General features: G+C 27.3%; 2 protein-coding genes and 2 long non-coding RNA genes across 4 annotated transcripts in view; 1 reads left to right on the top strand and 3 right to left on the bottom strand.

Moving 5' to 3' along the window:
• LOC136079850 (uncharacterized) overlaps positions 1–6,584 on the bottom strand; it is a 46,413-nt gene extending 39,829 nt beyond the window's left edge. Inside the window, exon 1 of the long non-coding RNA XR_010638271.1 lies at positions 6,340–6,584. This is a non-coding gene — a long non-coding RNA (uncharacterized LOC136079850). The remainder of the gene's footprint in view (positions 1–6,339) is intronic.
• An 8,391-nt stretch (positions 6,585–14,975) lies between these two features.
• Positions 14,976–15,659, top strand: LOC136079452 (uncharacterized). Its single transcript, XM_065795191.1, has one exon. It carries the CDS (start codon positions 14,976–14,978, stop codon positions 15,657–15,659), a length of 684 nt encoding a protein of 227 aa, XP_065651263.1.
• A 29,371-nt stretch (positions 15,660–45,030) lies between these two features.
• Positions 45,031–48,973, bottom strand: LOC136079851 (uncharacterized). The gene is made up of 4 exons (XR_010638272.1): positions 48,315–48,973; positions 46,437–46,521; positions 46,299–46,367; positions 45,031–45,206 (listed from the first exon to the last, which is right to left on the bottom strand). It is a non-coding gene; the product is annotated as an uncharacterized LOC136079851 (long non-coding RNA).
• Positions 48,974–51,387: 2,414 nt separating this feature from the next.
• LOC105844043 (syndecan-2-B) lies at positions 51,388–53,090 on the bottom strand. Its single transcript, XM_065796493.1, has one exon. The coding sequence runs from the start codon at positions 52,711–52,713 to the stop codon at positions 52,072–52,074; it is 642 nt and encodes a 213-aa protein (XP_065652565.1). The 5' UTR covers positions 52,714–53,090; the 3' UTR covers positions 51,388–52,071.
• Positions 53,091–72,089: the final 18,999 nt, after the last annotated feature.

A 72,089-nucleotide genomic window follows, 5' to 3' on the forward strand; every position in this document is an offset into this window, starting at 1 on the left:
GATAAATTATTTTGAGATTACATTGAATTTGACTTTACACTCAAATCATTTTTCTTTGGTTCTTTTATTTGGTTTAGTTTTGCAATAATGTAAATAATAATCAGATGATTAATTTTTTTGAGGCAATAATTTAACAGAAGATTGATGTTCAAGTAATTTAAGCTTAATAAGTTCAAATCTTAATAAGTTGCATCTTCAAGTTGCATCTTCAAGTTGCATCTTCAAGTTGCATCTTCAAGTTGCATCTTCAAGTTGCATCTTCAAGTTGCATCTTCAAGTTGCACCTTCATTTCAGTATGTTGCAATTTTTAACTGATTAGGAAAAAATCCTTGTCAGATGAAAATGTCTGTAAAAGAATATTTTTTAAAATATCATATCAATTAATAACAATGTTTCCATTGATATCATCCGGACCAACGAATTTGTAAAACTTAGGCATTTTAAAAGCACTTTTAAATTTATCAAAAGTTAGTTCAAAGGAGATAAAAAATAATGTTAGGGGGAAAGATTGTTGGATGAATTTTTTTGGCTAGGATTGGGTCAACAGATGCAAAGCAATTATTTAGCTCAGCAGCTAAATAATTGCTTTGCATCTCTTCTTAATTAACCAAGATCTCTTCCCTTATTTTAACGGTTTTGGGTAAAGACATTTTTATTTTGTTTAATTTTTGAAGATTTTCTTATTTCCTGGTAATTTTTTTTTTTAGGGTAAAGATTAATTTTTTTTTTGGGAGATTTGAGTCATGTATTTCAAGGAATGTTTTAAAAAAAGCGTTTAGACTAAGTTTACATCATCTAGAATATTAATATGTTCCATTATCTAGAGATTTAATATGTGTCGCTTTATTGCAAAACTAATTTGTTGAATTTACTTGTGTCGGTTCATTGCAAAACTAAAACATGTGACAAAAGCGTGTTTTTTCTAATTTCAAACAATCTAAGAAGTGAAATCTATCTTCTTTTGGTTACTTTGTTTACTTCTTTTAGTTTTATTTATGTATTTTACATATATATATATATATATGTATATATATATATATATATATATATATATATATATATATATATATATATATATATATATCTATATAATATATATATATATATATATATATATATATATATGTATATATATATATATATATATATATATATATATATATATATATATATATATATATATATATATATATATATAGATAGATAATGACTGGAAGAACTGTTTTAATTAGCGGGTATCTATATATATATATATATATATATATATATATATATATATATATATATATATATATATAGATAGATAGATAATGACTGGAAGAACTGTTTTAATTAGCGGGTATCTATATATATATATATATATATATATTATATATATATATATATATATATATATATATATATATATATATAGATAATGACTGGAAGAACTGTTTTAATTAGCGGGTATCTATATATATATATATATATATATATATATATATATATATATATATATATATATATATATATATATATATATATATATATTATATATATATATATATATATATATATATAGATAATGACTGGAAGAACTGTTTTAATTAGCGGGTATCTATATATATATATATATATATATATATATATATATATATATATATATATATATATATATATATATATATATATATAGATAGATAATGACTGGAAGAACTGTTTTAATTAGCGGGTATCCTGGAACTGGTTTTCTTTTATTTAACTCGTTATTCTTTTATTGTAAAAGATTTCTTTTACAGGAGATTATTTAGAAATTTGTGGTTTTTTATCGTGTTGACAGTGATACATTCTTTCAAAAGAAATTGAACACGCAGAAATGAAAAAAAATTTTATGAAAGCCTTATCTAGTTATTGGTGCAATGGGAAATCAGTTCCACGAGAGCTTTGGGAACCATACTACCAAAAGATTGTTGGTTTAATAAATAAAACTCACGAGGCTAACTCCAACGTAGTTGTTTCTACAGCAATATATAATAGAGAAATACGAAATTATTCCGCATTATATCTATATCTTGCTAAGTTTACCGGAAGACGAGATAGTCAAGAGATGAATCAATCGGATAAAAAACTTTACTGAAACCTCAAATAAAAACTTTGAGCTAATTTATGAAGATATCTACCAAGAAACCTATTCTATGAAGAATTTTTTGAAGCCAACAAAAAAGTTATTAAATGGATTGTAGCCAATGCCAGATGATGAAGTTTTAAGCTTTGAAATTGATGCTAACCCAAATGAAATATACAAGAAGTTGCATGATTTATTGTAACTATCAACGCCTCAAGAAGTAGTTCCAACTCAGATATTGCAAAAATTAATCTCAAAAGGTGGAAGAATCAAATCTATGTTATTTTGACTTTAACATAAAAATCATCTACCATTGTTTGTTAGCTAATAAAAATTACGTATTTTTTAAAATTAATTTCAAGAATGCTTGAGGAAGTTAGCCTAAATTTTGTTCAACATTCAAAAAGTTTTACTTATTTAACGGGAAACATTTTTTTTTTTATCTCTACAATAATATGTATATAAAAAAAAAAAAAAAATATATTTAATATTCGGTCACAATCAAGCTCACAATCAAGCAAAAAATAAAAAAGTGTTTTCTTATTGAATAAATAATAAAACCAATATATGGGAAAGTTGTCGAAATCGGAACACTTAACGCTTAAATTTATTTCAATCAAAGATCCTTTACAATGAAAACCTTTATAAATTGAATAGTTATTTCTGCGATACTTTTGGACAAGAAACACATGTTTCTGTTCTAAAATGCTATTTAACGCACAAATTTCTGTAATATTTGGATCCAGCACCCAAGAAAACATATAGAATGATATATTACACGCATATATTTGCGAAAAGTATTTTTTTTACTTTTTTTTTGCAGTCACTTTAAAAAAAAAGAAGCATATTTATAATCGAAATTGCTGTCGCAGTCCAAAAATTTTTACAGGTTTGAATCTGTCACAATTCGCCTTAAAAACAGGTTGTATTACTAATATTGTGTACATTTTTGTTAAATATCTATAAGTTTGTTTTCTAAAAGATAGTAATTACATTTTTATTATGAAATAATAGTTTTATTGTTACAAGATATTTAAAAAAAAAATTTTTCTTCGAGTTTTCTGTTACGCCAAAGTATCAACTACGTCATCAGCTGAGTAATAATGCACGGTCGTTTAAGAGCGACAAGATATTACACGAAAGCGCATGAGAACTTTCCAAAGTTTATATTTTAAAGATGGCTACGGTCTTTAGTTACGAAAATATTTATTTAATTGCAACCATATATTTATAATTTTAGGTATTAATAAATATCTAAATCTTATTCTTTGAATAAAATTATTATTGGGATTGATCAGTTTATTGATAATAAAATGAAAATAATAAGAAGGAAAACGTCTCAGTATATTAAAATATGTTTTTTATGCAACCATTATGTATTTGGCTAAAACCTAATTTGTTTACTTTTTTGAAACTCATTAAAAAAATTTCTGAGCGTTAAAACTTTAATTTTTTTTTTAATTTTAAATTAATATGTTCCTAATTTGTTTCTTTTTTCTGCTGGTTGGATTCAATTTTTCTTAATCTCATAATATAACTCTACTAACACTTGTTTTTAAAACCCTAGTTTTTATTTTTATGTTAAACATGTATATATAATTACTGTATACACATATATATTTTTGAATATATACTATAATATAGTAAAGTATATATTATGTTATTTTATACTGAATAGTTTGAATAAATTTATGATGTAAATTTATACATTTAAACAACAACATAGATATTATTTCGATGTTCTTCTTTGTATGTTTTATTTTCTCCTCTAATTTTGATTTTTTCGAGCTTAAAAAATCATATTTATTGTTGTCGTGTTTATGTATCAAGCAAATATTTTGTATAACTAATTAGTACAATACACATTTACATATATCATTTTTGTAAGTACTTATTATATTGTTGTCAAATTTTAAACTTAATTACACAAAATATTTGCTTAATACATTCTTACATACAATATATGTAAGAATGTGTTACAATTAAAAGGATGGATGGGAATCTCTCCCCACTCTCCCCTCTCTACCCTACACACACACACACACAGACAGACACACACACACACAATGTGTGTGTGTGTGTGTGTGTGTGTGTGTGTGTGTGTGTGTGTGTGTGTGTGTGTGTGTGTGTGTGTGTGTGTAGGGGAGAGTGGGGAGAAATGAGACAGCCTGAAATTTTTAATTAGGAGTGGTGCCTAAATACTGTTATTTAATGTAAACAATTAAATTTTTTCCCCTCCATTTAGTAGAAATTGCTTTGTTTCCCTGCGTGCGCTACAAGCCCTAGTTTTGAAATTTATCTTTAAAAAGTGTTTACATTAGGGTGAAGTGGGACAGATAAAAGAAATATTTATGCCCCGCATAATATTTTTACAGCAGTCATTCCATAACCAGTAATAACTTTGAATTTATTAAAAATACTGTATAAGCAATCCTTATATATTTTATAAATTATTTTGAATTCAAAATCTTCTGAATCTTGCATAATATTATTGTATTTTACTTCATTTCATATTATGATAACAGTTGAACAATGGTCATTCTCGTTGTTTTAGCCATGATATATTAAAGGAAGCTATCCAGCGATTTGTATTCTCTAGTAAATTATTTTAACTAAATACATTTTTGTTGTAGTTTTTATTTTTTATGCTAACTGAATTAATTATAATATAGCTTTAACTGAAATAATTTAAGTTTAATGTTTTGTTATAAATTTTATAGTTTAATGTTTTGTTATAAATTTTATAGTTTAATGTTTTGTTATAAATTTTATAATTTAATGTTTTGTTATAAATTTTATAGTTTAATGTTTTGTTATAAATTTTATAGTTTAATGTTTTGTTATAAATTTTATAGTTTAATGTTTTGTTATAAATTTTATAGTTTAATGTTTTGTTATAAATTTTATAATTTAATGTTTTGTTATAAATTTTATAGTTTAATGTTTTGTTATAAATTTTATAGTTTAATGTTTTGTTATAAATTTTATAGTTTAATGTTTTTTATAAATTTTATAGTTTAATGTTTTGTTATAAATTTTATAGTTTAATGTTTTGTTATAAATTTTATAGTTTAATGTTTTGTTATAAATTTTATAGTTTAATGTTTTGTTATAAATTTTATAGTTTAATGTTTTGTTATAAATTTTATAGTTTAATGTTTTGTTATAAATTTTATAGTTTAATGTTTTGTTATAAACTTTATAGTTTAATGTTTTGTTATAAATTTTATAGTTTAATGTTTTGTTATAAATTTTATAGTTTAATGTTTTGTTATAAATTTTATAGTTTAATGTTTTGTTATAAAAAAAGAAAAGGATCCAATAAAATCTTTCTAAAAGCATTTGAAGTTTTTATTTAAAACTGAATATCATCAATATATTAAAGTCAGTTTTTAAAATTAATAATATTAAAAAATTTTATAACAACAAAAAAGATAACAGAAGTATTTTGTGGGAATGGCAATTCAAACAGAAAAAAACAAAGCATTTGTAAAGTTTTTTCCCAGCTTATCAAATCCAAGTTATTTTGATGCATGGTATCTTCTGTAAATAAAAAGTAATTTGATCCTTGGTATTTTTAAGTTTTTAATCCATGGTATCTAATAGTACTTTATCTAAGAGTACGTTTTGTTCTAAAGGGTTATATTTATGTTTTTCAAACTTTGAAATTCCACCTGCTAAAATGAACAAAATCCTCCATTCGAAACTATAAACAGCTGTACGATAAAATTTTAATCAATATTTTTAATCTATTTGATTTCATAACCACATTTTGATATTAGATATGAAATGATTAGATAGTGACCATAGATATGATAATCACATTTGAAGTTCAAAATTGTTGCAATAAATGTTGGAATCAATAAAACTTTCTGTCCTTGTTTTAAAAATAAAAGAAGATATAATGTCAACAGTTGAAAACATTTATTTGTGTGCAGCAAAAGTGACCCAAGCAAAAAAACAAATTATTAAATAATAGTTTTTAGAAAGAAAGTTGAATTTTTTTATTTCGCTTAATTTACACAAAGTTTTAAGCCTAAATATTTTTGCACTTAACTAGATAGTAGTAGGTACAAATTAGTAGATAAAAGACTGGAAAAGGAATTTTAACTATAATCTAATTTCAATTTTAACTTTTTTGTTTATGCCTGTATATCATGTAAAGTATTATTCTTAAATTATAAGGTTAATGAATTAGCAATTATGAAAAATAAAAAAAATTTTGATGACTTACTATTAAATAATTTGTGCCCTAGGTTAGATTCCCATTAATTTAGAAATACTTTTAACTTGTAAAGGCCACTAATATAAAGTTATAAATAGCCTACGCTACCACAGTGACTAATACCACACTCTAATATCAAGTTATAAATACCCATTCGCTACCACAGTGACTAAAAAAATTAGAAAGTAATAAATAAGAATTTGAGTGATTACAACATATACACCATATTAATAAAATGAAAGATACACCTAAGGTGGAAATCTCCTCAGATATATGAAAAATTAAAAAAATTTTTTTTTTAAGTAATGTTTATCATTGATTCACAAATTTAAAACTGAATTTTAAAATTTACTATAAATCTTTAATAAATATACTTTATTGAAACAGAAACACTTCGTTTTTTATAGAAAAAATAACTTGTGGGACATAGCAAAATATTTTATTTAAAGCAAATTGAAGTTATTCTTATAATAAAGTTAACAAAAACTTAAAAATTTATGTTTGAACAACAATAAAATTATCAGATAAAACAGCTAAGGTCAGCTTAAGCAATTAACAAAAGACTTTCAAAACTATATTCATATTATGTTAAAGTATGTTTTATTGTTTATATATTTTTTTTATATTGATTTTAATTTACGTAAAATTACGTAGTTAACTTAAAATAGCGTAATTTACGTAAAATAACGTAATTTATGTAAAATAACGTATTTATGTAAAATTACGTAGTTAACTTAAAATAGCGTAATTTACGTAAAATTACGTACTTTACGTAAAATTACGTAGTTTACGTAAAATTACGTAATTTACGTAAAATTACGTAGTTTACGTAAAATTACGTAATTTACGTAAAATTACGTAATTTACGTAAAATTACGTAATTTACGTAAAATTACGTAATTTACGTAAAATTACGTAATTTACGTAAAATTACGTAATTTACGTAAAATTACGTAATTTACGTAAAATTACGTAATTTACGTAAAATTACGTAATTTACGTAAAATTACGTAATTTACGTAAAATTACGTAATTTACGTAAAATTACGTAATTTACGTAAAATTACGTAATTTACGTAAAATTACGTAATTTACGTAAAATTACGTAATTTACGTAAAATTACGTAATTTACGTAAAATTACGTAATTTACGTAAAATTACGTAATTTACGTAAAATTACGTAATTTACGTAAAATTACGTAATTTACGTAAAATTACGTAATCTACGTAAAATTACGTAATTTACGTAAAATTACGTAATTTACGTAAAATTACGTAATTTACGTAAAATTACGTAATTTACGTAAAATTACGTAATTTACGTAAAATTACGTAATTTACGTAAAATTACGTAATTTACGTAAAATTACGTAATTTACGTAAAGTTACGTAATTTACGTAAAATTACGTAACTTACGTAAAATTACGTAACTTACGTAAAATTACGTAACTTACGTAAAATTACGTAACTTACGTAAAATTACGTAATTTACGTAAAATTACGTAATTTACGTAAAATTACGTAATTTACGTAAAATTACGTAATTTACGTAAAATTACGTAATTTACGTAAAGTTACGTAATTTACGTAAAATTACGTAACTTACGTAAAATTACGTAACTTACGTAAAATTACGTAACTTACGTAAAATTACGTAACTTACGTAAAATTACGTAATTTACGTAAAATTACGTAATTTACGTAATTTTACGTAAAATAGGAATATACAAATAACTGGTTTTTTAGTTATATTTTTTCTGTTGCTCAAGGTCCCACGGTGCATTCGAACATACTCTAAGATCTTGCAATACATCCCCGGAAATTTTTTTTTGATTATCATTAGAAAACTCCTCATTCAAAAAATTTCCTCATTCAAAAAATGTAAACGACAACTTTTTTTAGTGGGGGCCTTAGGGGAAAACACATACTTTAGGGGAGTGGCCAGGAATTTTGTTGTTTAAGATAGATAACTAAGAGACATGGGGCATACTCAAATTTCTAGTTTGTTAATACTGGTGTCGAATGAGGATGATTTTCAAAAAATTAGGGTAATTGGAGCTAAACCAACCCCGCCCCGACCCCTAACTGCCCCCTTATTAGAACTACGTCTCCTTTAATCGTAAAATTTTTTTTTTGTTCTATCATAAACTAGATTGAAATTCGTCGACAGATTTCAAATTTCATCAAAAAATCTCTTTTCGTTTAAGATTTATAACTATGCAAAGCTTAAAATTAGCCCCTGAAATAACTATAAATGGTCTCAACTTTTAAACGAAATTTTTATTTTTTATGTTGTTTGAAATCTGTCGATGAATTTTGATCTAGTTTAATATAAAACAAGCAACAAATTGAAAAGTATTTTTAGGAACCATACCCTAGGGGGATTCGGGGGATCGTTTCGAACACCGCAAAATCATGCCCATGCCCATGTATTTAGATTTTTAGAAATGTTTGTGATGGATTTATCAAATTTTTTTTTAAGTTTTTAAAAATGTTTGCTTAACATTGAAATTTACAGGCGGATAAGTAATTTTCATTACTTTCTATTTACATTGTTATTGAAATAAAAACGAAGCAAAGCAACCTTTAATTATTAACAATTAGTAAAAGCTAGCAGTTGCTAATTGTTAATAGTTGCATAATAACTCTTTGCACGCGTTGATATAAAAACTGAAGGCATGTTTATAGCCATTAGATTGACAGTTAATTGATATGACCGATATATCATGCCAATATTGTCAATCCATATCAGAAGTTTTTATTTGAAGCATTCATTTAAAATGCCTAAACAAGTAAAAGAACTTAGCAGTTTTGTTTAAAAATTTTGCATTTGCTGCTTCAGGAAAGGCAAGGATTTAAGACCAATAAATAAAGCTGAAACAACTTATTTAAATCTAAATAAAAAGAAAAATGACTGCTCAAACCTTATCAAAACTATATTCTGGAAAGTTTATTCAGCGGATAACCCTGACCTTCCTACCATGCTTTGCTCAAAATGTAGAAAAAGGCTTGTAGGGACTGATCCTTACTTTACTATGCAGCCGTGTTATGAAGGTAGTTATAAATATATTGATTTTTATTTTACTTCAGTTAAAATTTCGTTATTTTAGTTTTATAGTTGCCATACATGGATTTTGATAAATAAAGTTGGTTTGATACCAGTCATATTAAAAACGTTCTTATGAAGAAGCTTATTTTGAATAAATAGATTGGAAGATAAGTAACATTGAAAAAATCCATTCTAGTACCAACAAACTACTTGGCTATCGCTTTCATTTTCGAAAAATCCAGCTATTTTACTCACGGCCGTCAACTTAATAATGATAAGTGGCAAGTAATTTAAAAAGTATTACTATGAAGGGATAATATTGACGTGAATAAAGCTAAGTCTTGGCTCTATTTTCAGCGGTTCTCTGTGACAAATTCTATTTTAGTTTTATAGTTGCCATACATATGCTATAAAAGACCTGAATACCAGAGTTATTAGAGGGAGAAAATGTGAATGTTTTATTTGTGAAAATTTTTTGGGTTGTTGGGGATGTTGATTTTACAATGGCGGTCAAAAGAATTGACCGCCATTGTAAAATCAACATCCCCAACAACCCAAGGAAAAGTTCTTTACAGCTCTATCAAAGATTTCAGCACAAATGATTCAGGGAACACCTTAGCTTTGAAAACTTTTGGTCCGAAGCAACTCACTATCTCTTTCGTAAAGACTGAGTTTAAGAAACCTTTCTTTTCTTTAGATAAATTGAACAAACTTCAATTAAAACTACATTCCAGGTAGATTTTTGTTGCTTAAAAATACTTTTAAAAAATAAATTTGTTATGAGATTAAAGCCAAATTTTGTAATAACTTTATTATGATTTCTAAGCAATTGCAACATGATTGAAATTGCACGGTTTCTGAGAAGTGAGGCTGGATGGAAAAGTGTGGAATCTGGTTTCAATATTAAGCTGATTGAGAACAACGAAATGATTGAAAAATTATTCAATTGTGATAAACTCCCATTGCTATTAGAATTAAATGAAAGCAAAGAGGTAAGTAAACTATTACCAAAAAAAATATTTTTATAGTTAGATTGTAATTTGTATCATTCATTTTGATTTTTTATCAATTTATAGTTGGTAGAAAAAGATACTCCTATTGTGTATTGCAATGGCATTGAAGAGCTTGTAGCAATGGTATTTCGTCACAGAAGACCAATGGATGGCGGATGGCGCAAATTTGAAAAAAGCAAAAAAATACAAAAATGTTGTTAATCCCCCTTTATTAACAGGCGACAAAAACAAAATAATACTAGAACTTATAAATATTTCTGGTCTACATATACTGCTACGTGTTGTAGACAAAATTTTAAAAGAGATTGAAAAAGATTTATTTGAAAACAAGGAGTGGGGATTACAGTTTGTTAACCAATATCGGTCTAAGATAAACATCTGCAAAGTCTCCTACTAAGAGCAGCATCGTTCGGAAGGCCATGCTTGTAATAAATTGCTTACAAACATAGACAGCTTTGAACTGTTTTTTTAAGAGTCTAGTCTTGGAGTTTCTGCTGCCAATTATATTAAGGTACTTAGAGGTTTTGAAAAAATAGTCCATGGTTGTTTTGGAAAATCATAAAGCTCCACATATATTAAAGATTTAGAAGAGTTCGAATCCATTCATCAGGATTTCAATCAGTTTTGGCGAATGAGAAAAGTTGGAGAGTACAGCCCAAACTAAATAGAGGCGCTAAAAAACGCGGTTGTTGCTTACAACTACAAGCACTTTTAAAGTAGCTTTCTATTTGCAGGAATGTAGTTTGTAAAAAGTCAAATATTAAACCTCCTATGAACAAACGTTTAGTATTTCGATCTAGTTTATGATAGAACAAAAAAAAATTTTTACGATTAAAGGAGAAGTAGTTCTGGAAAGGGGGCAGTTAGGGGTCGGGGCGGGGTTGGTTTAGCTCCAATTACCCTAATTTTTTGAAAGTCATCCTCATTCGACACCAGTATTAACATACTAGAAATTTGAGTACGCCCCATGTCTCTTAGTTATCTATCTTAAACAACAAAATTCCTGGCCACTTCCCTAAAATATGTGCTTTCTCCTCAGGCCCCCACTAAAAAAAGTTGTCGTTTACATTTTTTGAATGAGGAAATATTTTCTAATGATAAAAAAAAAAATTTCCGGGGATGTATTGCAAGGTCTTAGAGTATGTTCCAATGCACCGTGGTCCGTTGGCATTTTTTAATTTCTCAAGTTTATAAAGTCTTACTACGCTTGCGTATAATAACTTTCCGCTTTTTTACAATACCTAAACGTTCGTGAATGATGTGCAATACTTAAAAAAATTTATTCACTTTAAACAAACGTTCCGCATCTTGGGCGCGCTCACCTTCACAAAGTTCGACAAAATGGTGTTTCATCTTCTTTTGACAAGTTTTAGAAAACTCATGGTTAATACACTAATCTTTGGCTACGCTATTTCCTACTTTTTTTTAAACTTTCAAATTAATTATTTTATAATACTTCCAGACAAATTTCTAACGTTTTCAAAGAATATGAAGGTTGGTAGCGTTAGTTTTTTTTTTTTTTTTAGTTGCCCCAAGAAGTCCTAACGGTCTTGTCACAGAGCACCGCGGAAGTGCATTTAACCAGGAAGTTAACGCCTCCTTCCTTACCGTGACGCGAAAATATGTCTAGAGCTCGTTTCGAACCTGGAACTCCTGCTTATAAAGCAAGCGTTCTAACCACTGCGCCACGGCCGCACACGTTTGATTTAGACTGAAATACTTTAAACGCTACATCAATACTTTGTAGAATTTTGCTATGGAAAACCAAAAAAGTTCTCGGTCTTTTTTAAAAATGACTATACTCACTCAAGAAATATTATCTGTAGATGATATTTTAGTACACAAAAGTTTTTTTGTTTTATATTTCGTACGGCAGGAAAAAAATCAAACATCACTTAGTATTTCGTAAAATTTCTTGAAACTTTTTCTGAAGCTAATAATGTATAATATATATAAAAATACTACTTATACAACATTTGATGCAATGATGCAATAACTGAACGCAAAAGCGGTTCTTCAAAAGTTTTATTTGTATGTTTGCTCCGACTTTTTTGAAATTGAAAAATTCATTAAAAATTAATTTTTATTATTATTATTATTCAGTGATCAAATACAAATACAATAATCTATTTATAATTTGATGAAGAGGTGCTACACCAGGCCCCCCTATGCTGACGAACATAGAGATACAGAAGCTACAGACAAAGCAGCAATTGTATCTATAAAGTTACTTTCTTATGTTGTTTTTGGAAGCGTTGAAAAAGCGTTGAAAATTTTTTACAGAATCATCAAAGAAACTTAAACTGCATGATAGAATAAATTTTTTTTTAACAAACAAAAACAATATTTTGAAACCTTTTTAATAGATTTTTATGTTATAAATATTTCATATTTTGCTTGTTTTGATTATTATTTATTTTGTTTATTACTTATTTTGACCAATATTTTATAGTCAAAATATAACGGGTAACTTACAATGAATGGTATAAAAACAAGAAAAAAGACAAGAACAACAATGATTTCCAATATGTAGCAATAAACTATTTAAACTGACGGGATAAATTAGTTATAAGTGCTATACGCTTTAAAACGTCTTTTAAAATTTGTAACCTTCTCTAATTGAGGGGTTCATTATTTATAAAGTCATAATTTTTGAACGCTAAGTGATTATTGTATGAAATTTAAATTTTATCAATGAATATAAATTTATTAAACAATAGTATACAAAATATTTTTTCGACTTGTTGCTCTCACGTTTGGGGCAATTATGGACAAAAGTTTAGAGTTTTTTTGTTTCCAGACTCCAATCATTGCAATTTTTAGCAAAGCATCCTTATTTGACATAAGTATTACCATTTAAATGTTCGGAGACTGTTCCATGTTAGGAAGTATCAAAAAATGCTGGAACTGCCCCTGAATATGCTACAGGATAAGTTCAAAAAGCGGCTTTCCTTATATTATCTCCAGCTTTATTGATGGTAAAGGCGATGGTTTAGTACCTTCTCTAATTTCCTGGAAATGCCCATTGACTAGTGACCAACGTAAAAACATAGTCCTTTCATACACCTACCTTTTGATATATATATATATTTATATATATATATATATATATATATATATATATATATATATATATATATATATATATATATATATATATATATTATATATATATATATATATATATATATATATATATAACAATAATAATAATAATAATTACAGCGCTCGAAATAAGTATTCAATGGCTGCCAATCAACATTGATTGGCAGCCATTGAATACTGATGAAATAAAAAAATTAAAAACCAGACGATCAAATCATTTTTTAGAAGATCAATTTTTATTAAATTTCATTAAAATTTAAAATACGTTTTTTTTTTTTAACTTACACAATCAAATTGCATTTTGCTTTTTTAACTTTAATTATTATATTTAGAATTTAAATAAGTCGTTTGTTTAGCCGTTATTATTTTTTAAATTTGTTTATTTTAAAATTTAAAAAATAAACAAATTTAAAAAAATTTAGTCTTGCATAGTAGTCGAAAAGTTTCTTCTATAAACTGTAGTTTTAAAGAGAACGCTAATAAACCAGACCAGAAAAAGTTTAAAAAATTGAATAATTTTTTTTTTTCTTAAATGGTAGACTGCCTGCCCTAATCAAACCCTCAGTCAATGAAGCAGCACTCCGTTGCAAGTTAGACTATAAGATAGTCGATGTAGCAGCACTCCATTGCGAATCAGGCTATAAGACAGGCTATAAGACAGTCGACTATTTTATAGCCTGTAGCAGCAGGCTATAAGATAGTCGATTTAGCAACACTCTGCGCATTAAAAAAAAAATGTTTTTAAAAAACAAAAACACTATTAATTAAAAAAAGCTTTCTAGTAGTTATTATTGCAGTTTTTTAAAAAACGATAAAAATGTACTTCTGCATTAATTTAATTGTTTTAACTTTTCGACGACAATAAAACGTATTAATTGTCAAGGTATCAAAATTTTCGTTAAAAGAGACTTTTTACATTAAAAGTCTCTTACGAGATAAAGATATATATATATATATATATATATATATATATATATATATATATATATATATATATATATATATATATATATATATATATATATATATATATATATATATATATATATATATATATATATACACACATATATATATATATATATTATTTTTTTTTTTTTTTGTTATTTCACCTCCCCAAGGCCCAGATAGCCACTACAGATGAGGAGGCTACTTAATTGTGGTTATAACCCTCTCTCAACTCTATAACTCCGAAACACGAACCTTGACGAACAAGGCCGCTGCGCGGAGAAACAAGTTGAGCGCGGTACTACCAGCGACGTGGTGGGGATCGAACTCGGAACCTCTCGCTTATGAAGCAAGCGCTTTACCACTACACCACTACCGCATATATATATCATTATTTCATTTTAGCTTGAGGTTTTGAACGGAACGGACGTGTTTTGCAGTGTGGTTAAAAAAAAAAAAAAAAAAAAAATTTATTAAAAATACAAATGTAAAAAATATATATATATATACATTAAACAATTAATCAATATGACAGTTACTCTCGTGGAAATAAAAAAGATGATCAAGAATATGTTGGACGAATTTGAGAAAAAAACGGAAGCGATGCTTAAAAGACAAGAAGTAAATTTCGTAAATATAATTAACGCAAGTTTAAAAATAACAAACGAACGTTTAGATAAAGTTGAAAAGCTATATAATGACAATACAAGTATTTTGAAATTATTATCAAAAGATGTTGAAGAGTTGAAAATAAGCTTTAACTTCCATGAAGAAATTTTTGAAAACAAAATAAAGACCGCCATTACAGTCGTGGATAAAAAAAAAGAAACAAACGACAAAATAAAAGGTAAGAGTGAATTTGTATATGTAAAAAATAAATTAAGAGAAATAGAGGACCGAGCAAGAAGAAATAATCTAAGGATAGACGGAATAGAGGAAGCTGAAAACGAAACCTGGAAAGTGAGTGAGGCAAAGGTTCTAAATTTGTTTAAAGAGCAACTTGGCTTGGTAAATATAAAAATTGAGCGAGCGCATCGCACTGGTAACACGGTCACTAAAAACTCGAGGACTATAGTTCTCAAATTATTGGACTTCAAGGATAAAATCGCAATCCTCAAAAAATCTTCAAGTTTAAAAGGAAAAATTTATATATTAAAGAGGACTTCTGCGCGGAAACAAACCTTATTCGAAAAGATTTGCGTGAAAAAATGAAAGTGGAAAGAGAGTCGGGGAAATTTGCATACATATCGTAAGATAAATTAATCGTACGTGATTGGAAAGAAAAGGAAAGTATTTTATGTCCTTAATATACTATTTTTTAATGAGTATTACCTTTTTTTTGCTTATTTTAATTTTTTACTTTTTTCTTTTTTTTATCAAAAATGGCGAATAATGTGTTTGACCAATTAGATTTTGAAAAATTAAATTATGATCCTCTTGAAGATAATCTTTTGAACAATCTTTCTGATGACAACTTAAATATTTTTTTAGAAACTCAAATGAGTTTAATTAAAACAACATATTTTGATCCTTATGAATTTAAAATCAAAAAAGATTTAAACTCATTTTCTATATTACACTTAAACATAAGAAGCTTGCGGCAAAATTTTGAAAAATTTAAAGAATTTTTATTTATTATAAATTACTCGTTCTACGTCATATCTCTGTCAGAGACTTGGCATGATTCAGAAAGTCCTCTAGAGTTGAATTCGAATTATAGTTTGGCAAATTACAAACTAATTAGCCAACCACGAGGAAGCAATAAAAAAGGCGGAGGGCTGGGTGTTTACGTACTTAAAAAGTATCAATTTAAAATAAAAAAGCAATTAAGTGTAGCAAATAACAATTATGAAAGTCTTTTTATTGAAGTAATTAATGCAAAAAACAAAAATAGTATAATTGGATGCGTGTACCGACCACCTAGTGGTAAAATTAGATCATTTCAAGACTTTATCGAAAAAAGTATTTTAAAAACAAACAACGAGAAAAAAAAAATATTTATCCTTGGGGATATAAACTTGAATGCACTAACATACCAGCAAATTCCAAAAACAAAATCTTTTTTTGACATGTTATATAAGTACAATGTTTTGTCAGTAATTAATAAACCGACTCGGGTTAATAGAACTTCAGCAACTGCAATAGATAATATTTTTATTAACAATCTCTTAGAAACATCATTTGAGGCAGGAATATTTAAGACGGATATTAGCGACCATTTCCCAATATACATTACCATAAAAAATATAAAAGTTATTCCAAATGATCAACCCAAAATTTTATATATAAATAAACGCAACCTTTCAACTCATAGTAAAAACAATCTTACGAACAAATTATATTTAGAGAATTGGAGTGATGTTTATAAAAGTCAAAATGCAAATGAAGCATGTTTTTATTTTTAGACAAATTCCAAGAGATTTTTAATGAAGCTTGTCCAAATGAAGTATTAAAAATAAAAACAAAAACACTTGCTAATCCATGGATGGATAAAACACTTATTAAATGCTCTAGAACCAAACAAAAACTGTATAATAAATTTCTTAAAAATAAAAGCACAACTAATGAAAAAAATTATAAAGCATACAATTATTTTTATATCGATCTTTTAAAAAAAACTAAAAAAAATTATTACAGTAAACAATTTACTAATTCGTTCCCTCAGTATTATCTTGTTCTATGTCGCTAAACTATGGTTTTGAAAAAAAGGCATTTGAATTTTCAAAAGCCCTAAAAATGTTCAAAATAAACTTTGCACCAAATTTTGTTATTATAAAATTGTCAAGGTCAATATATAATACCTTTATAAACCATTTTTAGAAAATTATTGTGTATTTAGTGTTTAAAAAAATGATTTTTGACTTATGAGAACAAATTACTGACAAACTTTACAAAATACAAAAATTGTATAATGTTCTATGTCAATTTCTTTGGGTTTTTTTAATTATAGTTTGTCTAAACATGCACAAATGTCTTATTTGGTGAATGTTTTGAATGTATTTCTTACCAAGGACGGATACAAAGATGGGAGTATCCCCCTCCCTCTCCCCCCCCCCCCCCCATCTTAAGAATTATCAATCTTCAAAATATTATTGATAGAAATTAAAAAAAAAAAAAAAATACAAAATATTATTTTGCAACATTTGAATTTTTGGCAAAAAAAAGTTAGTTATATGCACATTTAATATATTTATTAGTAAACTAATTTATAAGCATTTTTTGCGCTCTTCGCGTGCGTCTTATTTTTGTTCAATATGACTTAGATGCTGAGCCCGTTCACAATCATTTAAAGTACCTTCAGCACTTTTGATTTTAAAAAATTTACACTAATTACACCTATCTTTTTTTCTTTGCCGGAAAGAATTCTTGAACTTAGTTAGAAAAATGATCGAATGAAACACTGGTTTTAGCTGAAAAAATCATTTTTTTTGGTCATATAACCCCCTCCCCCCTAGGGCAATTACCTGGATCCACCCCTGTTTTAGACATTATTTGGTTGTGTTCAAGTAAAACATTTTTTTTTTCATGAAACAATTATATTAAGACATAAAAATAATTAAGAAAAGTACATGGGAGATGCACATGAATTACTAAACACAAAGAGTTGCCATATAATTTCTATCAATCTCAGGCATGTAGGGCATCATTTTTTTAATATCTTCATTCTTTTCTTTTGAAAGTAAGTGGCTTTTTTTGGTCTGAATTGACAGTTTTGGTGCAGTTATGGGATATGCTGTAGATTTCTTTTTTCTTAATGATTGGGCACCTGCAAAAACTGAGGTGAAGCCGTCTGCATGTTTTGTTTTAAATGAAACAGTAAAAGGATGATTGGAATAGTATTTTAATTGCTTTACTTGAGTAAAGGGCACTTTGGTAAAGTTATAGCTTTTAGCTCCAGCTTGAATATTTAAAAAATCAACATCTTTCATCTGCAGGATATTGAAAGGTTTCTGTCGCCTAACAGACTTTAGTATTCTGATCAGACCCAGTGGACTGTATACCTCAGTTTTTTTTAATTTTTGGTCAATGCTGCTATGAACCGCATCAACCTCTTGAATATAGCCATGTCCGCTTGCAGAAAACTTTTGAGTGATAGATTCAACATCAGGATGAGCATTTAAAAAATGCTTTATTGCCGTGCTCATAATACTGTTTCTATTTTGCGGAACGCAAGAATCTGACCATAAAATGAGGTTCTTAAGTTGTGGATGGGTGGTAAGCACAGATTCTAAAATTCGTAGGATTGCAGATGCCAAATCATTTCTGGCTCTGCCAGATTGGCTTTCAGACCAGATACAACAATAAACATCTTTATCTAAAGAAAGATGTGCTGTCATGTTATAAACAGACAGCTTCCTAAGATAAAAGGAGTTGGATATCTCAGCCTTGGGAACTGTTAAAACATTTTGTAAATCAAAACAGAGAACAGAATGTCCTGACTGTCTGTCTTTTTTGCGCTCTTCGCGTGCAATTTCTTTTTGTTCAATATGACTTAGATGCTGAGCCCGTTCACAATCACTTAAAATACCTTCAGCACTTTTGATTTTAAAAATTTCACACTTATCACACCTATCTTTTTTTCTTTGCTGGAAAGAAATATTGAACTCAGTTAAAAAAATTTCAGAGTATAAGTGCTTTTTAGCCGGTTGAAATCGTTTTTGCTGACAAAAGTCTTGGTAAAGCTCATACAGTCGACTAATAGACAATTCAGACTCAAAGTATTTTCTATTTGTATTAGCACGGCAATAGTGCGAGTCTATAACCGGAATACTATATATGTGTTTCCTAACGCCATCTCTGACCGCGTCAGGAATTTTCTTTTTTGTATGTTTACCTTGTTTTCTTGGGGTAGGCGTGTTTGAATCTGTTTGGAAATGTTTATAAAAATATGAAATTCTTTGTTGGCTTATGTCAAGAGTGTTTAAAAAGAAAGGTTTGCAAACTCTGATGGGAATCCCTGCCAGGTGAAAAAAGTAGGCAAATGAGTATTGCCGCCTCGATGAAATTGCAAGTGTTCGTTTAGTTTTTTTCACAATACGTGATGTATTTTCACTATAAAAGTGTGCTTTGAGGTCATCATTGAGTCCCCAAAATTTGTTAAATAGTAACTCCCGTTGCTCTTGCGGAAAATAAATGTGGCATTTAAATTTACAGTTAGTACAGTCCTTCTCATTATTGATCTCTCTCTTTCTTCTTATCACTTTATTCCTGCTTTTATACTCCTGGCCAGCTTGACGCCTTTTTTTATTGACATTGCATTTCCAGCTATCTGGATTTCTGGTTCTTTTACGTCCAACTTTTTTTTTTGTCGAGAGTTGCTCTATTGGCACAACTATTTCTAAATCCGTATGTAGTAGCTTATTGTGGAAACTTGAATCGACACTGTAGAAATAAAAAGTATAAACTTTAGCTACATTTAAAAACAACATAATATTAAAAAAAAATCAAAAATTAATGACAATTGGAATTTCATAAGCATCGTAATTAGCAGGGTAATATAAGTTATTTTTTTACAGTTAGGAAATAAATAATATAAAGAATTTAGTCTTACTTAAAGACTTTGCACAATATATATATAGTTATTTAAAGGCACAATATATATAGTTATACATATAGTTATATATATATAGTTATACATATAGATTTATAGTTAGTTAACTACTAGTACTGTGTATGAGAGCTAGTCTTAAGTTATTTTAACCCTTTAATGCACGATATTTATATAATAGTTGATAATGCACGATATAATAGTTGACTATTTTATCGTTAAAAGAACATAAAATGGAATCCAATTATCGGAAAAATAAAATTTTCCTTTTTATTTTCAAATTTTAAAATTACCATAGTAATAGAAACTACTTACGAGTCTGTATTAAGTAATTCAAAGTCAACTGTTTCTTTTGTAACTAAACCAATAAACTTACTTGACGACATTTTGAAAATATCAAAATAAAAAGTCACGTGACTTGCGCTACAACATTGATTTGCAGATTTGGGCATTAGAACATTATAATACTAAAATGTTTTAAAAAAGTGAAATAGAATAAGATAAAACTAACAAAATACGTAAAATTGTAATTAGAACAAAGTCAAATTGAATAAATCTTGACGAAGCAGAGAAGGTAATAATTTATTGATAAGTGGAAATAATACATTATACTTTTTTAAACAATAAAAATTGGTTTTTGCAAAAAAAAAAAATTTGTAGATAGAACAAGATAATACTTAGGGGAAGAATTGAAAGCTGGATACTAAAAAAACATGGGCTGTAATTAATGGCATACTAGGAAAAAATAAAAATAAAACTTTTTCGCTACCCAAAGAATCAATATAAATAATAATGATATATTTTGTCCTAAAGAAATATCCAAAGAGTTTAATACATATTTCACAAATGTTGGACTTGATCTAGCTAACAAAATTACAACACCCCTTAATTCTTATAAAACCTATCTAACACCATCAAATGATAAAACGTTGTATGATTTCGACTTGACATTAAAAGAATTTGAAACGGCTTTTTCTTCGATAAAAAATAAAAATTCATCAGGATTTGACGGTATTCCCAGTAATATACTAATTTCAAATAAAAAAAGCATCAGTAGACCATTAGTCTATATAGTCAAGCTTTCACTGGGCCAAGGAATATTTCCTGATGTACTAAAACTCGCAAAAGTAATTCCAGTTTATAAAAATAATGATCATGCAAATGTTTCTAACTACAGGCCTATATCATTGCTTTCTGTATATTCAAAGATATTCGAACGTGTATTTATAATAGAATCTTTGACCACTTAACAAAAAACAATTTTTTTTATCCAAAACAATTCGGATTTCAGAAAAATCTTTCAACTGAACATGCGATTATTGAATTAGTCGATCAAATAAATAATAGCTTTAATGAAAATAAATTTACCTTAGGTATATTTATTGATCTAACTAAAGCTTTTGACACTGTTGATCATTCCATCTTGTTAGAAAAATTAAAGTATTATGGGGTAATTAATAAGGACTTCAATTGGATTAAAAGTTACCTTACTGATAGAACACAATATGTTCATAAAAAAGAATACGGAATTCTTAAAGTCCCCTGTGGAGTACCCCAAGGATCAATACTAGGCCCTCTCTTATTCTTAGTTTATATAAACGACTTAAGTAATGCATCAGTGAAATTAAACCCATTTATGTTTGCTGATGATACAAATCTCTTTCTTTCCAACTATAGTATCAAGCAACTTTATGCTGACATGAACTTTGAATTAAATAAGATAAATGATTGGTTTCAAGCAAATAAACTCTCATTAAACGTTAAAAAAACAAAGTATACATTATTTTATAAAAAGTCGCAAGAAGTAAACCTTCCCCTCAAACTACCAGATCTTTTTTTAAATAATAAAGAAATAAAACAGGAAGACTCTTTAAAGTTCTTAGGGATACTTGTGGACAAGCATTTATCTTGGCTTCCCCATATTAAATATTTACAATCAAAAGTTAGTAAAGCCATCGGCATGATGTACCAAGTTCGTCCTTATGTTAATATTATATGTCTTAAATTAATTTACTTCTCTTTAATTCATTGTTTTATCAGTTATGCCAATATTACATGGGGCAGCACGCAAACTACTAAACTTAAAAAAATACTTAGTGTTCAAAAACATGCGTGTAGAACTATATACGGAAAAAAAAGAAGGGAGCACACGAAACCCTTAATGCTTGACATGAAAATGATGAATATTTATGAAATAAATATTTATCAACACCTAATTTTTATGTATAAGTTTACAAATAACCTAACTCCAGTAAATTTTAATTTAAATTTTAACTCCACTAAAGTAAATTTTAACTCCAGTAAATTGTAAGTTTAAAAAAAATATAAATGAAAAGTATTTCCTTAGAACAAACCAATCAAATTTCTTTAAATTGCCTAAAAAACTAAACAAGTTTACAGAGTGTTCAATAGCATTTCGCGGACCAAAAATATGGAACTATTTTAAAAAAAAAGAAACTAATAAAGATAATATGGTAAAATCATTAAACTCATTTAAGTTGCTAGCAAAAAAACACATTTTTAATTCGGAGGAATTACAAGAACTCCGTTAAGTTTTATCAAAATAGTTTTACTTTTTTATTCTTTGAAAAATTAATTGTACATATCTTTTGTAGTTATTTATGCAATGGTGTATATATTTTAAATCCTTGAGTATTTAAATTTGAAGTTTTTACATCTTACTTTTATCTGCAGTTTATTTGAACAATTTGACGACATTTTATTTTTTCAAGGGGCTCTATGAAAAGATTGTGGTGGTATTGTATCACCCATATCTTCTTTAAGTCCCGGTCTGTTTTTTAAATTGTCTTATTTGTTTATATATTTTATTACGTGATAATCTTATGTAACTTATTTTATTAAACAGCAAAATATATTCTAAACTAAAAAAAAAAAAAATATATATATATGTATATATATATATATATATATATATATATATATATATATATATATATATATATATATATATATATATATATATATATATATATATGTATATATATATATATTATATATATATATATATTATAAGCTTTAAAACATCATATACGGTATCATACTATTTCTTTCTTTTTTTAAGTAATATTTCGGCTCATATAGCGAGAGCCAGTGCCGTTTCTAGACACAGGCAAGAGAGGCAGCTGCCTCGGGCGGCACTTTCCTAGGGCGGCATTTTGAGTTTTAATTGTATATTTTCTGACATCCATAGATAAAAATGGAAGGACATAAAAGAAAGAAGTCAGGTGATTTCTACAGAAAGCAAAAAGAAAAACGAAGAGAAGAGGATGAACAAATGTCTGAATCTTTAAACAATTTTTTTAATAAAACCAAAAACAAGCCAACAACAACTATAAGAAATCCTTGTGATGTTAGTGTTTGTGATGAAATCCATGAAATTCGAGATGCAACAACAAGTTCAAACTTGGAAGTAAAAATGAGCTGGAAGGTGAAAAATCTAAATTGGGAGATAAAGCAAATTTATCTACGACTTCGCAAATTGCATTGTCAGATGAAGAACAGAGTTTTCAAACTTTATCAACTACAGACCTGACAGATCATGCCAATTGGCCTGATCGAATTCCAGATGATCTTCGAATGACTCTTGTTAAAAATAATCCATCAGCACCTAATCCATCTTTTCTATTTCCTGTCAATGCCAACAACAGAAGATTTAATCCTTCATGCACGCAAAAAGTACTCAAAAATGGTGAAGTTGTTAAAAGATCCTGGCTTATATACTCTAAAAAAAAAGATGTTGTGTTTTGTTTTTCATGTAAGTTGTTTGGTGACATGGAAATGCATTTGAAGACAATCGGTTTTGGATACTGGAAAAATTTGCACAGATAGCTGAAAGAACATGAAACTTCTAAAAATCACATCTGTTCATTAAGCAAATGGATGGAGTTAGCGAACCGACTAGATACCAACAAAACAATTGATGCATTACAACAACGACTTCTCAGTGCAGAGATACAGCGTTGTTAGTTAGTTCTGGAAAGATTATTTGCAGTAGTAACATTTTTAGGAGAACAATGTCTTGCCTTTTGTGGAAATTCTGATGTTTTACATGATAAAAGAAATGGAAACTTCCTAAAACTAGTTGAACTGCTAGCACAGTTTGATGCAGTTATGGCAGATCATGTTCACCGAATAAAGAATAAGGATATTAACACCCATTACTTGGGGAAAAATATACAAAATGAACTCATTCAAATAATTCCAAAACGAATTTGTGAAGAAGTTTTGTCAAAACTTGACTCAAAGAAGTTTTGTCAAATGTTGACTCAAACTGGTATTCCAATTGAAGATATGCGTGGACAGGGCTACGACAACGGTGCGAGTATGAAAGGACATCAGTCAGGAGTGCAGAAAAGAATGTTGGAAAAGAACAGCAGAGCCTTCATTGTACCATGTAATGCTCATTCATTAAATTTGGTTGTTAATGATGGTGCAAAATCATCTAGAGAGGCTGTGGCTTATTTTGGAATGGTGCGAGCCATTTATAACTTTCTTAGTTGATCATCTCGTAGATAGACAGTTATGCAAAATTATCTTGGAAAAAAAATCTTTCCAAAGCATTTGAGTGCAACAAGATGGGAAAGCAGGATTGAAGCTGTGCGACCTTTTCAATACTGTGCTGGAGAAATCTTTGATGCTCTTTTTGAAATCAGCCAAGACATTTCTTATAATCCATCTTCACGTCATGAAGCAGAGGTATTAGCTCAAAAGATGAAAAACTTTAAGTTTTGTTACTGTACTGTGATATGGTTCAATATTTTGAACCAAGTAAACTTAGCCAGCAAAGTTATTCAGAATATTAAAATTGACATTTCTGAAGCCAAATAAACTTTGAACAAAACTATTAACTTCTTAAAGTTATATCGCTAAGAAGAAGCTTTTGAAAAAGTTTTTTCTGATGCAGAATTAATTGCAGCTGAAATAGATTTGGAGCCATCATTTTCATTTGAAGTTTCTATTATACCAAGGTTTAATAAACAAATGCTTTCTTATGAAACTCGAGGTGATCCCATTATAAATTCAAAAGGTAGTTTTAAAATAGAATGTTTTGATTACATTTTGGATAGTGGTATAAATTCAATTGAAGAAAGATTTAACCAGTTAAATGAACACAGTGATGCTTTTCAGTTCCTGTACGATAGTGCAAATATTAAAAAAGATTTTTCAAAGGAACGTCTTAGAGAAAAATGTTTAAATCTTCAAAAAATATTAAGCACAGATACTTCTGCAGATATTGATGGCATGGAATTATTAGATGAATTGCTTGCATTGTCTGAATTAATTGAACCAAAAACGTAACCATTAAAAGTACTAGAGTTTATTTTAAGAAACAATAATTTTACTCCAAATGTTTCTATTGCTTTACGAATTCTGTTTACACAGCTAACACATCAGTTGCATCTTAAGAGCGTAGTTTTTCAAAACTGAAACTAATTAAAGATTACTTAAGATCTACTATATCACAAAATCTTTTGACAGGTCTTTCTTTAATTTCCATAGAAAGTGATATGGCTAAAAAATTAGATTTTACAGAATTATTAAAGGCTTTTGCATCTGAAAAGAGTAGGAAAGTAAACTTCTTTCACTAAGTCATGTTAAAATATTCCCATTTTGTATTTATTTTGCTTGGTTTTTGTGTTTGTACTGTTTGGATTTAATGTTTTGCAAATATACGATTTTATACGTCACTCATAGTTTTACTTTAAGGTATTTTTTTAATATATTGGTGCTTTTTAGTTAGGGCGGCAAACTGCGATCTTGCCACGGGCGGCAAAATACCTTGAGCCGGCACTGGTGAGAGACATAATCAAACTAATAAAACCGTTATAAAAAATGGTGGCATTACAACTCTTTAAAATGTCACTTAAATTTTATATATATATGAACAGTATTGGACAAAACATTTGCAACCAACATCAAACAATGCTAAAAAGTGTTCCTAATTTTACATGTCTTAAAAACGAAACGAACTATACTACCACAGCAAACAGTTCAGGAGTCTGGAGTCATAGCATGCCATGACATGAGCAATCAGTTGACAGGTGACAGCACACAGGCAGAATTTCGTTGACAAGTGCCATTTTGCAGCGGACAAAATAAGTGCAACTTTTTTGGTTTGTTTTATTTTCTTAAGTCTGGTCCGTGTCAACGTCACGGAAGTTTTTTAACAATTAAAGGAAGAATCCAGAAGTTTCCAGAAGTTTCCGGAAGCATGCAGAAGCTTCCAGAAGTTTCCAGAAGAAGCATCTGAAAGCATCCAGTAGATCCAGACGCATCCAGAAGAAATATGCATAAACATTCAGAAGCATCCAGACGCATCCAGAAGCTTCCAGAAGCATCGAAAAGAAGCATCTAGAATCTTCCAGAACAGGTTCATTTTACAATATAAGAGACATGTAAATCGACATGTAATTCAGTCAGTGTCAGTATTATAAAGACAGTTTATCGAAGTGAGTTTTATCAAAGTGTTTTATCGAAGAACATCAATACAAGAAGTGAAATACAACAAGTGTTTCATTACATCAATACAGTCCACATCCAACCAAGACGTTGTGTTCCACAGAGCATTATTGTATCATCACGAGGTAAATGTAACACGGTAAGCCTTGAGAAGCGTATTTATTTTATTATTTTTATGACTTCAAGTGCAATAATGGCTCCCGACAGTCTTGGATTGGAACTAAGAAAGAAAATTATTGGCGATTACGTAAGTGGAATGTCACAAAAAAGTATTTTTCATAAATATCGCGTGAAAAAATGGACCGTATCAAGACTATGTTCCAAATATCGTTCTACGGGAAAGTTGGCAGCAGATAACAAAGGTGGAAGACCGCGTTCCACCACTTCTAGAGAGGAATCTATGATCGTCAGATCCGTCAAGAAGGATCCCTGGATATCATCAGTCGAGATACAAAAGCAATTAGAGCTGCCTGTATCGGACCGAACAATCAGACGACGTGCTGTTGAAGCCGGATTGTTTTCTCGACGCCCTGCAAAGAAACCGCTGATTTCACTAAAAAAACAGAAGAAAAGACTCCTGTTTGCTACATCTCATATTGACTGGAATGTGCAGAAATGGCGAACTTTCCTGTTCAGTGATGAATCGAAGTTCAACATCATTGGGAGCGATGGCATTTGCCGTGTACGTCGACCGGCCGGAAAACGCCTTGTTTTACGTTACTGCCATAAGACCGTGAAGCACGGTGGAGGCAATGTAATGGTCTGGGGGTGTTTTTCTGCTAACGGTCTAGGTCCAATACATCGAAACGATGGAATAATGGACCGTTTCATGTATAAAATTATCCTGAAAGATGTTATGTGAATGGAATGGAATGCGCCAATAAAATGGGTTTTTCAGCAAGACAACGATCCGAAACGCACTGCAAAGTTTCACCATTGCTGGATCATCAGGAAGAGTTCTTCCTTCTTCAGGAAGAAGAACTCCTCCTGATGATCCAGCAATGGTGAAACTTCAAGTTGAAGAAAAAAGTTAGATATATGTATGCATATATATATATATATATATATATATATATATATATATATATATATATATATATATATATATATATATAAATAGATAGATAGAGTTAACCAAATTTAATTTTGCTGTATATTTTGTTATGTAAATTTATATTTTATATATATATAATATATATATATATATATATATATATATATATATATATATATATATATATATATATATATATATATATATATAAAGATAGATAGATAGAGTTAACCAAAATTAATTTTGTTGTATATTTTGTTATGTAAATATATATTTTATATATATAATATATACATATGTATGTATATAGATATATATATATATATATATATATATATATATATAGAGAGAGAGAGAGAGAGAGAGAGAGAGAGAGAGAGAGAGAGAGAGAGAGAGAGAGAGAGAGAGAGAGAGAGAGAGAGAGAGAGAGAGAGAGAGAGAGAGAGAGAGAGAGCATTTATGTATAACCATATATTTTAGTAAAAGTTATCATAGAATTTTAAATTTATAATTTACTTTAAAAAAGTTTCTATACAGTCGTAAAAGCTCGTAGTAAAACTTGAAATACTCCATATTTAAGTTAGTTTGCACATGCGCTGTGCGCCATTTTTAGCTTGGAAAAATCGTTTTGTAAACGTTTTTCAAAGGTCCCGTAAAATATCAAATCAAATAATAAAAAAAACTCCTAATTAAAACGTTTTTTGAACGTTTTACTAATAAAATAGTCGTTTCAGCGGCCATTAAACGTTTTCTAAACGTTTGAAAAACGTGCTTGATTAATAGTGTAATTTCCTCCTTTAAAGGTAGAAAAAGTCTAAAAGAAAATTATAATAAAATCAAAATGCAGTTTTATTTCCTTCCTAATTCTAATATTATCGATAAAACAACTTAATAACGAAAAACGCTGACATGGTGAATAGAATTTAAAAATGTTTTCGTTTCAGCAGTCAATTTTTTAACCACAAAGATCAATACCATTCTGGTATTTTATAATATATAAATTTAGGCGGTTGATACAGGTTTCTTCTGAGAAATTTATTTGATAACTTAAAATTGATGTTATTTTCTTCGTTAAAAATATTTATGAAAACAAAATATAAAACAATGTTTTGTACTTTAAAAATGTTATCATCGTATTTAAATTATTTAAAAAATTAAAAAAAAGTTTTTAAAATAACAACTCAAAGTTTTAAAATTTAAAACAAAAGAACATTTAAACAATAAATATGATATTTTCTCACAAAATTGTTTCAAAATAAAATATTTTTAAAAAATTTTCTGATTTATAAACATGTTTGATTTATAAAAGTTATTTGATTTATAAATATGTTTGATTTATAAATATGTTTGATTCATAAATATGTTTGATTTATAAATATGTTTGATTTATAAATATGCATGATTGTCATTTTGAGGAATTTTTTTAAAAATTTTTTTACCATACTGTGTGGTGATAAAAATTTGAAAGATATTTAAACAACATATCAAATAACAACCGTTTTTTCACATATTATTAAAATACAATGTCTTGCCAGTATTCAATAAACCAAATCGGGTCACTATGAAACGAAAAGCTCAAAAAGTGGCCATAAGTGGAATTTTTTTAATACACCATTTTCATTAGTTTTATTTACAACTTATTAGAAAAAATATCAAATGATAAGAAAAATATATATTTTGGTTCTCTCATGTCTACTATCCTAGTCAGAGAAGCATTTTTTCCTACCTAGAAGAAGATAAAAAAAGTTCACTAAAATTCGCGAACTTTTTATACTTTTCTAATTTTTTTTTTTTTTTCTCATTTAGATGATTTTTTTATTTTATTTTATCATAAAGCTTTTTTCAGGCATTCTTTTATCTTTTTCAAAAGTAAAAAGCTTATATATAATATAAATTTTCAGATAAATAATATATCTCAAAAGTTCCGCAGAGTTCCACCCTGAAATGACTTTTTTATCCTAGGGGATGTTATCATGGATAACTAAAAGAAAAATCAGCTGCCCCAAATTGCCCGAAATGGATTTATGGGTATAAGTATAAAAATAAAAGTCTGTGTAAAATATTTTTCCCCCAACAATGAGGGGGTTGTAAACTGTACGTGGTCATTACTTCTGAACGCCAAAAGATTTTTTTATGGAATTTGAATTCTATTGATAAAATAAAATTTTATTTTAAGCTTTGAAAACAATTATGTTTAAAATATTGTCCCCTTCTCAAAGGGTTGGAGGGGGACGTTATTTGGGTTCTTCATGTTCCGAAGCTCCAATAACCGTAATATTTTGTAACACATCCTCATTTGACAATAATATTAAAATAAAAAATTTGGGAGTTCACATCATGCCTGGAAAAGTATTTCATCCGTATTTCTTAAATCTTGAATACAGATGTTGTTAACATGATGTGATTATATTATGTTAAATGTTACATGACGTGTTGTGGTTTATAACTAAAGTGGATAATTGTTGTTAATGTGTTCGTACGCGTACATTCTTGATAAAGTGTGCACACTTTATCAAGATTTATAAACATATCTAATACAGAGTGTCTAAATGGATCGAAAACTACTGGAAAATTCTATATGAAAGCTGGAATGGATGGAGCCTCATCTCAAAGTGTATACAATCAAAGGTTTGATGACACAGATCTTTCAACAGGAGTTGAAAACAAAAAATCCTTGTCCCAAACTGCAATTGTTTTGTTGAAACTTGAAATAGGGGCCATCACTGTATGGTCAAACCCAATGCCTTTAAGCCCCCATTTTTGCAGGCTTCTTCACCTGCAATACCAAAAAGAAACAAAGTAGTCAACAAGAGCTGAAGAATTAAATGTTAGGAAGCAAATAGAAAGTCTTCAAGATTTTGAACTTAAAGAGCCCCTTCTCTGACCAAAAAGCAAAAAAAAAAAATTGAGATGACCATGTTGGACGGCAAGGCAGTGAATGCTATAACAGATACAAACTCAACTCAATCATGAAATGTTTGTTCTGCCAAGCCTAGTGAAATGAACAAGCTGGATATAATAAGAGAAAAAGTTTGTAACAAGCAAGCTATAGCTTTAGGACTATCCACACTGCATTGTTGGATACGAATTTTTGAATTCATTCTACACTTGAGATATAAAATGGATATTAAAATATACCAGTCCCGATCTCCAGAAGATAAATTATCTGTAAAATCTCGAAAAAAAGAAATCAAAAGAAAGTTTAGAGAGGGGTTAAGCTTAGTGGTTGACACTCCTATGCAGGGATTTGGAAATACTAATACAGGAAACACTGCAAGGAGGGCGTTTTTAGCAGCAGAATTTTTCTCTGAAATAACAGGAGTTAGTTTGGACATCATTTTAAGACTAAGAAACATATTGAATGCCGTTTGCAGTGGATTCCACCTGAACTTGGATGCTTTTAAAGCATACTGCTATAAAACTTCAGAGCTGATAGTGGAAACCTATCCTTGGTATATTATGTCACTTACACTTCATAAGGTTCTGGAACATGGATTTTTAATTGCTAAGCATTTGGATCTTCCCTTTGGAGTGTATTCGGAGGAGGCTCAGGAAGCACAAAATAAGGCCATACGAAATGCAAGACTCAATCACACATGCAAAGTATCTAGAATTAATGTGATACAGAACCAATTCCATTATTTACTAATTAGAAGCGATCCTGTCATCTCTTTGATTGCTTTCAGGAACCCCAAGACATTTTCTGGTCCTAACCTTGATCCTGACGTACAGGACCTCCTAAGAGGAGATGAATAGTTATTTTTTTTCTTAATAAATGTTATCTTTCAAATTTAAACTTTTTTATGTAAAAATTCACTTATCAGTATACATAATCAGGGATTACATATTAATGCTTAATAAATAAGGTAAATATTTTTTTCACTTAGAAAATATTTTAAGAATAATTTCTATAACCTAAAAATTAACAAAAATTCATTGAAAGTTCAAGGGAGGAGGGGAAGGGAAGAGGGGGTAATGGGAGGGGTCTACAACTTGAAAAGTTTTATATTACCTACAAGCTAACTCGGTTCAAAGAGCTAACTCGGTTCAACATCAAAATATTTTAAAACTACCAAGTTTTAAAGAAAAGATGACGTAATGAAAAGATTGACGTAATGAAATACTTGATTTTTCCTAAATTTGTTTTAAAAAATGGTTGCCGAATTAAACTACCATTTCTTAAATTGTATTTTTAATTTTTTACTGAATATAAATTACGGAAAGTTACTGGGGAGGGGTTATTTACACATTTGTACATAAAACCATGTATATTAAATACATTGAGCTGATATATATTAGGAATTTTCATTTCAAGTAAAAGAGGCTTGGCATAAGTAAATCTGTATTTAAAATTGATCAGACAACCAAGATGCTTCTTTTGACTATATCGAACCTCTTTTAAAATAAAGTATATTTAAAAAATTGAGCTGATAAATATCAGGAATTTTCATTTTAAATAAAAGAAGCTCGGCTCGATGAGTAAACCTGTCTTTAAAATTTATAAGACAAGCACCATGCTTCTTTTGACGGTTCCATGTACTATTTTTTTACATACTTTGCCTTATAAAGAAGTTTCAGATTAGTTTTATTGCCATATTAAGCATTATTTTTTAAGCTACATATAGTTTAAGTGACAATTTATTATACAATATTCCTATTGTTTTAGCAACGTGATCACATAAGAATTCAATGTGTTATTTCCAACTAAGATTTTTATCGACATACATACCCAAAAATATTTATACTCGTTACTCCGTATATTTGAATTTTATCAACAATAAGTCAAACTATATATAACATTTGGAGAAAGCTAATTTATTTTAAACTGATCAAAAGTTTTAGCTAATTAAATACTCATACTTTGAATTAAGGTTTTCATGCTATTACCAAAAAAAGGTGTCTTTATCAATCATGACATGAAAATAAAAGTGCAGAGTGCATGAAAAAATATACAAAAGTAATTTCAAAATCTTCTCAAGAAAGCAAAAATGTCGCAAAACTTTTGATAATAAAAAAACACGGTCATTAAGGACATAAAAAAGTTAAAATAAAGATTTACCTCATAGTATCAACATCAACAGATCAGATTCTTAATAAAATATTTTTATATTCTGTTTTGATGAAACATCGTTAGATTCAGTTTTAATAAAAAATTATTAAATTTTATTTAAATAAAATGTCATCAGATTTTTTTTTAATAAAGTGTCATGAGATTCTGTTTTAATAAAATTTCATTATATTCTGTTTTAATAAAATATCATTAGATTCTTTTTTAATAAATTGTCATTAGATTCCGTTTTAATACCTTCTTTTTTTTAATGCTTTCTACAACCTCTCTTAAAAATAAAATAAATGAATATAAAATTTATTCGAATTAAATAAACAAAAGAAAACACCAAACCGACACTTAGATTAATGAGCTGTTAAGTACTAAAATAAATGGTTATAATTTGTACAGAGGAGATAGGAGCAATGGAAGAAGAGGTGGATGGGATGAAGAAGAAGCGATGGAAAAAGTGAAAATGACACAGCAATATATATATATATAGATAACAAACGAGGTTCATCAACACAAAAATATTTTTTTAACATTTAGTATAACGGAACAAGTTTTGACCATAGCAAAGGAGGTCGTTCTACGGTAAATGCTACAGATCTAGTAATGCATTTAAAAATGCTAAATCTTATATTGGAAAATTCAGTATCAAAGAACTGATCATAACAGAGGGAAACTTTAAATTCTCTTATATTAAATTGTCTAATTTTACATTAATAATGTTATCAAACATGTTAACCCATTGTCCTAATAGCATTGAACTCATATTTTAAGAAATTATTTACAGACAACTTTCGCTTCAAAATGTGTGTATACTAACATTTCAGTTAAACGAAAGTATCTCATACAATTTATTGGACCTTGTTCTAATATTTTTGATAGTATTACTAAGCTTAAATAAAAACCAATCGAACCTTTGAAATTGAATCTTTGGTTCGAAATCAAACCTTTGGTTCGCAATTTACGGTAAGTTTTAAATTTATAATTTAAAAAAAATCTGAACACCAACCACTTTATAAAATAGATTATAATAGAAAAAACTTTATTAATATCACATGTTGTTGGATAGTATAAATTGGATGAAATATTTTAAAGACCAATCAATGACAATTAATAACAAATCAAAAGACAATTAATGTATGATATATTATTGACTTATTAAACGGAAGTTTGTAGTTAATTTGTACCAAAATTAAATGTAAATTTGAAATGCTGAAAGTTACCCATCGATTAATAGTTTTTCATTCTAATGACAAATAGCAATTAAAGCTTTAAAAAGTAAAGTTATTGTTAATGTTAATACACAATTAATGAACAATTGATCAAAATAATTGATTGAACAAAGTTTCGTTTTAGTTACCATTTAAAAAAGCTGACAAAACAGTATCAGAAAGTATTCAACACATGGTAAAAAGAATGGTAACTAATTTAAAAATTTATACATATGAAGAAAACCTGAAAATAATTGGAATAGAAACATTAGAAAAAAGAGATTTATTTAAGTTATTCTTAGCAAAAATAGAAATAATTCTCAACAAATTTATTACAAATAGAGCAGCAAATTATTATAATACTCTACCAAATCAAATAATCAACAATTCAATTTAAAAATAAACTGAACAATTTTTTTTTGAACAATTTTATTGAACAATTTTATTAACTTGTGACTTGTAACTTTTATGTAATGGTTGTCATAGTATTATTAAAAGCGCACACTGGTTACAGCCACTTATAGAAAATATAATAATGTACTGGAAAGAAAAATTATTCAAGCATAAATTGAATATTCAAATATTAAAAAACAAAAATAGACTTCAAAATTTATTTCAGTTAAATGAATAAAAATAAAAATTAAACATTACGAAAAAATTTTTTACAAAAAGCTTCAACAACTAAATAAGAACTAAAAATAAGAATTTTTTAAATGTTTATATAATACTATATATTCATACAAATTTGTCATTAAACAGAAAACATAATGAACGGAAACATGAAAGCTTAATGAATGGAAATAAAGGTTCCTCTTTCGCTTTTCTTATTTATTTATAAATTGTTAAAATCAAATTTATTATTTCTTTCGATAGATTGTCTTAATCATTGGCTGCTCCATTTGTAATAAATTTGTTTCAAGGTTTATATTTACATATTTCTCTTGAAAAAAAGGTCTTTAATTTCATGGAACTAAATGTTTTATGCCTTGAAGCAATCATAAGTCATAAATTTAAATCAATAAATTAAGAAACTGTTCTAAAATACAAATTAAACAACAAAATGTGTTTTGAAATTAAACTTATGTAATTGTTTAAAAAATTTTAACCTGTGTCGAAATAAGAAAGCATGATTTTGTTTCGTTATCGTCATTTAAATAAAATTTCGCTTTTAAAGCAGATTTACAACCAAATTTCGAAAAAAAAATTAAACGAATGTAAATAATTAATCTGTCTCGAATGGAAAAAGTATTGAGAAATTAATTGAAATTTGTTTCGATTTCGACATTTGGATAAAATTTTGCTTTTAAAGCAAATTTATAACTCAAAACTTTGAAAATTAAGCAAACAAATGTAATTGTTTGATCTGTGTCGAATTGAGAAAGTGGGAGTTTGTTTCGATATCGACATTTGGATATAAAAGTGCTTTAAAGGCAAAACTATATTAAAATATCGCTTCATGAGCAATACTACATCTAGTCTTTAAAAATCCTAATTCAAAGTGAAATCCAGGAAATAAGCGTGGAATTCATAATAAGGTTTTGATTTATTTTAATAACCATAAATGGAGGTCCTGCTATTCATCCTCAGAAAATCAGCAATTATTACAAAGAAACATATTTCTTAAAAACATATGGAAGCTAATAAATTAATTAAAAAATGATAAAATAAAAAAAAGCGAAATAAAAATACAAATAACTTAAGAAACTTAACAAAAGCCTACTCATTGTGATTTTTCCTTTAAAAATTAATTATTTGACTTATTCAAGAATGAAAAAAGGGGAAAGGGACGAGCAAATGGTTTCTCCCATAATACTTTTTATGAGGACCTATTTTCTTTTTAGCTCAGAGTTCTATTTATAAATTTTTAATTTTAGATTAAGTTCAGATTAAGTTAGTTTCAATTGGTTTATTGTTTTTAAGCGTTTTAATCTCATTATTAATTTTTTCATTTATACTCATGATTTATGCCTTCAACGTGAGTTTTAGCTCATAGTTTCAGCTAACGGTTTACGGCTTTAGTGTGTGTTTTAAGCCTAAATATTATTGCGTATCTGACTAGATACTTGAGTTTAACTTTTTCAAATGGGTTTAAATAAGGATTGTCGGAGTTGTTTCACTATTAATTTCGGACATAAAAACTTAAAGTTTATAGATATTTATTTGATTAAATTCAAAAATTGTATGAGGTATATTGGATGTTATCCTAATTAGAGGAGGTGTGAGGGAGGGGGGGGGATATCTGTTTATTACCGATTTAAATCTTTAAAAAAACAAAGTCCAAACTCGCCGACTAACTTTTGAATAAAGTTTTTGTAGGGGATGAAAATATTTTCTTTTTTTATATGGCTTTTATGTTTGTTTAAATTGTTAAAAGTTATAAATTATTTATAAAAGACATAAAAAGCGTATAAATAACGAAAAAATTATTTTGTTGAAAGTTTTTGACGACTTTTTTACAACTTTATTTTTATTTTTAAACTTTGAATTTAAAGCGTTTTAATTCTGAGTGTATAGTGTCGAACACAATTCTTTCGGTTCAACGGCAAATAAAACCGGAAACAGCCGCACAACTATTACACTCTTTTGGTTTTCAAAGCTTTTAAGATCAAAATCAGAGAAAAAATTAAAAAAAAAAATGTTTCAAAGCTATTTTGACAACTCCGCCTTCTTTAAAAATAATTATACGTGATAATAAATCTTAATTAATGTTAAATAGCAATCCTGGTGCGTATAAAACTTGTTCACGCGAGGGCGTTCCTGCTTATAAATAGTGGCGGATAAATTGCGTCAAACAGCGAGACAGTCGCGGTAAAAAAAAAAATTAATTAATTTCCAAATTTTACAAAACATCACTTTTTTTTTTTTTTTTTACCAATATTATATCAATATATAATTTTTATAATTACCAATCGTATTTTTATGTATCAATACCATCGGTATATTAAAATTGCGATAGCATCAGAAATATTGTTTTTTTATAAAAAATTATTAATATTAAAAAAAGGAAGTAAATTTAGTATCTAAAATCTTCCCATATTCAACTTATTTTATTTTTGTTAATTTTGATAACTACTGTGTTTTTATTTACCAAAGCAGTAGATCCTTTTAAAATAATCATTTAAATATCTTTGACTTCATAGTTATTTAAGATGGTATAGTGGTTTATCCTCCTCCGGCTATTTGCATGTTGAGGCCACATACCAAGGCCTGCAAAGACGAGTTTAGCTTACTAAAGAGCATTATAATCCGCTTCGGTGGATCAAGAGTAAGTGAGTTTAAGAAAAACAAACAATGTTGGAGCGACAGACTGAAGTCGAGTTAGAAAGATAGCATATAAATAGCGGACAGATATTGCGTTGGATGTTAGAATGTACAATAATCGGTTAATATATATATATACATATATATATATATATATATATATATATATATATATATATATATATATATATATATATATATATATATATATATATTACAATATTAATATATATTAATATTAATATATATATATCGCAAGGTTAGAATTATTTTGTTCTAACTCCATGTTTTTCCGAACTGAGAAAATTAAATTCAAAGTTTTAAAAGGACCTGTAGACCACTTAAACATAAAAGACATAAACAAATTAGATTCATATTAATTTCCCATACTTGCTACCACAGTTTAAAAGTAAATACTTCAAAAGATATAATGTGCAGGTATCTGAATTACCACACCCTGATTTGGAGATTTTGCTGAATTTAATCTTTGAGATTCATTTCACAGTGAAATGGTTCGATGACGTTTCTTCTCGAGTCGTTCAGTAGTTCTACAGTAGAAATGCTTTTTTTGGGTATCATCCATAGACCAAAAATCAGAAAATATATGTGCTCGTTCTTCATCACTGATATGTTGTCTACATTTAAATTTACAAGAACTTAAACAGTCTTTTCTTGTGGTTACAGACTTGCATGGAACATTTTCTCCTTTTCTATTTTTATAAGCTTGACCAGATTGTCTCAACTGCTTTCTCACATTCTGTATCCAAGTTTTAGGTGCTGACTTTCGTTTCCTAGTTTGGCCTCCATGTGGGGGCAGACGACTAGCTGATGCTATTCCAAGTGCACCATTAGGATATCCAAGAACAGTCAGATCAGTTTCTAAAAAAAAAATATATATACATAATAATAAACAAATAACAATAATACCCAAACCATGAACAATATATATATAAAAAAGTTCAAATGTAATAACTATGATCTATGAAAAAAAAACATTATATATATATATATATATATATATATATATATATATATATATATATATATATATATATATATATATATATATATATATATATATATATATACATATATATATATATATATATATATATATATATATATATATATATATATATATATATATATATATATATATATATATATATATATATATATATATATATATATATATATATATATATATATATATATATATATATATATATATATATATATATATATATATATGTATGTATATGAAGACCCCAGTGGAAAAACAGGCGTTGTCACATTTAAAAAGTATTGAGAAAGTATTTGTTGATCATTAATAAATGTCTTTATTTAGAGCAATAAAAATAAAAAAATGTCATAAATAATTTTTGAACCGAAAAATTTCAATCGAATTTTCGATCGAAAACGTGAAATAAAGTTTTTAAGTTAAATTAAAATAAAAAAAGAAAGGATTTTGTAATTCGATCCAAATTTTTTTGGTCGTAAAATTCGGTTCTAAAACTTTTGGCGCAAGAAAGGATTTTGTAATTCGATCCTGCAATGAAAGTATACTTTTCGGTTCTAAATTTTTCAGTTGTGAAATATTTCGGTGATATTTTCGAGGATAAATATTTTCGGCTCTATCATGTGACACGGTATAAATAGATTAACATATAAGTGTTAAATGAGATATAATATTATTTAACAAATTTTTTTCATTTAATAAATTATTTTTCGACAATAAAGTCTTGTCAAACCTTGAGGACACTATTAAATGCTTTATTATGTTACAATTGATTACACTTCAACGAGAAACATTAGTTGTCATAAAAGATGTGGTAGAGAATTTTATATTTATGTAGTTAAAATGGTTTGTTTAGAGTTAAAATGGTTTAGAAACTCACAATAACAAAATGTAGAGCAAGTTTAAGGTATAAATAATCAAAAATTTAAATATTTAAGGTATAAATACTGTAATGAACGTAAAGTACTGCCAGTAATGAACGCATATTATGAGGTTGGATTGACCAGGAAGTACAGAGTGCGGGAAAAGTTCGGAAACTTTTTAATAAAGGATTGTACTACAACTTTATTAGTCGAAAAAAATATAATAACCTAAGAACATCAAAAAATATATACAATTTTAATTACAAAAGTTCATTTTCGAAAATTCCTCCATTCGCTCTGATACAAGCTCTGAGACGTCGCAGGAACTGATCAATTGCGCCGCGCACCTTTTTTTCGTCGATTTTGCTCCACGCTTTCACCGAATCGCGCTTCAAAGACTCCCCCAACTTGTGTAGTTTAGAATAAACCTTTGCCTCTAGAATCCCCCAGATGGCGTAGTCGAGTGGGTTTAAGTCGGGCGAATACGGCGGCCGTTGCTGAGGCGACCAAAATGCCAGAAAATTGTTTTTACAAAATTCTTGCGTCATTCTTGCTCAATATGCTGGCGCAGAATCTTGTTAAAAGATCCAATTTTGGTTCGGATAGGTTTGTTGGGTCCAAGGCAACACTACGACTTGAAGAATGTTGGTGACATGTTTGTTGGCGGTGATTTTGATTCCATTTTCGACAAAAATAAGCTTTTTGCCCAAAAATGACACTCCGGCCCAAACCATCACTCCAGCTGGCTTCTGGGTGCGTGAAACGATGCGACCTTTTTTGTTAGCCTCAGAAGACCCTGAAGCAAGTACACGATCATTTTGGACATTGTAGGCTTGCTCGACGCTGAAGAATTTTTTGTCTGAAAAAAGAACTTTTCGTTGAAATTGAGAACCGCGCTCCGTAACAACCTTTGACATCTTTGTTTTCTTATTTCGCATTTTTTGTCATCTAGATGCTGGGCTTTTTGAAGCTTTAAAGACTTGAGTTTAAGTTCTTTTTTGATAATATGACGGATAATGTGCTCATCAATGCCGCTTTCTTTGGCCATTTGTCTCATTGAACGGCGGAAATTTCGTCAAATTCGGTCTCGGATCAGTTTGCAGTTGACATGAGTGTTGGCAGTGCGTGGTCTTCCACTACGAGGACGGTCCTTAGTGTGGCCCAAATCCTTGAAACGTTTAATTGCTTTAGACACCGCAGATGACATTAAGTAAACGCACAATTTCGATTTGACGTTTATTTTGCTGATGCAGGGAAACTATAGACGTACGAATGTTTTCACGTTCGATAAACATCTGAAAATAAAACATTTAAGAAAGTTTAATATATCATTCAAGAGAGAATTGAATAACAAATTCAACAATATAAAAATATTAATAAAACATTGTTTAACTTAATAAAAATTTTAAAGCAAAAAAAGTTTCCCTCTGTCTCACTTTTGAATACGTTCCTGAGTCTGTTGCTACGCCTTTTTCTCAACTTTTATTCAATGCAGACACTTTCATTACTTAAATTCCTTTTACTATTTAAGGATGGAAAAATAAATCACTACCTATCAAAATATCTTTATAAATTTTTAAAACAATAATTCCTGGTCATACAGGGTGCGGGAAAAGTTCGGCTCAACTCGTTTCTCCGCGCAGCGGCCTTGTTCGTCAAAGTTTGTATTTTGGAGTTACAGAGTTTAAAGAGGGTTATAACCGCAATTAAGTAGCCTCCTCATCTGTAGTGGCCTTTTCGGCCTTGGGGAGGTGAATTTACAATTAAAAAAAAAATCAAATCTACTAAAGGTCATTGTCAAATCTACCGGAAGTCGCAATCAAATCTACCGGAGGTCATAATGAAAAATTGAGAAGAATATAAATTCAAACTCTTTTTGCCAAGGCACATTTTTCCATAAGTTGTATAGTTGTCAATTGGAATAAATTAGATTATGATGTAATCAATGCAACATCAGTATAATAAACTTATAAAAATTAAAGAGAAACTAACTGTTAAAATCTAACAGTTGGTTATTTTTTGAGATAAAAACATAGCTTAAGCTGTTATTAAAAATCAATTCCGAAGCAATTAGTTTACTGACTTAAATAAATCCATTAAAAAAGTATTCTTTTTTTAAAAAGATTTTAAGAAAGATTAGTAGAAAAAGTTTCTTCCAAAACTTCTTGCTTAAAGGTAATTACACTATATAACACAATTTTTATCTTTGGATTCAAATTGCTGTATTTTAATTAGGACTCAGAAAAAATTGTTTTTTCTTTAAAAAGACATTTTTTTCTTCTTTAAAAAACATTCAGCACAAACTTTAGTTTAATGACTACAATGCAAATAAGTTTATTTGTATTGAGAACAAACAAGAAAAATTTCAAACGTTCATTCGTAGTAAAAACTGTTGCAAATTGAATAAACAGTAAAAAATCACTTAAAAAGATTTAGTAATCAATATGATTTCTAGATTTGAAGGTGTCTGTAAATCACTTTGGCGAAGTAGTCCCTAAATGTAGTCCTCAACCATGTTTTTGCAATATTGTCATAACTAATGGAGTTAATTAGGACAATATTGCTTCAATATACTTTGATGAAGCGTACGCCTTGTTCCTCGAAGTAAGCTTTAACGTTCTCTGCATTCGGCTTATAATAAGTTCTTTTATGAGAAACTTAACCAACTCTACATAGATTTTAGCCTTTTGATTACCCATGAAGCATTGAGCAGCAACAAAACGGTTCCAAGCCACATTATATTCAAGTTTAGCAAACTTGTCATGTTTTATGATCTTCTTGATCTGCGGTAGCGAAGATACCAGCTTTAAACTTAGCTTCCGATAGATTTTTCACGATTTCCGACAGATTTGTTAAGAGCAGTAACGAGTTGTCTAATGAGGTTTTATTTAATCTAAAGCGATGAAATAAACATATTTTCAGGTTTAATAAGCCGATCCCACATCAACTTGCTCAGAAAAAACTTTTTTTTCCTAATTCAAATTTTATGAGTAACTTTTATCGGTAGTAATACAATATATTTATTTTTATATTATTAATTTTATTTTTATTAATACAATATCTATTATTTATTTCTGTTATATAAGTAGCTTTGGAAACTCTGTAGAGTTTAGTTTCCATAATCTGTATTTTCTATTTGTTTTTTTAAGTAGGCCATGATCTGCATAAAAATTGAATAGGTGTCTATAAAAACATCTGTTCAATTATTTTCCATTAATGACTCGATTATTAATGACTCGTTGATCCTGTTAATGAGATCTATGACAACATGCTCTGATAACTTCAGTGATTAAAAACATATTTTCTTTTTCATTTATTTTATTTTTGGTTAAGTATTTGTACCATCGGTTGTAAACAATTTGTTTCAAGAGCTTTGAAACCATAGAAAGTATTTGTATTGGTCGTAGTTTATGAGGAAGTTCTCCAGATTTATGGATTGGCACAATTTTAGCTATTTTCAATTTATCAGGTACGGTTCTAGTAATAATCGAAGAGTTAAATATTTGAGAAATGGCTTTAACTATTTCTTGAAAACACTCAAAACTACATTGGTAGAGATATCATCAATACCTTTATATACTTTTTTAATGTTTCCATTTTATGTTTTTCGTATAAGTTGTAAAAGTCCTTTATGCAACTTTCAAATGAATTGTTTGTAAACTGTGTTTTTGAAGCAAGTTTAGAACCTATTTTTGCAAAGTGTTTGTTAATCTTTTCAAAGGTGATCTTTTTAAAATTAAATTTTTTTCATTTATGAGTATTTTAAGGAAAGTAATTTTAAACTAATTTATTAGTTAACTTTACTTTTACTAATTATTTTTTTTTTAGTATCCCAGGATTTATTCGGTACCTCCTTTACAGGCCCGTAGAAACAAAAATTATATTAGGGGGGCAGTACTACCCCGAAATAGTTTTGAGGACCTTTTTTTTTGAATATGTTGGACCAAAGTAAAGGCAACTTTTTTAATAAAAAATTGAAAACTATAAATAGATTTTAACTCTTTTCTATTAATGAAAAAAATATATATAAAACAGTACATAAATTTTTTTTTTTTGTGACGACGTCATATTTATGCGCATAATTAGTGTTATTTTACCCCCAAAACTGCCTATTCTAATATAACTAACTCAAAAATTGTCAAAACTGTCTGAAAATTTGAACATGGCTTCTTTAATGTATTTAGAATGTAATCTATTTTACCAGATTGACATTCAAACTTTAAGATTAAAGATTTTAAGATTAAAAATTAAGAGAAGTTTGGGACTGAAACATGACAAAAATGAGTTTAAAAAAATATATATATATTTTGCTTCATAGACATCACTCCTAATATGTTAATTTTTAAACCTGCAAAATTTCAACCCATTATCTATTTTCCATGAAAAATTATTTTTTATGAAAAATTAAGATTTAGCGAGAAAAAAAAGTAGCAAAAAAGCTAAAACAAGTTTTAAAAAGTAATATATTGTAATTATATGGTAACATAAACTTAAACATAAACGTACAGCTTATAGCTTAATATAATATTTAAGGAGAAGTCCAACGTCTTGAGCATTATTTAGCAAAAATTTGAAGTCAATTGCTTTTTTGGTTCAGGAGATATAGGAGAAAAAGCGTTGCTAAGGTCGTTGCTAAGGTCTTTAAAATAAGGAAAATTTGATTAAAATTAAGGTTTTCAACTTTTTGCAAAACGCAAATTGAAATAGGTAGTTTTAAAACATTCATTTTAGTATTTTTCAAAATTTTGCCAAAAATTTTGCCATTTTTTACCCTGGTTTTTACACCTTAAAATAAGGTCCTCAAAAAAAACTTTAAAAGGTTATCTTTACTTTTTTAGATTTTGATGTAGAGCTTTAATTTTTATTTTTGATATCTTTTTATTTCTTTGATAATCCATGGACAGGTCAAGTATTTTGCTTTTATTATTTTTTCTACTATTGGAAAGTGATTCTTAAAGTGAGTTACGGCTATGTCTTTAAATTTATTTGTAGTCATAGTTCTAGTGTCCGAGGTTGCATCCGTGATTTATTTTTGACCGATTTTCTACGGCTATTCTGCAGACAGATGCAGTATTTAAGTTTTTGTAAAGATTATTTATACTTTTTTTAAAGATTTTTATTTTCATTATTGATACTTTTTGCATCATGTGATAATAAAAATTATATTCGGAACTGGCCAGATATGTCTTTTTTTATTATTTTTGTTTTTAAAAATAATTTTTGAATTGTGTTTGTCAATGTATTGTCAATAGAAGTAATTAGGTTGAAGTAATTCAAGTGGGTTTTTTTTTTTTAATTTTTAACTTGTAGTGCTGCATCATACGGTCATAAAAAAGATTCGGTATTTACATGTCTGTAATAGTTTAAATAATTTATCCTCAAATCCCCAATACAAAATAGTTTTTTCTATTCAACCTTATTTTTAATATATATCTGTTTCATATAACTTAAAAAATTTTACATTATTTTTGTCAATTTGTTTGTAACATGTGATAATAAAAGGTTTCGTCCTTGTGAAAAAGCGCACATGGAATACGCGTGGATTTTTTTCATATGTAACCCATGTGGGGATTATTATTTTGTCACATGTGGGTTTCATATGGTAAATCCCACATGGATTCCATATGATAAATCCCATATGGGATACGCGTGGGTTTTTACCATATGTAACCCATATGGGGATTATTATTTTGTCCCTTGTGGGTTTCATATGGTAAATCCCACATGGGTTTTATGTGGTAAATCCTACATGGGATTTAGGTGGGAAATACTACATGTTATAAATCTTAAATGCCATATATATTTTAATCCAAATGGCATAAAAGTAGTCAATACCAGCAAATGAAGTCCAAATGCTTCAATGATAATTTTTGAAAATCCTTTAATTTAAAAATTACTTAAATTGTAATTTAAAATTAATCATCGAAGCTTTCAGAGAGGCTTAACTTAATCTGGTATTTGCTACTTCATCCCATTTAGAATTCAAAATGTGTAGCATTTTTGATCTTTTACATGTGATGTTTTCCACCTTAAACCTATGTGGAATTTACCATAAACTATTATAACGAAATTTTATAAAATTAAAAAACGTGTTACAAAATAAATTTATTTTAAATTAAATGCTATTAATGAATACAAAAAAATATTGAAAATATTATTTTTTCTTTTGCGATTTTCACGCCATCTTTGATCGATTGAATTAAGTAATTCGCTTCGGCTTGCATAATACCAAGGCTTTAAGTATTTTCTAACTTTCTTCAAACATTTTCTAAAAAAAAATTATATATATATAATATATATATTTTTATATATATATATATAAATCTCTCTCTCTCTCTCTCTCTCTCTCTCTCTCTCTCTCTCTCTATCTCTCTCTCTCTCTCTCTCTCTATCTCTCTCTCTCTCTCTCTATTTCTCTCTCTCTCTATCTCTCTCTCTCTCTCTCTCTCTCTCTCTCTCTCTCTCTCTCTCTCTCTCTATATATATATATATATATATATATATATATATATATATATATATTAGGGTGGAGTGAATTTTAGTTTTTTTTACAATTCGTTTAGCCTGAGTGTGCAAAAGTTGTCTATTCATTTCAGAAATACTCTGGAAAAATATCAATGCTCTAGGAAATTATCTTGAGGTGCCTCAAGACCTTTGAAATTTTAATGGGTCCCTAATATTATGTAAAAAAATTTTTTTCAAAAGTATGTCATGTTGGGTCTCAAAAGAAGCAAAATTTTATAAAAATTTCAAAAATAACAATTATTTTTATAAAAAAAATTGTTATTTTATTATTTAGTTTATTGCAGAAAAAATGACCTTTTAAACTAAAAATGAAAAAAGTTTATTTTTTTAAATTATAATTTCAAAAAAATCTTAAATAATTTTTTTATAAAACAATTGTTATTTTTGAAATTTTTATAAAATTTTGCTTCTTTTGAGACCCAACATGACATACTTTTAAAAAAATTTTTTTTACATAATATTAGGGACCCATTAAAATTTTAAAGGTCTTGAGGCACCTCAAGATAATTTCCTAGAGCACATTGATATTTTTCCAGAGTATTTCTGAAATGAATAGACATCTTTTGCACACCCAGGCTAAACGAATTGTAAAAAAAACTAAAAATCACTCCACACTAATATATATATATATATATATATATATATATATATATATATATATAGAGAGAGAGAGAGAGAGAGAGAGAGAGAGAGAGAGAGAGAGAGAGAGAGAGAGAGAGAGTGAGCAATTTTAACAAGGAACCTTATTATTCTAGCAATTTGAATTATAAGCCAGGTTGAAGTCATTAATTACTACAACATTTCACAAATAATTATTTCCTAATTTATTACTTACAATGACTAGCGTATTATGAGTAATTGAACACGTATTATGGATAATGAGCTTGAACCCATGAAGAGAATCCTGAAAAAAAGTGATGAATTAGGATAAGTTGTTAAACAAAAAAACAAAAACAAAAATGTAAAAACCTACATTACAATGATGACATTGGGTGCAATAGACACTGGGTGCAAAAGTATCTTTATCTTTTGGTCACACATAATATAATATTCTGAAACTAATAAACAAACATCTAAATTTCTATTAGTAAATTTATTCTTTGATCATTGTTTTCATATCCTATCTTATTTTCATATCATAATCTATTATGGTATTATTTATATAACATATCACAACACTATTATTAAATTTGTGATGTTCAAATATCATATAAACATTCTCTAACATGTTCATATGATATTTGAATATAGTTCTTGAGTATATTATCTGCAAACAATTAACTGATGCAAGTTCAAATGTTGTCAAAAACCAAGCATGCATGCATGAGACACTGCAGTGTCCCACAAATAAATGCAGGTTTGAAAGTCTAAGAATTCCCAATTTTCTTTTTAAAAAAAGAAATAAATAAGGGGGAGATGGGTTTCTGTAACTCTTTTTAGGCTCCAAAACTTTTAACTTTAGACATAATAAGTTTCTTAAGACTTTAGGGACTTACGAACTACATTGAGGAACAAAAACAGGATATTTACAGAAACTTTTCAATTTTTAATCTGAAGTACCACAGTGTTATTGGGAATAAAGCTTCTGGGTCCAATTTTCAAAGTAATATGAGCTAAAGTAATATATAAATAAAATAATATGCTTTAAAATGCATTTAATTATACATATAACTACTGATAGTTAACTATATGTATAATTAGTTATACATAAAATTTATTATATAAACTTATTTTTTACAGTTATTCTTGAACAAATTAGTACCAATTAAAGTTAAAGTTCTTATTTGTACATTGTTTTTTCACTATTTTATATTTATTTGTTCAAATTTGTTAACTAGTACTATTTCTTACTACAATAAGAATGTTTATCATTGTTGAACATGATTTTATAAGTAACTTAATTTTATGTGTGTTTTACATGATTTCATAAGTAACTTAATTTTATTTTCAACATAAATTAAGTTACTTAAGTTACAGCTTAACTCAGATTGAATCTTAAGTGAATTATTGTAAGCTTTGTAAGGTTTTGTTGTATATCAAAAGGTGTCGTAAATAAAGTAAAAATAATATATATAGAGAGAGATCATTTTTACTTTATTTACGACACCATTTGATATACAATAAAACCTTACAAAGCTTACAATAATTCAGTTAAGATTCAATCTGAGTTATTGAAACATAATAAATTTAACATCAATAGAAAAGTAAAGCTGTCGTCTTTTAAAATGTAAAGGGTGTTGCCAAAATATGTTGAAAATAAAATTAAGTTACTAATAAAACAATGACAAACATTCTTACTGCAGTAAGAAATAGTACTAGTTAACAAATTTGAACAAATAAATATAAAATAGTGAAAAAACAATGAACAAATAAGAACTTTAACTTTAATTGGTACTAATTTGTTCAAGCATAATCTTAAAAAATAAGTTTATATAATAAATTTTATGTATACTATCAGGAGTTATATGTATAACTAAATTCATTTTAAAGCATATTATTTTATTTATATATTACTTTAGATCATATTACTTTGAAAACTGGACCACTAACACTGTAGTACTCCAGATTAAAAATTGAAAAGTTTCTGTAAATATCCTGTTTTTGTTCCTCAATGTAGTTCGTAGGTCACTTAAGTCTTAAGAAACTTATTATGTCTAAAGTTAAAAGTTTTGGAGCCTAAAAAAAGTTATAGAAACCCATCTCCCCCTTATTTTTTTCTTTTTTAAAAAAGAAAATTGGGAATTCTTAGACTTTCAAACCTGCATTTCTATTATATTATCCTAATATTTCTATTTGTACAAATCTTAATCTTATTTCTATAAAGAAATAAAACATTATTCGTGGTACTTACATACTTGCTTGCCATTCTTTAATATAATATAAAATATATTTACACAGTATAAATGTAGCCTCGTCGCAATGCAATGTCGATTTTAAAATTTAAGATTTTTTTAGTTTCCAGCCTTCAAATAAATTCCCATGTAAATCCCACAAGAAACCCACGTGGAATTTCCCATGTGAGTAAATACCATATGGTTCCCACATGTAACCCATCTGGGATTACCCACATGGGTTTAAAGTGACAAATTTCCATACGGATACCACATGGGAAAATCCGTCCCACGTAAATCCCATCAATCCCACACGATTTTATTTTTCACTGGGACGTGTAGCTTAGTTAGATATTTCAAATGTAAGAGCCTCACTATTAGTATCAGAAGTGGAAAGATCATTTCTAATTTTTATTTTCTTGGTTTTTCCGAATGTATGTTATTATTCCTCCTCCTCCTCGTTTGTTTGCTTTTCTTTCATGAGAACTCGTTCGTTTGTGCTCAGTCTTTTCTGCATTAGTGCGCCTTAAATAGTGATAGGTCTTCTGCGAGTCTCCGCGTTTTTATTTTTGTTTTTATTTTTATAACTGTATATTCTGATATATTTATTGATTTTTATTTTAACTATCTTATTGTATAAATTTTTTTAATATTTAAAAAAAGAACAAAAAAAAAAAAAAAAAAATAGTACAATAGTATCTATCTATATATCTATCGATAGTATCTATCTATAGTATATGCACGATAGTGTCTATCATGAGTCTTCAAAACGGTTTCATTAAGCCTCTTTATTTGTTTTTTGCCGTTACTACGACAAAAAACTCACCATTTACAATCACCATACTTCAAGGCACTCAGACGGGTAGTTGTTTTTGTTGCAAAACAATATAGCTTTGAAGCTACGGGATGAACTATTTATTAATAGGCGCCATTCACTTGGGTCACATTTGTTATCAAAAGCCTCGAATAGTGCGTTGCTAAAGAATTTGAAAAATATTTGGTGTTGATTTTATCCAATTAATTTCACTGTTTGAATCTGGACATCAATAGCTCAGCGATTTAGTAAGACCTAAGTATTTGCTTAGTTTCTTAACTTCTTTCTTGTTAGGAAAATATGGCTTCTTTTCCTTACTGCACTTGCAAAACTGTAATTTCTATGCCTCCAATATCTTTCGAATGATAAAAATTAAACAATTTAAAAGGATGTAATAACTTTTAGAAATTTAGTTAGCCGAATAAATGGGTAGGTTACGCGCAAGATTTCTTGCCAGACTTGGTCTGAAGTTGTGCAGCCAAAAATTAAATGCCAGTTAAACGTATTTCTTTGAAGTTGAAAGCCGGTCAAATGAACAAGATGTGCATGGCACACGGGTATAGCGTTTACTATATATCTATTATAATTCAAATATCGTTGTTTATACTCAAAAAGAGACAAAAAAAAAACGAACAAAGATTACGATAAGATTACTTATCTTGGATCTAAGATTAGTTGAACTGATTACTTTTCGCAGATTTATTATTATTTTATTTTTTTAAATAGTTATACAAAAGTAAACACTTTATTTCTTTAGGAACCTAAACAAATTTTGTTTAAGCTTTAGTTTGATTTTAAAACTGGGTGTTTATGAAAGTAGCATTAAAACCAGTTTTAAAAGGGGCCATCTATTAATTGAAACCCCTCCCCCGTTATCAAATTGCCAATATTTGGTCGAACCCTCCTTTAAAATAATGTCGGTTCTTTTTACAACTCTTCCTAAAACAAAAACCTCCCCTTTTATCTACTGACATAATTTATGGATGGTCTCTCGTCACTTGTTATAAGGTGTTGTCTCGGTATTTTCAAAATTTATTATTTATCTGCAACTTTATATATTTTAATGTATTTAATATTTACTGAACAAAAAAATTGATTTTTACTTGTAAAGTATATCACGTTGTTTTAATGCTTTTTAATTAAATTAGTTTGCAATGTTTTTTTGAGAAGTATTTTAAATACTATCACTACAGTGAAGAGTATTCAAATATTATTTTTAAAAAGACAAGCACTTCATGGTGGTACGGTTTATATATAAGGCGTTAAATAAAAAGAAAAATGATAACCTACAAAATTTTAAAAGAGTCATTTGATGTTTTCTTTGAAACTTTATTAAAAAAGAAAGAATTTTAAAAACCGAATAAAGTTATATCACAAGCGATACTTAAGAAGGTCAGGTGCAGTAAAAATGATTTTTTTTAATTTACTATTGCTGAAAATTGATTTAATTCCACGTTGTCATTCAATGAAAACTTATATTAAAGATATGGCGCCAAACATTATTTCTTTGGACAACCAATATACATAATTTGTTTGCGTCAAACAATAAAATTTGCGACATTAAAAAACAAATTATAAAGTTTAAAAACTGTTGTTAATCATGAATAAAAGTTAGTTATAATAAGGCCGCACAATATGAAAATTAATTTAACAAAAGACTTCCTAAAATTATTTAAAAAAAAAAAGTTATTTTACTGTTAATTCATTTAAAGAACGGTTTCAGTTCTTTTTTATCTCAACTATTAGTTAATCGAGTTTCTTACTTAGATATGACGCTTCTACTAAATTTAAAATTATTATCGAAAGTAGTTAACATTTTATTCTGAACGGAGAATTAAGAAATCAGAAAAAAACGTCCCTAAGTACATATTTTAGATTTTCCGAAAATTAGTTTTTAAATTATTGACAAAAGCAAGCGACTAAAACGAAATTCTCATCATCTTATTGATCCATGGAAACAGAAAAAAAACCTCCGTTCTATATACTTCATCTTAAAAAGATCAAAGATGTAGTTACAAGAGAAAAGGACGACGAAAGGTTTCGCACCGATAAGCGCTTCCTTTAATTATATATAAAAAAAACGGTAAGCTATTCGCGAAACTTTAATTAAACGGCTTGTAATAAGCCGATAATATCTCATATTGTTTCCCGAGCAGCGTGGATTAGTCGTTTGAACCAAAGCGCTTTATTTTGGCATGTGCTCTTTTGTCTTGCAAAAGAAAAAATAAATACTGTAGAAAAAATAAATAAAATATCAATGTTAAAGTAAATACTCGTAATCAACTTTGATTTGATATTTACTTAATCATCTTTTTTTTTATAATACATTGTGAAAAACAAAACAAAATTTTATCAATACAAAATTTTGACAGAAAACATTAAGATATAATGTACATTAAATAGATAGGGAGATGTATGTATTCTTTATAGAATATCTAAAATTAAATAAAATACTACAAAAAATAAACAAAATATTTAAAAAACTCTTTCAGTTCAAACTTTCATTCAAAACAGTTCTATAAACAAGTAGCATTATTAAACGAGAAAACATTAAAAACAAATACAATGTAAAACAAAACCAATCACGTTTCATGGTTATATTTTTAAAACAGCTATAACTTAAAAATTTAAAATCGATTAATTGATTTATGTTGGTTTAGGAAAGAAGAGAAAAAAACACAATACTTAAGTACTAAAGAATGAACTGAAGTAGTACAGTAACACAAGTTCCTGAAACTCTTTTTTACTAAGAATTTATTTGAATAAACAAAATAATATCAATACTTTCTTAAAAAATTTTTCTTTTAATGTTTTATATAAAATATATGCTCCATGCTAGAATGTTTTCTTCCTGTACCTCATACTGAATTAGGTACATCAGTCTAACGCATTTGGATCTTATTAGAAAGTTATCTGCATTATATAACATTTTATGTTGTATAAAGTGATTAATTAAATAAAGCTTATGCATAAACTTCTTTTTCAGTTTTTTGGGGACCATCATTAGTTATAAATGCTTGCGTACTCTGCTCCTCAAGTGAGTAGCTACCTTCGTCTTTTTTACGAAGTCGATAAACAAGAAAAATTATAACTAATATTGCTAAAACAGCACCGACAACAACTCCGATGATAATTCCTAATGTGAAATTTATTCCTGGCTGTTCTTCAACTTGTTTTCCTATTTCTTGACTTTTAGTTGTAACAGATTGTGATGTCGATGAAAGACTATCACTTGTCTCAGTTGCATTATTGCTTTTAGCAACTGAAGACATTGTAGGAGTATTGATATCAAATACAGTTATACTAGCGATTGTAGAAGAAATAACTTTTACGGTGCTTTTTTTCGTTGTTATTAACGTCGGTATACCACTACCACTGCCATCGTCACCTGAACTTTCATCATCGTCATCTTCAGCTGAGCCTTCTTCAGTATTATCTATTATTCCGTAGGTTGGGCTCTTAAAGACTTTTTTGTATTTTTGATCAGATAAATTATCATAACCATTACCAGAACCTTCTGATTTTTTTATCGTCGTAGACGCCTGCTTCGACTCACAAAGTATAGTAAACATAAATAACACAGCTATTACAATTTTAATATCCATTTTGCTTACATATATTTACTTTTCAAAAATATATTTCTCTTGAACTTTTGTCAAGTACGAACTTTTAATTTAACTCTGCGTTTATAATTTCTTTACAGTTCACTAGCTTTGACGGAAATTATAAACTTTTACATTCTTGCATAATCACTAACCACTTTATCCCTATTGGATGTCGTTTTTCGATGTTGATTAATTATGCAGAATAATTCAAATGTCAAATGTCTCATAAATTAAAAATATTAACGCTCCTCCTTTGCGATTTTAAAAATGTTTTTATTTTATAAATCGTATAAAGCGGTTACTAGTTAAATATAATTACTATCACATTTCCTAAGTCAAATTTTTTAGCTGTTTTTCGTTTGTTTGTTTAAATACATATTCTAAATTAAAAGAGGGAAAAATCTCAAAATTTATATCAAAGCTATTTTTAATAACTTAACTTTCATAAAGCAGTAATGTTGTGAAACACTATATAATCTGACAGAATTATACGAAATTTACAACAGTAAAAAAAATCTTATTAAAAATACTCTTTTGACAAACTTTAAGAAAAGCTAGTACCTTTAGTTCCCACGACCTTATAAACAAAAAAATTAAAACTTAAAAAATACAATAGAGTTTTGAAAGTTTCGACTTTTTTTATATATTTTGGTCTGATTTTGATAACTTTGTTTAATTACTGGCTTTAGATTTTTTATGCTTTGTTCTTAGAACCCCTAAATCTCCATAAGGCTTAATTTTTACTTGATCAAGAAAACATTTTTGATTGAACAGTGCAAATAAAAGTTTTATTTAAGTGAAGAAGAAACGTATTAGAGAAAACCCACTAGAAGCGTGTGCAGTTTAGTTTTCAATTAAAGTTTATCAGTTAAGTGAAATAATTCTGTAATCAAATAATTTCACTGGATTTTAAGGCTGATGGTTAAATATTATAAAGTCACAATAAAGTACAAGTTGATGAATGTATGTTTTGAATTTTAATTGGTTTGAAAAATCTTTAAATATCTTGATTTGACGAGTTTATATGTCGAACTGACAAATCCACACAGTTAAGGGCTGGGCTTTTTTAAGATTATATATAAAAAACAAAACATTGACATTGACCGTTAGCTGTATAGATTTGGCGCTTGAAATACAGTTTATATATATATATATATATATATATATATATATATATATATATATATATATATATATATATATATATATATATATATATATATATATATATATATATATATATATATATATATATATATATATATATATATATATATATATATATATGTATATATATATATATGTATATATATATATATATATATATATATATATATATATATATATATATATATATATATATATATATATATATATATATATATATATATATATATATATATATATATATATATATATATATATATATATATAAAGATAAGCAAAACTAGAGAGCAAATGCTCATTTAAACAAGCTTTAGAAGATTAAAAAAATCTACATATATATATATATATATATATATATATATATATATATATATATATATATATATATATATATATATATATATATTATACATACATATATATATATATATATATATATATATATATATATATATATATATATATATATATGTATATTTTTTTTATCTTCTATAGCTTGTTTAAATGAGCATTTGCTCACTAGTTTTGCTTATCTTTATTGCATACAGCATTTTCAGAAAAAGAAGAAAAAAACGAAGAATAGTGAAAGAAAAGATTGATAACACATCCCAAACACTCCGTCAATGTATCATATATATATATATATATATATATATATATATATATATATATATATATATATATAAATATATATATATATATATATGTATATATATATATATATATATATATATATAATATATATCGCTTTAGATTTCTATAAACAGCGTAAATAGGTTTCAATTATTATCAATAAGATTTTATCGTAATAATGATGACGTAAAAAGGATGGTCTTTGTAAATGGTTTAAAGATTAACATAATTCTAGAAACTTATTTAAATTCGTAGTTACAAGTTATCCTTAGTTACCAATAAGATGAATGATACAGCGAAAGTAGAAGTATTTTTTGTCAAAACGATGTTTCAGCTAATACCATTCTAAACATCAAACAATATGAATCATTATTTGCGTTTAAGCAAAATTGTTTCCAATTTCATTAAACTCCCACTTAACTTCTTTTCTACCTTTTTTTTTTTTAATTTTTGAACTATGGTTAAAGTTTGTTGGTTTATAGCAAACTTGAGCAAGTTCGTTAATTATCACATAATAATAAAATTAAAGCAAAGTAATAGAAATTAAAATACAATTGGATATTATTATTTTACTTTTTTTTTAAAATACTAGTTAACAACATTTGTAATAATTTCAAATTTAAGACCATTGTTTTCCAGCAACCTGGTGCCATTAGGTTCAAAAGTTTAGTTAGACTTAGCACATTGGCAAGTCTATATATGCTACCTAACAACCTTTTGAAAAATGTTAAGAAAAGTTAATTTTATTAACTTTTATTTTTTTTTTAAAACCTAAATAAAAAAACAACCTAAATACACCTTCTAATTAGTAATATTGTTAACACAGATTAATAATTAAATAATTTAATAGTTCTAAATCCAAAACAGATTCTGATAATACAATAAAAGATCATTAAAAGAAAGTGTACTAAAAAAAAGGAAAATATACAAATAATAATACAAAAAATATACAAAAGAAAAATATACAAAAAATAATACAAAAAGAAAAGTGTACTAAACTTTGAAACCTAATTGGACCATTGTTGTAAAAAATTAAAACACCGTAACTTAGTTGCAATAAAACAACTTCGTAACAATCTTTTGTGTACTTGCCTTACTTGTACTTGTGTATTAAAGTTTGAGTGCAATCTTTAGCAACTCTATTGAGGTCTATTAAAAAAAGACATTTATCAAAACTACCTTATGCATTATTTAATCTTATTTTAAACCACATAAAAAATAAATTATCAAAAAATTATAATAAGCACATTATGTACTTGCATTAAGCATTTTTCTAGGAGTGCTAATTGTCCTGATCTAACTTAGAAATCACTAATGCAATCAAACAGTTTTCAAACTTAAAAAGTTGTAACGCTATTAGCTATTATTAACTGTATATTTTTAAATAAAATCTACTTTAGACCAGTATGTGTTAGCTATTAATATATTTTTAAATAAAATCTACTTTAGACCAGTATGTGTTAGCTAATAGTTAAAAGACAAATGTTTAAAATGGGTAGCAATGTTAAAGTCTATGAATGGCATTGCGCTACTCTTACTAGACGTTTTGTTACCATGGTAGATCTTTGTTGGGCCTCTAAAACATTGCAACTTGAGTAAGAAATAATTTAGTATAGTATAGTTTACAACCGTGAATGAGAAGAAAATGATTCCATGGTCAAAATTTTATTTACCTAAATTACTGAATACATCTTGTCATATGAAACAAAATATCAAAAATATTTTAATAAAAAATAAATCTTGAATCTATGCATTACATAAATGTTATACACAAAATATGAAATCTAAATAGAGCGAAATGCAACAAGTTTTAATACAAGTTTTAATACAACTCGAAACAAGTTTTTATACAACTCGAAAATTTTTTGTTCTAGCCTTTTAAAATGGCTTGATGACTAACGTTGATAGAAGTACTTTAGAATTGACTTGTCGGTCTAATAAAAAAAAATCTAATTTCAATCAAACTCAGCTGGTACTTCAATCAATGAAGGTTTACGATTGGATGACTGTTTGCTGGAACAAAACCATAAGCAGGAACCGATATCAATATGATTGCTTCAAGCAGGCAGAGTTGTAAATAAAATTAAAAGTTTATCATCACTAAGTATGTTGGCCTAGAGCTTTTTAGTTTCTATTTAAGCAAAGTCTGCATAAGTTTGTAAAGTGAACGATTCAGCATAAGCTTTACTTACAACTACAGCTATACCATACATAGCCATCGTTCTTTGATAGAAAATAATTCAATCATTACTGGTTTTATTTTCATAGCAACTCAATCAAGTTTCTACTGACCTATTTAATATATTCAGTTTGTGATTACAATGTGTTTACACTTTTTTTGTTTGTAAAATTTGTTATATAACTTTATAACGTTACAAACTAACCTATGACATAAAAAATGTCATAATGAATAAGAAATTTATGTTGTGAAAAAATATATAAATCTATTTTGTAATGTATTTTCAGAGTATGTAATGGATATAAATACTGTAAAAATTATGAAGTTTTCAGAATTAATACTTGTTAATAAAATCATCTTGACAAATGCAATAGAATTTTATTATAAACTTAAAAAACTTTTAAAAGCAAGTTCATAAAGAAATACCCATAAACACTTTAATCGTGCGGTAAAACGATTGTTTTTTGTGGTAGAATAAGGAAGAATGTGCATTCTTAGAAGATTTGTGTACTTATAGCTATTAATTCATAAATTTTATTCATTCTACTTTTAAACGAAATAAGCATCAAAATAGGCGGTAAAAAAATTAGGACAAGTTGAGTCGATAGTTGAGCAATTTTTACTAATCTAACAAATCTCTTAAACGTTGCGTCGAATTAACATTATTTTTCAACATCTAAAAAGATAATAGAACCTGATAAAAAATACTTAGAAAAAGAAAACTGTTTTGAATTTGTTTGAGAAGATATTGCCTGAAATTTACGAAATTGATCAACCTTCCCAAGATGGGTAAGTTGATCAATTGTGTGGGTAATCTGTGTGAGTTGATTATTAACTCACACAGATTTCCCACACAATATATCAACTATCAATAATATAACAAAACTAATGTTCACAGCAAACGTGTCTATAAGTTAATTTTACATTTTTATTAAATTAATGGCACAAGTAACGTGACTTTTTATTTTATTTTAATGACGTAATAGTATAATTTAAATAAGACTAATTTAAAATGAGGGGAAAAAAATAAATAAAAATAAATCATTATAACATTTAAAATGATGTTTCTTGGGTAGTAAAAATATTAGCGTAACATTGACGCAACATTGTTTACAGTATGTAAACTATATAAAGATTATTGCGCCTAAATTGTTTGCTTCTCGCGTTAAAAGTGAAGTTTATTTATTTTTGTCAAATCGACTCAATTTAGCCCAACTACACCGTGACACATAAGTCAGATTAAAAAGAGAACGGTAATACTTAGGAAAAAGGCTAATTTTAATTGAAAATCTAATAAATGGGTAATATATTGACACATAAAAGATGTAAAATAATAGTTTTATAAGCATCTGGAAGAAAAATAACATACATAAAGTAAACAATATTTTATTTACAGTTGCATTACATAAAAATAGATTTCTAATTACTTGTTAAATAATAAAAAACATCAGTTTTTCATAACATAATAACACAAAATGTTTATCAACATAACAAAAACTTAACATAACATGATAACATAACATGTTATATAATAACTACTTGTTTATTAAGATAACATTGTCTCTTTGATATATTTAAATGCTAAAAGTATAATTTTTTATGCCGTTGCAACAAATAAAGACCAAATTTCAGTTTATACTTTCCAGAACCGTTTTATATTATCAATTCCTATAATGACTACAAAGGGCGGATTCATAAAGGAGGGGCGGGGAACTATGAGGATGATCGCCCTCTCCCCCTTAGAAATTTTAGAAAGAATTTTTTTTTAATTTATATATTTAACAAAGCATGTTATATAAAAACGAAAGTAAATTAGGGAGGCGGTTTAAAAGTGATTAGAAATATGAATAAAATTGTGTGATGTAAAAAAAAAAAAAAAATCAATTTCATAGTTGCATAGATTTAGACTATCATTCTGTAAAAATTGTAGCCTAAAACTGTTCAAATAATAAAAATTTCTATATTTAATAATGAAGTATTTAATAATATGTATAATTAAAATATACATATTATTAAATACTTAGCCCCAGCAAGCACACAACGTTGAAATAACGTTGATCGACGTTGATCAACGTTATTTCAACGTTGTTTCAACGTTGTGTGCTTGCTGGGGAATTACACTGGAAATACTTAGCTGGAATTAATTAATTAAAAAAAAAGTATATAGATATTTTTTTATAATTTATTTTAGGAGACTTTTTTCTCGAAAATTTATTTTCTCTTTTTTTTTTTTTTTACCGGTTATATTTTAATTTTAATTTTAAGATAAAAAATTTAAATAAAAAAAAAATACTGTTAACCTACCGTCTTGTAATTCATATTTTAAAACTTTAGGCACGAATGAAATTCATAAATCGTGCGCTTTTTTTTAAAGCAATTCACTATAATAATTACAACACATCTTTGGACTTAATATATCTTTCAAAAAATAAAAAAAATTCTTTAAAATATTTGCCCGTGATGACCGTGGGTTAAGTCTGCACTGACTCTATATATACTTTTTTTATCTTTTGTATTAAATAGTTTTCAAAAAAAAAAATTGAGTTAGCTAAGAGATATTATTATAATACTTTTTTTTTAAATCCAGACACTCAATTGAAGCATTATGATAAATAAAAAATGGAGAGATCGAGCTCATAATTAACAACTTTGTTTAAATGCATTTTCTTAGCAACTTAAGAATTTTGAGAACTTTATTTTTAGAAATTAGCCTGAAAAACAGAGGTGCGAAGTCGGAGTCCGGAGTCTAGGAGTCCCTGTTTTCACTCAGAGCCCGGAGTCACTACTTTCATAACAATTGTAGGTACTTCGGAACTCCGGGTATTTTTTTATTTATCAGCATATCAGCTTACATGAAAGTTTCTTAACTAACCCTTATTATCTTTTATAATTTTATTAATTTAAATAATTTATTATATTAATAAATTATAATATTAATTTATAATTTTATTAATTTAAATTTGTTTAGCCACCAGTTACGTAGCTTTAAACCAGTAAAAGCACGAACGCATTTAATAACGTTGCGTACGGTATGCTCTCTGGCATATAATATATTAAAAAATGTGCAGCGTGTTTATGCCATACATCGCCTATAGCAGACAGTTTAAAAAAAAAAAAAAAAGAAAGGCGAATCAAAGCGTACGTGGTATACAAAACTTTTGGTTTACGCTGATAGTTAGATGCCGAATCATGCTGAGGCTACGGTTGTTATTGTACCAGTTTTTCTATAGGAGAACGCAATAAGAATTTTTAATTTTAGTTTAGCGCTTTGTTTCATAAGCATAAAACCAGGACAACTTTACATTAAATACACAAACATTTATACACTTAAAAATACCACAGCCGTGGTGCAATGATCAGAGTTCTGACTCATAATCAAGTTTGACGCCTGCGTTGATGCCAAAGTAAAAGAAAGTATTTTTCTAACGTTTTTCTAATTGCATTGTTTAAACTAACAGACATGATTTTACTGTTATAAAATAATAATTTTACAAACTTTTTTTTTTGGGGGTTATTTAACTAGTTACGTAATTATGGGAAGGGTAAGAATCTAATTTATAAAATAAGAGAAGACCGATACGCGGAGGAGCAAGTTGAGCATGGTAATCAAACTCGGGATTTTGCACTTACCAGGCAAGCGCTCTACCACTTCATTACTACCGCAAGTACAATTGAAACTAACAAGTTTTTTAAATATAGTATATTAGTTAAATACCTTCAACCTAAAAGAAAAAAATATTTTTTGAGCAAAGAAATGAAACCAAAAAGAAACTTTAGAGCCTACTCTAACATTTCAGGGACTAATTTATCCCTAAAAACTCTTGTTAATTGACTCAAAAATGTTTAAAAAAATTGGAGTCCGGAGTCTAAAGAGTTACTTTTTTTTACCCCCATAGTCTCGGAGTCTCTAAAAACTGATAGGACTTCGCATTCCTGTTAAAAAACATTCTAAAACCAAAATTTTGTTTTCAAAACTTATATTTTTTAGAAAGTTTAAAAAATGATTTTAGCTTTAATGATGAATAGCTATTTCATTTTTATTTGCAACTTGTATTATCTGTTCGTTTTTAATTAGGAAGCTAAATTATTGGCTTCAAATAACTTTTCAAATTTATTCAAATGAATAATTTTGAAGAAATCAACTGAAAAAATGATTAAAAAAAGGGAAAAAAGTTCCTCAAATTATTTCGGGGAAGTACTCCCCCCCCCCCCCGATATAATTTTTGTTCTTACGGGCCTGCCTAAATATTGACTCAACAGTAAATAAGCCTTAATTACGCCTTAATTACTTAAATTAAGCGGGACTTAAGACTCTCTTCTGAACTGAAAAAAATTTACCAAAACCAATTAGTAGGATCCTATTTTCGGCAGAGGTTTGCAAGGACAGAATAAAAACTTGTCAACCGTTTCATTTCGATTTGACAGTGATGTAATTAATAACTCTGTTGTGACATACTTACGTAAATCAAAAGAATTCAAAAACGTAACTAATTTTCCTAATTATAATGGTAAGGTATAGAAATGCGACATTACTCTATCTCCCCTGTTTACGTTTCTCCAAAAATCCATGCAATATTCTGCTCCAATTCATTAAAATAATAAAAAAAGAACTTTTCAGTGAGCAAGTCACTAAAACTTTATTATAATTTCTAGGATCACTAAGAATGATATATAACCAATCAAATTCAAACTATTCAAGTTAGCTTAAAATTGTCAAATAGCGATTTCTAGTCAAACAACTGTTTAAAAAATAAAAATGTAAAATTGTGAACAACTTTATTAAAAAACATTTTTATATTTCAAAAATAACAAATCTTTTTTCTTTATGTTGTGTATTTCTTCTTTTTTATATAAATTACGAAAAGTACAAATCCCAAAGTTCCTAAAATGTCTAAATTAGATTGCTAATGACTTTATAATAAGGTAAAGTTAAAACTTTAAACTCAAAAACATCCTTGAAATTTAAATCCGAGTTAATTTTAGACTCCCGTTGTTATATATAATCAACTCCTAATGGGCTTTTAAAGGATTTTGCATACACGTTAAGGTGTTTTTAAGCCAATGTTATTCTTTCTATTATCTTCTCTACCAGTAATCACTTTTACAGTTCAATTTTTATGCCGAATTTTTATTTTTAAGAGCGGGAACCTAAGTAGATAAACTAGGTACTGAACTATTAAATATAATATAATATTTGGTTAAAATGTTGTTAAACTTAGATAAGATAAAAATAAACTTAAATGAACCTTCGCATATATTTTTTAATTACAAAGATTTAATGCAGCTCTAAAAATGGTAAAAACTCAAACTCCTCTCCTCCTCAAGCTCACAGAGTTTGATGTGATCTAGACTCAAACTCCCAGCTCTCAGAGTTTAATGTGATCTAGTTAACGCGTAAAATTAAGAAGCAAGGTGGCTGCTTTTTTTTTTTTTTTAAATGAACTTTTTTGTTTTATATAGAACACGCGATGAGATCATATCTGTAGGCAATAAAAAAAATCAAATACGATGTTAAATTTAATATTTAACAAATACGATGTTAATTTCAACATTTTACAAATACTACGTTTAACTCAACATTTTAAAAATATATAAATATATAATTATATAAAAATACATAAAATTATATATACACATATATATAGAAGTCATATATATAAAAATATATAAAGTTATATATACAGAGGATATATAACTTTATATATTTATACAGAGATACATACTATTTTGTTTTAAATTAAAGTGTAATTTGTTTCTCGTCTTGTTCAGAAACTTTTGCTGTTTTTGCTGTTTATATTTTTGTACGGAAACTTTTTCCGCACCCTGTATATATATATATATATATATATATATATATATATATATATATATATATATATATATATATATATATTTATAACTTTATATATTTATATATAATATTAATACTATTAAATATATATTATTATTATAGTATTAAATATATTAGGTATATTGCTTTCCTATTAATTTTAAATCAATAATTTATTCCTATAAACATAGACATAAGCAAATTGTATAGTAGGGTGGAGTGAACTTTAGTTTTTTTTACAATTCGTTTAGCCTGGGTGTGCAAAAGTTGTCTATTCATTTCAGAAATACTCTGGAAAAATACCAATGCTCTAGGAAATTATCTTGAGGTGCCTCAAGATCTTTGAAATTTTAATGGGTCCCTAATAATATGTAAAAAAAATTTTTTCAAAAGTATGTCATTTTGGGTCTCAAAAGAAGCAAAATTTTATAACAATTTCAAAAATAACAATTATTTTATAAAAAAATTGCTATTTTATAGTTTATTGCAGATAAAATGACGCCGATAAAATATTGGAATACGGCTATTATAAACATTGATAAAATGTTTTATGAACCATGGTTCACTCTTTGCAAGGAGTGAATGAGAAGCCAATCACACGAACAAATTTTTTTATCTCAATTACACCAACTTTTTTTTATCTCAAATGGACAAATTTTTTATCTTAATCAGGCCAAGTCTTTTTTATCTCAATTAAATCAAATTTAGTTTAACCAAAACTGTAGGGGCGACTGAATAAGTGCGAATTTCATAACTGCGAATCTGCATAAGTGCGACTGGCATAAGTGCGAACTGGCATAAGTGCGAACTGGCACAAGCGCGAACTGGCATAAGTGCGAATCACTTGCAAAAACTGGCATAAGTGCGAACTAGCACAAGCGCGAACTGGCATAAGTGCGCCAAAAGAATTTGCAAACATTGGCATAAGTGCGAACTGGCATAAGTGCGAACTAACATAAGTGCGAACCAATTGCAAAAACTGGCATAAGTGCGAACTGGCACAAGCGCGAATTAGCATAAGTGCGCCGAAAGAATTTGCAAACATTGGCATAAGTGCAAATTGGCATACGTGGCGAATTGGCAAGTTCGCACTTATGCCAATTCGCACTTATGCCAGTTCGCACTTATGCCAATTCGCACTTATGCCAATTCGCACTTATGCCAATGTTTGCAAATTCTTTCGGCGCACTTATGCCAGTTCGCGCTTGTGCCAGTTCGCACTTATGCCAGTTTTTGCAATTGATTTGCACATATGCCAGTTCGCACTTATGCCAGTTCGCACTTATGCCAATGTTTGCAAATTCTTTCGGCGCACTTATGCCAGTTCGCGCTTGTGCCAGTTCGCGCTTATGCCAGTTTTTGCAATTGATTCGCACATATGCCAGTTCGCACTTATGCCAGTTCGCACTTATGCCAATGTTTGCAAATTCTTTCGGCGCACTTATGCCAGTTCGCATTTGTGCCAGTTCGCACTTATGCCAGTCTTTGCAACTGCTTCGCACTTATGCAGATTCGCAGTTATGAAATTCGCACTTATTCAGCCTCCTCAAACTGTAGTGTCTTGTCTAAATTATTTTGAATTACCTTCTGATGAATTTGAAAGATCCTATAAATTGCTTTATAAAAGTCTAATAAAACAATTGGCGCCGATGGTATCAATGAAAACATTATTTTTGGTTTATCGAAATTATGAAAGGTATTCTTTTCAAAGAATTTAAATGTTTGATACAACATGGAATTATTCTTGATTAACTAAAAATAACTAAGGTTTCATAAATAACGGAAGGAGGAGGCTAGCCTAATGTTAACAGTTATCGCCTAACGTTAGTAATTGTTGTTTAATATTATTAGTTATTGCTTAACCTAATATATAATAGGGTACTTAATGCTGGTGCTAATGCTCATTCGTGTGTTTTTTGACACATAGCTTTTTATACAGACGAAATACGACGAAAAATATCGTCAAAAAACTATTTCAAAATAAGTGATAGGAAGTGTTTTTATTGCTTCCTAATATTAAACTTTTGTAATTTTTTGTCTAGTTTATTCATTAATTTATCGCTATATTTAAATTTAGAATTTGTTTTTTGTGTTTTTTTTTACTTAACATTGTTGAATAATAGTATTAATATTTTATTCCCCGGTTCACTGGATCTCCTGGTTCACTGGATCTACATTCAACAACCATTAATCAACACCCTCTACCCCTTCCATGATTTAAAAAAGAAATTTTTTGTGAGTGTTACTTGGTGTTTGAAACCCTTTATAAAAAAAAGCACGCAATATCAACAAAATTCTGAAACCTTATGTTAATAATATGACGCTGTAAATTATATTTTAAAGTAATTAAAAATTATTGAAACACTTGTTTGTTGTCGAGACTAGAAAGTTAATTTGTCGGTGTTTCTACACATTGACTTGAATATATTTGAAACAGATATTGAAAATAACAATTTATTGATAAAATTTTATATAATAAAATATAATTAAAATTATATATTATTAATTACTATATTATTAATTATATTATTATTTTTAATTTTTATTTATATTTTTTGAAATATTTTTATTATTTTTAATTATATCATTATTTTATAGTATTATATTATTAATTATATTATTAAACTATATAATAAAATGTTATAAAATATAATATTAACTTACATTTTTAATCAACAACTAAATAAAATTTAAATAAAATAAAGAAAAGAAAAGTATTGTTATATTTTAAGAGCAAAATCAAAAACTATGCGTAAAGAAAGAACTTAGAAAAAATTCGATTTAACATATTTTTGGTTTTAAACTTTCAACGAACCTTCCTAAAGTGATTCAATGAAATTGTGTGGTGCGAAATTTAAATCGGACTATGGGGTCGTCCAAAAATTACGTCAAGCAATTTTTGGTCGTTTTTAACCCCTCCCCTCGACACAACTTTGTAACTTTTTAGTAATAAATCACGTACAAGTCATCAAGAAACCAGTACTCTTCTCTCCTCCTCCTTTCTTCAAAAAGCGTGACGTAATTTATAGACAACCCCTATTGGAATACCAATAAATGACGTCATTTCATAATTACACTGGTTAAAACAGTATAAAACTAATATTCAAACAAAAATTACCTGAAAATATTTTATATTTTGTGAGGTTGCCGAAAAAATATAAAATTTGCAATTACCCAATCATCCTTACTTGATGGTCTGGGTCTACCCCGGTAAATATATATATATATATATATATATATATATATATATATATATATATATATATATATATATATATATATATATATATATATATATATATATATATATATATATATATATATATATATATATACATCATATACATCATCAGAAAACTTTTTATCTACATCTGCAAGTTTATCATATTGTATTTCCACTTTAATCTCTTCTGCTAGATCTTCTACTAGAGCTTATTCATCTTGAAGTTCTTGTTTATGATTTATATTTGTTGTTTCAGTTGCAAGTTGCAATTGCGCTACTTGTACTAAGTTAAGTATTCGATTCAGGCTTGGTAATGTTGTGGGGTGGACAGAGTTAAGTTATCTTTTTAGTTGCTGCCAAAAAGTTTTCGTAACGTTTCTCTTCTTCGTTTTTAAATTAATTTTTCTCCTATTCGCTTTTATATTTTTTCATGATTATTAATTTTTATTTTAATAAAAAGAAAACATTAAATAAATAATAAAACGAGCGAAATATAAGTCTGCACTATATATATATATATATATATATATATATATATATATATATATATATATATATATATATATATATATATACACATATATATATATATATATGTATATATATATATATATATATATATATATATATATATATATATATATATATATATATATATATATATATATATATATATATTTATTTATTTATCGGATATAAACTAAATGATAACGAGAAAAAGACAATTTGTGCAACGAAGTAAAATATATTGTGGCAGTGTCTAGGTTTTCAATAGTTAAACATCCAATAAATAAACATTTTTCTACAGTGTTTAGATATTTGATAAATAAACATTTACTATGTGAGGCCGCGAGCTTAAATATCCAATTGTTGATAACTTGGTGTTTTCGCCTTTTTGACGTTAAGATGGGCCTTTTTATTTGTCGATATTTTTTCTAGAGGTGGGCTTATATTTTATAACTGTTTTATTTTTTTTTCAGTGGGTATATTTTTCATGGTAGGCTTGTGGCTATAGCCTCCTCAGCCTCCGCCTTAATACAGCCATGATTATTGGAGTCTGGGAACAAAAAAGCCCTAAAATTTTAGCCACAACTACCCCAAACAAGAGAGCAACAATTTGATAAAATAGTTTTTCTACTATTCTTAAATAACTTCAAATTCATCAATAAATTCTAAATTTTACTCAATAGTCTCTTAGTGCTCAAAAATTATGACAACAAAGTTTGAGCCCTCATCAATATGAAGGGGTTACAACTGTCATAATTTTTTTTACAAAAGTTCATAATCTAAGAGATTATTTTATGAAATTTAGAATTTATTGATTAATATAAATTTATTTAGCAAAAGTACAAAAAATGTTTTATCAACTTGCTACTCTCTTGTTTGGGGCAGTTGTGGCCAAAATTTCAGGATTTTTTTGTTCCCAGATATATATATATATATATATATATATATATATATATATATATATATATATATATATATATATATATATATATATATATATATATATATATGTATATATATATATATATATATATATATATATATATATATATATATATATATATTTTAACTTCAGCATGAATACAAAAACTACTTCTTTAAAAAATGATAAAAAGTATTTTATTGATTTCATTTTTTCTTTTTTTTTAGTGATGATAATGGAGCAGAGCAGGTAAAAATTATTTCAATTATAAGTTATTAATTTTCTGTTATATTCTTGTTATGTTTTATAATTTTGTTCTTTTTAACTTGGTAAAGGTTAAAGCTAAGTAAGTATCTTTATTATTAAACTTTAAATTTGATTTTTGAAATGGTTTTATATTAAATAAAAATAATAGTTTGATAAATTAATTTTTTATTATAGAACAAAAAAGAAAAATAGGGTTTTATTGTTAAATTGCCGAGTTATTTTGTAAGTAATTTTAGAAACTATTTATTGGAATTTGATTTTAAATCGAATTTCCTGATTATGCCATTGTTGGCATTGGTGCCAACAATGGCATAATGAGGAAATTCGGTTCATCACCATTACAATGACAAACAAACTGAGATTGGTTAGATTGCACTTTAAAACTTCTATTTGTATCATACTTCAATTTAAGTTTTTATTTATTGCAGGTATTTATTCATTGCTAAAAAGAGTTTTTATTATATAGAGTTGTTTGTTGCCTGGCCTTAATTAAATTAACTTAATCATTGCGCATATTGAGTGTTTTTTCTAATTTATTACTTTGCTTAATTTTAAAATCTTTCCTTGCTCAATATATGCTTGATATATGATATAAGAGTAGATGTAGAGAAATGCAGATGTACTCTAAAGGTGCAAACAATATAGTGGGATGTAAAAAAACGTAAAAATCAAATTGTGCTTTACACATCTATTTTTAAAAAAACTGAAATTGAGAAAAAATGCTGCTGCCTTGTTATAAGGCAGCAGCATTTAAATTCACAAAGTCGGGCAAAACACGAGTATACTTATTGAATCAAATATGTCTGATAGGAAAAAAAGTGTCACAATTTCCAAGAATTATGTTTTTCTAAACTGTTAGGTGATTACCAAATTTGCGTGCATATAGCAGCATAACCATTTTACTTTACGATAGAGAGACTTATGAAAAACTTTAAAAGATTTATTTACGAATGATTTTCCAAAAAAAAGTTTTTTAATTCTTATTGTTTTTTCAGGATATTATTTTTAAACTAAAGGCTTTGGGTTTTCATTCGCTGAACATTAGCAGTTACCTTGTAATTTAAACCTAAGTATCTTTTATTTTAATTCAAATATTTATTGATAATGTTAGACCTAAAGAGAAAGTTCCCAATAACAAATATCGGCTTTGAAATTCGAGAAATATCATAACGGAACTTTCTCACATTACTGATAAATATTTGAATTAAAATAGAGCTTTAAATTCCAAAGTAAATGATATTGTGTGGTATTGTTCACTTTACTTTTATAAAGTTTTCAAAACAGCTTGGTTTTAATTCTGTTTGAGGATGGTCGGTCAAACAGACTTAAAAACACTTACTTATGAATAAGTATTTACTAAGATGATTGCGTTTATTTGTTTGAAATATCAAATTTCGAGTTAACTACTTTTTTTATTATTATTTCATTATTTTAATGAAATTTTTTTTTTGAGTTTCGTTTCTTTTACTGCTCAGTTTATTACCCATAATACTTTGTTAGGTGTAGGCACGTTAGAAGAAGCATGTTAGATCTACCAATGTTAGTTCAAACAACAATTCATTTTTTTTTTGTCTCGGGTATTCTCACGCATTTCTCGTACGTTTTTTATTTGTTTAAATTCAAAAACTTTAAAGTTTACTAATTTCTTTTTGAAATTTTTTTAAAATTCCTCAATTTAGCAGAGAAAAAAGTAACAAAATTTTTTAATCAAGCAAAAGTACTGCTACTTGAGTGATATTTTAATCAAGTAAACGATACCGGTCGAAAAATTTATTACGATACCGGTTGAAAAATTTATTACGATACCGGTCGAAAAATTTATTACGATACCGGTCGAAAAATTTATTACGATACCGGTCGAAAAATTTATTACGATACCGGTCGAAAAATTTATTACGATACCGGTCGAAAAATTTATTACGATACCGGTCGAAAAATTTATTACGATACCGGTCGAAAAATTTTAGTAAAAGTAAAAAGTAGCTCAATAAAAACTCAGAGTAAAAATTTTTTACAGCTTTTTTAATTTTCTTTTAAAATGATTTCAAAATATTTTTTTTAATGATTTAAAGAAAAATTAAAATTCGAAACGTCAGCAGTGTACTTGTTTGATGTCTTCAGAAGTCGATAAATTACTTCATGCAATTTTTAATTTTATACTCCATAATATTTTAAATATACTTAGCTGCTTTTAGTTAACTAATTAATACAATAAATGCAAATTTTAACTATTATCAATTAATGATACTTTGAAAAAAATTATTTGTACGTGTCTACAAATAAAAAGTTTTCAGTAAAAAAATTATTTGTGCGCAAAAAAATTTTTTTTATATTTAGGTATTGACGTAGAGCCGTGGATGATCAAAATTTTAGTTGGGAAGCGTGGTTAACTAGAGAGTTACTTATTAAGAACAAGCCACGCCTCCAAACAACTTCTCCTTGAATTTTCTTTTTTTTTTACTTTTTGTATATGTTGTTTTATTTCGAAGTAGTTTTATGTGTTTTAACGATTATTGTTGTTTGTTAATAATTATATTTATTTATTACTTATAATTTTCAAAGTTTTTCAGTGAATCAAATGACTGATACTCTTAGTTAAATACATCGACTTAAGTAGGAGAAGTGGAGTGCACATATATCATTTTTTGCGTTACTATAGTTGCATAATAATATCCTTCTAAACTACCAACTACCCGTCCCTCTCTAACAATAGATAAGGTAAACATTGAAAGAACAGAAACAACTAAATTTAATGGGATCCTTATTGACGAAAATTTATCTTGGAGAGCCCATATAAGTACAACAAACACAAAAGTTTTAAAAAATATTGGGATACTCTACAAAGTTAAACCTATGTTGTCCCAACATAATCTTAAATCGCTTTATTTTTCTTGCATTCAAAGTTATCTTACGTACACTAATATTACATGAGCAAGTGGACACAAATCCAAATACTATTTATATAAGTCAAAAACATGCATCAAGATTAGTTTATAATAAAGATAAATCATGCATGCTAAACCCTTACTAAAAACTTTGAATGCACTTAATATTTACCAAATCAACATCTACCAAAATTTTCTATTGATGCTTAAATACAAACTTGGACAAGTCTTATCGCGTTTTTTAGATAACTTTTATTCAATTTAATAGACATACCCTAATAGATATATAATAAGAGAAACAGACAACTTTACAGTGCTTAGAAGAACAATAAAGTTCCCACGATTTTCTATATCCCGACAGGGTCCGTACCTATATAGCAAAATAATATCCAAAAATATAGGACTTAAAGTATTAAATAATCCTGCCACCTTGAAAAATAAATTTAAACACCTCATACTTAATACCAACATTATATCGACAGGTATTGACTTAACAACAAAAATTTATACTGAAATATTTTTGTGTATCACTGACTGTATATTGTTTAACCTTTTTTGACTATAAATAAAAATGAACTAGACTTTATTTAACCATTTAAAGAGGTACTTGATAATAAGTCTTCATAGACTCTACGAGTTTTCCTTTGCAACAACATGTATATATCTGAAGTAACAAAAGAATTTTATTTATTTTATAATTAAATTTTGATTTTAGATTTTAGTGAACAGAAAATTACGTTTTTATTTTTTAATTTTTTTTCTTTATTAATCATAATTTTTTTTATCAATGTTTTTTTGACTGTTAAACTTTGTCACTGTGATTAAGTCTTTGAAAATTACGTTTTAATTTTTTATTTACTATTTATCAACAATAATTTTTTTTATATAATGAACTTTTGAAATTTTTATTTAATTTTGCTTCATTTGAGACCCAACATAATATACTTTTGAAAAACTTTTTTTAAATAATATTATTTTTATTACTATTTAATGTTCGATGGTCGGTAGAAACCCCTTTAAATATTTTTTATTCAAAAATTTATTAAATCTAACATTTTTTTAAATATATACAACTTATTCAGGGGGTACCAGCAGTCATTTTGAAAAAAGTTGTTTTGGAACCACCTTATAGTACATACATCAACTGAGGGTTTATGTTTGGGAACGTACTCTATTAAAATCTTTTTTAGATTTGAAAGTAAAAAAAAAAGTTGCGTCACAAAATTAAACACCCATTCCCCCTTTAACAAATCGTCACAAAATCGCTAACCTTCCCCCCCTCCCCTCCCTCCTTCTTATCACGTGACGTAATTTGTGGACAATCCCTAACTTCTCTTAAAATATTAGTGAAAACTATTAAGAAACAAAGTTATAAAAAATGCGCTATCATAAATCAGATAAAAGAATAAAATCATACTTTTTGTGATATTAAACAATATTATTACGTAATTTTTTTTTTTTTACTTAAAAACGTATATGATTTAAAATGTAGCGAAGTACAATCCTTTTAGGTAAAAAGTATACTTAAGTAGAAGTAAAGGAACACATTTAAAAAAAAATTAAAAAGTAAAAAATTTAAACAAAATTACTCAATTACTGTAACGTGAGTAATTGTAGTTCGTTACTTTCATCCTCTGTTATTTAGCATCAGGGGGTTAAATACTTTTGATAAAATACGAATACAAACACAAATACGTTAATTTTAGATTTTTGAATACAAATTCAAATACAAATATATGCATTCGGTATTTTCCAAATAAAAT

The sequence above is a fragment of the Hydra vulgaris genome, chromosome 04 (assembly GCF_038396675.1).
Source record: "Hydra vulgaris chromosome 04, alternate assembly HydraT2T_AEP".
Taxonomy (NCBI): Eukaryota; Metazoa; Cnidaria; class Hydrozoa; order Anthoathecata; family Hydridae; genus Hydra; species Hydra vulgaris.

Coding starts and splice junctions, on each gene's coding strand:
- LOC136079452 (XM_065795191.1), top strand. CDS start 14,976: ATGACAGTTACTCTCGTGGAAATAAAAAAGATGATCAAGAATATGTTG.
- LOC105844043 (XM_065796493.1), bottom strand. CDS start 52,713: ATGGATATTAAAATTGTAATAGCTGTGTTATTTATGTTTACTATACTT.